This window comes from Eptesicus fuscus, chromosome 1, assembly GCF_027574615.1.
Source record: "Eptesicus fuscus isolate TK198812 chromosome 1, DD_ASM_mEF_20220401, whole genome shotgun sequence".
NCBI classification, from domain to species: domain Eukaryota; kingdom Metazoa; phylum Chordata; class Mammalia; order Chiroptera; family Vespertilionidae; genus Eptesicus; species Eptesicus fuscus.
The window spans coordinates 71739059-71811147 of record NC_072473.1 but is presented as its reverse complement, the minus strand read 5'-3'; the positions used below and the strand labels follow the sequence as shown (position 1 = coordinate 71811147).

The 72089-nt window shown below is 43.0% G+C and overlaps 1 pseudogene; it reads left to right on the top strand.

Moving 5' to 3' along the window:
• The first annotated feature begins 40857 nt into the window (after positions 1 to 40857).
• LOC103302173 (serine/arginine-rich splicing factor 1-like) lies at positions 40858 to 42091 on the top strand (annotated as a pseudogene).
• Positions 42092 to 72089: the final 29998 nt, after the last annotated feature.

Genomic DNA, 72089 nt, shown 5'->3' with positions numbered 1-72089 from the left:
GCCTTGTTGTAGTTAAGTCTTGATTGTTGTTGGTATCAGTGGGAGGAGTTGACCTCCAGGCCAATTGGCTGTGAGGATCAGCTGTGTCTACACCGGGAGACAGCCTTATTTGACTAGACTTGCAAAATTGCAAAAACCTCTGTGCTCTGCTTGGATGGGGAGGAGTTTCAGGGTGGAGCCTACAGCCTTGGCTTCCCGTTAGCCCCGCCCTATGAGGTTCCTGGGGCTCAGTGTCCCTCGGTACTCGCTGCAAGCACCTCTGAGAGAAAGGCGCCCTGGAGTTTTGCCCGCTGCCAAACAGTCTAGTCTCTCCTCCAATGAATCTGGATTCCCAGATTCTCACCCAGAACTGGGGTTCAGTGCAGTCGGAACTGGGGTTCAGCACAGTCTAGAGCTTTTGTCTCCTTCCCGCTAGGGCAATTCAGCGCACAGTCAACAGTCTGTCCTCTGCGCACATTCACGTGCGCGCCTCCGGAGCTCTGCCTTTCGCCACTCCCCTGAGTTTCTGCCTTACAGCCCAGATTCCCCCAATATGAGCCTGGCTTCCCAGGGTCTCGCCCAGAACTGGGGTTCAGTGCAGTCAGAGCTGGGGTTCAGCGCAGTCTGGAGCTTTTATTTCCTTCCCGCTAGAGAACGCCAGCCAGGCACTCAGCTGCCCATCCTCTCCGGCTCCATCCTCCCTGCACACGCGCGCGCCCGTGTCTCCGTACCTCAGGCTTTTACGGCTCCTCTGATTTTCCTTGTGGTTTTCTCTTTCCTTCTAGTTGTAGGATTCCCAGTCAGCCAGCTTTCCTGTGGTTCTGGATGATGTCTGTTTTGTCTTTTAGTTGTATTTTTGAAATTGTTGTGCGAGGCTGCAGTTTAGGTGTTTAACTATGCCACCATCTTGGTTTCTCTGCGGCCCACACATTTTTATCCATTCTATAATTAAAACATTTAGCAAGTCAGGAATTTTTCCAAATGTTAGTTTAAAATGTCAGTTATAAGAAATTTTTAACTAATAATGTAGCATGTCTTATTATACTGATACCCAGCCATTATCTCTTAAAATAACCAGATACTCTTAAATATAGTTATGTTTACTTTTCCAATACATACCAGTTTCAGTTCTTTATGACCTGGCCTCCCTCTCCCTCACTCTACTGTGTACCTAGGCAATCACTGATCTTCTCTCACCATAGATTAGTTTTTGTGTCCTATAATTTTATTTAAATAGAATCAAACTTTTTTGTTTTGTTAGATTTGGCCTGGCTACTTTCATTCAGCCTATTTAGATTATCCATTTTTTTGCATGTATTAATAGTTCATTCTTTTTTATACTACAATGAATATATGGATATAATTTTTTTCCAAATTTGTTTTTTTAAAGAAAGCTTCAATGAACATTGGTGTATACGTTTTTGCATGCTTTCTTTCTCAAGGGTAAATTCTTAGGAGTTCAATGGTTGAATCAGATGGCAGATGTGAGATTACCATTGTTAAGAAACTGCCAAACTGGTTGTACCATTTTTCATTGCCACCAGCAGTGTATATGAGTTTCACCTTCCGTGGCCTTGACAGTCCTTGGTATGGACAGTCTTTTTAATCTTAGCAATTCTTGTGAAGTTGTAATGGTATCAAATTTTAGTTTTAATTTATAATACCACACTGTGTAAATCCCTTTCACGTCCTGCGTGGTTAAGGGTTCCAGTTTCAGGGTTCGAGTTCTGGAGAAGGGCCACACACAAATGAAAGGAGACTTGAAGAAATTCAATTTGGCGATATGGGGGGCCAGGCGGTAGTCCAACTCTAGCAGGAGAACTACTACCTGCTCTGGCCCTGCTATCCCTTTTATTGAGGCTATGGGGAAAACACCTTAGGCAGGAAATAACAGAAATTTACACATAGCCCTTAGGCAAGAAATAACAGAAATTTACATAGGACAAACAGAGGTGGAGGCTACTTCAGCTAACAATGTCTCAACTAAAGGGTGAGTGGTTAGAGCAATTAAGGTTGTTGACCAGCCTTCCTGGCTTCCTGTCAACATCTCTCTTTTAGTGAAACTGATTTGTTTCCGGCACCACACTACCTTGATTATGGTAGGTTTTATGATGTGTATTTAAATCTGGGAGTATTCATCCTCCAACTTTATTTTTCTAAGTTATTTTTCATAGTCTTGGTCTTCTGCATTTCTTTTTTTTTTAATATTTGCTCTTTTAAGGCCTCTGAATTTCTACATGAACTTTAGAATTAGCCTGTTGATTCTTCAAAAAATATATTTGCTAGGATTTTTATTGGGATTGCATAAACTATGTATAGATCAATATGGGGTGAAGTGATACCTTAATAATATAGAGTCTTCCAAGCCACGAAGATAGTTTTCTCTCCATTTACCTAGATTTTCTTCAATTTTTCTGAGCAGTGTCTTTAATGTATAGTAATCTTTAATGAATAGGCTTTGCATATCTATAGACAGATTATCCATAAGCATTTCATATTTTTTGATACTATTGTAAAAGGCATTATTTGTAAAGACAATTCCCAATTATTATATTTTCACTGACCTGTCAGCAGCCAGATGTTTAATAATAGCATGATCTTTTTGGTCAAAAGCACAGGCTATTCTAGGATGGAAAAGCTACTTCATGTACAACATAAATTTGACTGTGTTTCTATATCAGCTTCTAGGCATTATTGGCAATGTACTAATACTAGAGAGAAAAATTTCACAGAGAAAATTCTACAGGTCATCGCCAGAAAAATCAATCACTAAAAGAAAATACTTATGGTAACTTTCAACTTTATATGTATGGTTAGAATTGAACCAGTTGAATTGTGGGGGTTTTCTTTTTTGTCTCCCAGAAAATCCACCTCACCTGGATTTTTGGATGGTGAGACAGCTGAAAAGAGACAGCATGTATGAGTAAGTATGTTTGTAATCGTGTAGATTGCTGAAGCTGCTAGGAGTCATTATTGTAAGGAATACTTGAGTTGAATTACTGTGATCATGTCAGTTCTATTCACTTCGTAGCACATAATGGGAACCAAATAACAGTAGTGTTTTTTTTCCCCCAGCTTCACTTGTCCAGCATGGTTACCATGGTGACTCTTGACTGCAGTGGGGTCTGGCACAGATTGAGCATCATTTTATAATTCTAGCCTGAATCACCTATTACTCTGTTGTCAAATATTGCTTTTCTAATTTTCTTATTCTTTCCAGGTTTATTAATTGAAATTTGACTGGAGGTAGAGCTTTCTCTTCTCCCTACTTATTTATTTATTTATTTATTATTTATTTATTTATTTATTTATATCATTATAACTCATAGATTCCAATTTTGCTCTAAGGGTTACCATCTGACATATAATTATTTATTTTGATGCTCAAATTGTTGTCAGGCCACAGTGGCTCAGTTGGTTGAGAATTGTTCTATACACTGAAAGGTTGCTGTATGGTTCAGTTCCCAGTCAGGGCAGATGCCTGGGTTGTAGGTTTGATCTCCAGTCGGGAACATACAACGGACAACTGATTCATTTTCTCTCTCTCTCTTTTCTCTCTCTCTCTCTCTCTCTCTCTCTCTCTCTCTCTCTCTCTGCATGTCCTCAGGTAGGGTGAGGATTAAAAAAATAATAAAAATAATTATTATAACTGGGTCCTGGGTCCGGGTGAGGCCACGCGCCCCTGGGTCTGGGAGAGGCCACGCGCCCCTGGGTCCGGGTGAGGCCATGTGTCCCTGGATCCGGGTGAGGCCTCGCGCACCTAGGTCCGGGTGAGGCCACGTGCCCCTGGGTCTGGGAGAGGCCATGCGCCCCTGGGTCCGGGTGAGGCCATGTGTCCCTGGATCCAGGTGAGGCCTCGCGCACCTAGGTCCGGGTGAGGCCACGTGCCCCTGGGTCTGGGAGAGGCCACGCGCCCCCGGGTCCAGGTGAGGCCATGTGTCCCTGGATCCGGGTGAGGCTGGGTCCCGGGTCCAGGTGAGGCCACGCGCCCCTGGGTCTGGGAGAGGCCACGTGCCCCTGGGTTCGGGTGAGGCCATGTGTCCCTGGATCCGGGTGAGGTCTTGCGCACCTAGGTCCTGGTGAGGCCACGCGCCCCTGGGTCTGGGAGAGGCCACGCACCCCTGGGTCTGGGTGAGGCCACGTGCACCTGAGTCTGGGTGAAGCCGTGCCCCTGGGTCCGGCCGAGACCAAACCAGAGGGAGTCGGACCTCCGTTACCACCATTTGTCCACCATCTAGAGCTGAGGGGTCAGTGCTGACATGTACACATAAGGAACTGGTGGACATTGAAATTGGGTCTCTAAAGAACTGTTGGTCCAGAAAGAAACTCACTACAGACTGATTCATCTGCCTGTCAGCATAACTATTATTGCTCGTCTCACATTCAGTTCTTATAAGTATATCTCTAGTGACACATGATCTCGCTCATCTAGGGGAAATGATGAACAACATAGACTGATGAACAAGAACAGAACCAGAAACAAGGAGGCATCGATCGGACTATCGGGCCTCAGAGGGAGGATAGGGGAGGTTGGGGGGAGGGGGGAGAGATCAACCAAAGGACTTGTGTGCATGCATATGAGCCTATCCAACGGTTAAGTTCAACAGGGGGTTGGAGCATCCATGGGGAGTGGTGTGTGATGGGAATGGGGGGATGATGACAAATATGTGACACCTTAATCAATAAAGAAATTTAAAAAATAAATAATAAATAAAAATAATTATTATAAAAAGTGTCCTGGGGGGTGAGGGCATGTATGGGGGTGGGGTGGGGGGGGACAATGGTAAGATATGTACACATATAATACCTTAATAAAAAAATTTAAAAAATAAAATAATAAAAAAGGTGAAGCTTTTAAAAGAGACAACAGCACTACCAAGAAAAAAAAAAAGTGTCACAGATTTGGCCAACGAAAGTGCCTTTAAGTTGGCTGCTGTGTCCATTTGACACATGATCTCGCTCATTTACCTCCTTAGAATTCTTTGAACATGTACTTTGCTCTCTGAGGTTATCTCCAATTCTATAGAAAGGAGGTAAATATGCCCAGCTCAGAGCATCAGTTTGAGAAATTGAAGAGAAAAAGTCTGAAAATAACAATCTATAATGTGTGGCATCTAGTATGCCCTTGCTAAATTTTATTTCTCTATTCCCACTTTAACTTTTTTTTCCCTTTCAATGTGATACCCCTGGCATTAGCATCATAGCATGACTACCAGAGAGAACACTGGGACATGTAACAGCAAGCAGGGATGAGCCCACATTTCCACGATGTGTGAGCTTCAGTGTCACTGCTGTGAGGGGTGTGATCAGCTGGGGAAGAGGCAAAACTTCATTGCACAGCCTCCAGAGAACTGAATGGGGACAGGCAAGCACATCTTCACCCCTTACCCTGCATTTCATGTTCTTTCCTGTCCTTTCACATTCCTCTCTGTTCCATGTGCTGTCTTATCCCCTGACTCTCCCTCCTAATAGAAAGTCAGAGAAGGGTGTGGACTCTGATGGAGAAAGACCAAGTGTGATGTCGAGTGTGCTAGACAGGCTCCTGGGGCGAGAGTGAGGATTCCCATCACTGGGACCCTTCAGGTAAGCCATTACCCTTTCCTCCAGTGTCTTCTATTCAACAGGATGACGATACCCAATGCTGTAGGAACATTGTGAGTTTAGGTCTGATCCAGGTAGGAAAGCAAGCTGTGGTTTTAGGAGGGGGGAAGAACCGGTGCACTTTTGAGTAATTACATTAACAGAGACACTTCAGATACTATAGAACTCTGCATGGTAGACATTAAATTAATCCTACACAAATGTCAGCTGTTTAGGTCAGGATTTTTCCAAGTGTGGTCCTCAGACCACTTCATTAAAATCATCAGTGAGTGCGTGTTAAAATTCCAGATTCCTCGGTCCACTCTAGGTCTGCTGAATCAGAACCAGGGAGGTGGGGAGAAGGTGTGTACATTTTGAGTAATATCTCCAGTTGTTTCTGGTATTCATCCAGGTTTTAAAAGCACTGCTCTGAATTTGCAACGAACACTTACTAAAATTTTCAATTCTTTGATGTCTAATTTCCTTGTCAACTTCTGCAACTCAGATTTAAATATCGGTGTCTGCTCCTGTCAACAAATAGGTAGCAATTTGTTCATTTATGTAATATTAAGTCATGGATTTATATATGAAGCATGGAAGGAGGCACTGGGGACACAGTACAGAGAGCAACACAGGCAAGAGCCCTGGAGCTCCATTCTAGTTTGGGAAAACAGACAGATAAACATCAGTAAACATGGCAATTCCATATGGGAATGAGTGCTTTGAAGAAAGCAAACATAAATATGGTAGAAAATGATGGGGACAGGGATTGTTATAGATGGGCTGTCAGTGAAGGAATTTCTCAGGAAGTGACATTGGAGCTGAGTCCTTCATGACAAAAGGAAAGCAGGCCTGGCAGGTCTTTGGGTCGCTGGCCCTGTGATGTGCGTGGCACCAGGTGTTCCAGGAGAAGACACCAAGCTCCGGTGGATGGATCCTGGCAAAGTGCAGATGGTAGGAGAGGAGGTCAAAGGGCAGACAGGAGCCACATCATCTGGGCCTTGCAAGGAGTTTATTCTGAGGGTGGAGGGTTGAGTGTGGGAGTGACATGCTCTGATTCATCTTCTCAGAAGGTGACTCTGGCTGCTGTGTGGAGAATGGACCGGGCAGGAACAAGCCAGCTGTGGGGATAACCATTAGGAGAACCATGCAGACTCTAGGTGAGGGACATGGGTGACTTGGCCCAGTGCTGCAGCAGTGTGCAGAGGACAAGGGTGCCCTGGACAGGGTGTGCTGCAGGTGGGGCACCAGCAGTGGCTGTGCATAGAGGGCACATGAGGAGAAGGCAGGATCCTGGGTGAGCCCTCGCCTTTCTGTAGCTGTGGGAGCCCCTTTCACGTCCCGCGTGGTTCAGGGTTCCAGTTCAGGGTTCGGGTTCTGGAGAAGGCCGCACACAAATGAAAAGAGACTAGAAAAGTATTAATTTGGGAATAATGGGGGGCCAGGCGGGAGCCCACCTCTAGTGGGAGGACTACCGCTAGGCTCTGGCCTTGCTATGCCTTTTATTGAGACTATGGGATACAACCATTACCCTTAAGCAGGTTTGGGATACACCCATAGCCCTTAGGCAGGTAATAAGTGGATTATCATATCAGTAAGGATTTACATAATTACAAGTTGGGGAAGTTGCCTCAGTTACCATTGTCTCAGTTAGATAGGGAGTGGCTGGCTCTGACCTTTCAGAGCTTCAAGGTTGACCAGCCTTTTACATCTTTTCTGTTAGTGAGACAATGGGCGGTTTCCGGCAAGTAGCCACATGCCGAAATGGTTGTTTCCTGAGATCAGTTGGTCCAAGTGCTTTAGAAATGTTCTCATGATTATCACTTGGGTACCTAACAGTGGTTATCCTGAAAACTAGTGATTTAAAACATGCATCAGTTAGTGCATAATTTTCAGTTGTAAGACTCTTTTTTATTTCTCTTTATTGCTGAGAGTATTACAGATGTTCCCCATTTCCCCCCTATGGCCCTCTCCACCCAGTTCCCACCCCACCCTAGGTCTTCACCACACTATTGTCTGTGTCCTGGGCTATGCATAGAAGCATATAAGTTCTTTGGTTAGTCTCTTCCCAACCTCCCACCCCCACCCCCATCCCTCTGAGATCTATCAGTCGGTTGTAAGACTTAATCTTTTAAACATATGCAAACTATAAAATTATGAAACTATCACATTCTATTTTTAAAAAACAGTTAGAAATTTTTGAGCTATTGCTGTGTGCCTAGCAATGTTCTAAGTGTTTTCATGTACTAAGTGAATTAATTCTCAAAACCACACCCATGAGGTAGAAACGATTGGTTTCCTCATATTACAGAAAAGGAAACTGAAGCACAGAGAGGTTCTTTCAAACTTGTGAGGTCACACAGCCAGCTATCCCATGTCTCTGCAATAGATTTTTTTTTAATTGGATTCTGGACAATTTATCCTTGTAAAGATCAAAACACAAAGCAATATTTTACTCAGCTTTTTAACTTGTTAGAATGGATTGTTGCCCTAGCTGGTTTGGCTCAGTGGATAGAGCATTGACCTGTGGACTGAAAGGTCCTGGGTTCGATTCCAGTCAAGGGCACATGCCCAGGTTGTGGGCTCAATACCTGGTTGGGGGCATGCAGGAGGCAGCTGATCAATGATTCTCTCTCATCATTGATGTTTCTATCTTTCTTTCCCTCTCCCTTCCTCTCTAAAATCAATAAATATATATTTAAAAAAAAAGAATGGATTGTCAACTTCCATTTTCTTACATGCAGGACTGGAAACTAGAAGTTCTATTCTGTATTTTTAAGAGACTATATACTAGTACATCATTGGCTTCCATCCTCTGCCCCCTTATAGGTAATCACTTTTATCAGTTCTTGTTTATCCTTCCAGTTTCTGAAAATATAATCAAATATAGCATGTATATTAGTTTTTTTTAAAGTTCTGTTCTGAGGTAAAAGGTAGCGTATTCTACACCAATGCAGTCCAATAGACATTTCTGTGGAAGTGAAACCATTCTGTATCTGTGCTGTGTGATATAAAAGCTGGTGAGCACTAGTGAGAAACTGAGTTTACAATTTTATTTAAATTTGATTTATTAAATGTAAAATATGTGAGTGGCTACTGTATTGGATAGGAGCAGCTCTACATACTTTTCTTCACCTTATTTTTCACTGAACTATGTATCTTAGAGATTACTACATAGCAGTCTAGCGAGGGAATCCTCATTTTAAAGCTGCATAGTACTCTAGGATGTAGACATATCTTAAATTATTCAACTAGTCCCCTGTTGGTAGACATCTGTGGTGTTTCTAGTCTCCTATTGTTATGAATTGTTCTGCAAGGAATAGTTTTGCACTTATGCCCTTTTACCTTTTTGCATTGTTTCTTTGGGGTATATTGTCAGAAGAGTGATTTCTGATTCCAAGAATATATATGTAATTTTACTAGATAATATCAGATCCCCTCCTCAGGAATTTTACATTGTCTCCAGCAATGAATGAGACTACCTCTTTCCTCACAGACTATCTAAGAGGAGCCCTGAGGGGAGGTGAATATGATGTGAGAAATCTGTGCAAACCATTTCATTAAATCAGGAGAATTAGCTCTTTGTACAAGGGTCCTAGTCCTGCGCTTGTCTTTGAGAACTATGGCTCTACTCCCTTCTGTCTCCTTGGATCTGGGCCCAGGCCCTCCCAACTGAGAGAGGAGGTCTTAATATGAAGCAGAAACTCCATGTCACCTCACAATACAAGGGGGAGTGACCTCCCTCTAGGGATAAGGCAGGTACAAAACCGGTTTGGAAATCCACCATTGTGACCTAATAAAGGGCTAAAGTAAAAAGTAAAAGCTGTAGGTAGTTCCTGCCATGAAAAAAAGCAATATTGAAACCTGACAAGGGTTACTTGTTCTGCGCAATCTGTCTGTGAGTGAGGACCTGTGAAGAGAAGGTAGGAGCCTATTAGTGCTATGCAAGAGGAGGGAGGGGTGGGTTACAGGTACAGCAGTTTCCCAAGGTTCAAGTTCTCCCTTTTCAACCACATGATTTTCTCCTTCGATGCTGAATTTCCAGGACTCGGGACCAATCTTGCTTGGAATGGAGTCCATATTATGTCAGACACCGTAGGGTAGACTCTAACATCCATCTTGCTCCCTGTGAACATTTTATATTTCAGGTCTAAAGATCAAGAAGCAAAGTGTGGGGCCCTAACCAGTTTGGCTCAGTGGATAGAGCGTCGGCCTGTGGATTGAAAGGTCCCAGGTTCGATTCTGGTCAAGGGCATGTACCTTGGTTGTAGGCACATCCCCAATAGGAGGTGTGCAGGAGGCAGCTGATCGATGTTTCTAACTCTCTATCCCTCTCTCTTCCTCTCTGTAAAAAATCAATAAAATATATATTTTTTAAAAAGAAGCAAGGTGTGGGATGCAGTTATGGAATTCCACTGACATGGCAATGCTTGGCCCAGTAAACACCCAGCACACATTAATCAATTAATGAGGTATAGATGCAGGAATAAGCAGAATAAGATTATCATCTCAATCTTTTTATAAACATGAATTTTTCAAAGGAGTTGTGATCACTCAGTACTTATTATTTCATAATCTGCTCTGAGGAAAACATTTTCTGTTTATAAAAATTATGCCTTTTCATTGGGATAAAAATAACATGTATTAAATGGTGAAAGATGCCACCTGGTGATCAGAGTCAGAATTGCAGGTGTGAAAGTCTCTTTCAGGGGTCTTGGCAAAGGGTGAGGTAATGGGAGGGTGGGAGGAAGGTGTATGAATTCCATTGCATATGCCAAAGCTTTCTGAAATTTTCAACACACTGTGGTGATCCTGATATATTCCTGCCTGTAGGGAAAGGAAGTCTCAGGGGCATAGTCTTCCAACCCCCACTCAGCCACAGAAGAATGGACCTTGGGCCTGGAATACTTCCTTACCTAGAGATGAAGAGCCCACACACAGCCTGTGTCAAGCTTGTTACTTAGTATGGGAATATCTTTCTCTGTTTCAGATGCAATGAGTACTCCTTTGTTTTGCTCAAGGGTGTGTGCCAATGACCTTCAGGCCAGCCCCTCCCCTTTCAGTATTTATCACATTACCAGTTAATTCTTTCTTTTTCCTCATTTTTTATTAAGGTATTATATGTGTACATATTTTACCATTACCCCCCACCCCACCACACTCCCAAACATGCCCTCACCCCCTGGAGTTTTGTATCCATTGGTTAAGCTTATATGCATGCATACAAGTCCTTCGGTTGATCTCTTAACTCCTCCACCTCCCTAACCTTCCCGCTGTAATTTGACATTCTGTTTGATGCTTTACTGTCTCTGTATCTATCTTTTTGTTCAACAGTTTATAATTCTTTTTATTATCCATAAATGAGTGAGATCATGTGGTATTTTTCTTTCATTGACTGGTTTATTTCACTTAGCATAATGTTCTCCAATTCCATCCAGGTTGGTGCAAATGGTAAGAATTCCTTCTTTTTATGGCAGCATAGTATTCCATTGTGTAGATGTACCATAGTTTTCTGATCCAGTCATCTGCTGACGGGCACCTAGGCTGTTTCCAAATCTTAGCTATTGTAAATTGTGCTGCTATGAACATGGGGGTGCATATGTCCTTTCTGATTGGTGTTTCCAGTTTCTTAGGATATATTCCTAGGAGTGGGATTACTGGGTCAAATGGGAGTTCCATTTTCAGTTTTTTGAGGAAACTCCATACTGTTCTCCACAGTGGCTGCACCAGTCTGCATTCCCACCAGCAGTGCACGAGGGTTCCTTTTTCTCCACATCCTCGCCAACACTTGTCGTTTGTTGATTTGTTGATGATAGCCATTCTGGCCGGTGTGAGATGGTACTGCATTGTCGTTTTGATTTGCATGTCTCTAGTGACTTTGAGCATGTTTTCATGTGTCTCTTTGCCTTCCTTCTGTCTTCTTTTGAAAAGATTCTATTTAGGTCCATTGCCCATATTTTTATTGGATCACTTATCTTCCTTTTATTAAGTTGCATAAGCTGCCTATAGATGTTGGAGATTAAACCTTTATCAGTGATAACATTTGCAAATATGTTCTCTCATACAGTGGGATTTCTTGTTATTTTGTTGATAGTTTCTTTTGCTGTAAAAAAGCTTTTTATTTTGATGTAGTCCCATTTGTTTATTTTCTCTTTAGCTTCTATTGCCCTAGGGGCAGTATCAGTGAAGAAGTTCTTTCGGCATATGTCTGAGATTTTGCTGCCTGTGGATTCCTCTAGTATTTTTATGGTTTCCCGTCTTATGTTTAACTCCTGTATCCATTTTGAGTTTATTTTTGTGTATGGTGTAAGTTGGTGATCTAATTTCATTTTATCGCATGTCTGTCCAATTTTTCCAACACCATTTATTGAAGAGACTGTCTTGACTCCATTGTATGTTCATGCCTCCTTTGTCAAATATTAATTGAGCATAGTGGTTTGGGTTGATATCTGGCTTCTCTATTCTATTCCATTGATCTATATGTCTGTTCTTGTGCCAATACCATGCTGTTTTGAGAACCGTGGCTTTGTAATACAGCTTGAAATCTGGTATTGAGATCCCTCCTACTTTATTCTTCTTTCTCAGGATTGCTGTGGCTATTTGGGGCCTTTTTTTATTCCAGATGAATTTTTGGAGAGTTCTTTCTAGGTCTGTGAAATATGCCATTGGTATTTTAATGGGGAGTGCATTGAATCTATAGATTGCTTTGGGTAGTATGGACATTTTAATGATGTTGATTCTACCAATCCATGAACATGGTATGTTCTTCCACCTGTTTACATCTTCCTCTATCTCTTTTTTCAGTGACCTGTAGTTTTCCGTGTATAGGTCTTTTACCTTCTTAGTTAAGTTTATTCCTAGGTATCTTAATTTTTTTGGTGCGATGGTAAATGGGATTGCTTTTTTAGTCTCTCTTTCTGTAAGTTCACTATTGGTGTATAGAAAGGCCATAGATTTCTTGGCGTTAATTTTGTATCCTGCTACATTGCCGAGTTCATTTATTAAGTTTTGAACTACATTGCCGAGTTCATTTATTCATTTTTTGATGGAGTCTTTTGAGTTTTTTATATACAATATCATGTCATCTGCAAATAAGGACAGCTTTACTTCTTCTTTTCCAATTTGGATGCCTTTTATTTCTTCTTCTTGTCTAATTGCAATGGCTAATACTTCCAGTACTATGTCAAACAGGAGTGGTGAGAGTGGGCATCCCTGTATTGTTCCTGTTCTTAGGGGAAATGTTTTTAGTTTTTGCCCATTGAGTATGATGTTTGCTGTGGGTTTATCATATATAGCTTTTATTATGTTGAGGTATTATCCTTCTATTCCCACCTTATTGAGAGTTTTTATCAAGAAAGGGTGTTGGATTTCGTCAAATGCTTTTTCTGCATCAATTGATATGACTATGTGATTTTTATCTCTCAGTTTGTTTATGTGATGTATCACGTTTATTGATTTGCGGATATTGTACCATCCTTGCATTCCTGGGATAAATCCTACTTGTTCATGGTGTATGATCTTTCTGATGTACTGCTGGAGCTGATTTGCTAGAATTTTGTTGAGGATTTTGGCATCTATGTTCATGAGGGATATTGGCCTATCATTCTCTTTCATTGTGTTGTCTTTATCTGGTTTGGTATTAGGGTGATGCTGGCTTTATAGAAGGAGCTTGGAAGTGTTCCTTCCTCTTGAATTTTTTGGAATAGTCTGAGGAGGATAGGTTTCAGTTCTTCCTTGAATGTTTGGTAAAACTCTCCTGTGAAGCCGTCTGGCCCCGGGCTTTTGTTTGCCGGAAGTTTTTTGATGACTGCTTCAATTTCTTCCATAGTTACTGACCTATTGAGCTGTTTAGTTTCTCCCTGATTGAGTTTTGAAAGGTTATATTTTTCTAGGAATATGTCCATTTCTCCAGGTTGTCCAGTTTGTTGGAATAGAGTTGTTTGTAGTATTTTGAAACAATCCTTTGTATTTCTGCGGGGTCTGTTGTTATTTCACCTCTTTCATTTCTGATTTTGTTTATTTGGGTCCTCTCTCTTTGCTTCTTGGTGAGCCTGGTTAGAGGTTCATCAATCTTGTTTATCCTTTCAAAGAACCAGCTCTTGGTTTTGTTGATCTTTTGTATTGCTTCTTTGGTCTCTATGTCGTTTATCTCGGCTCTGATCTTTATTATTTTCTTCCTTCTACTTACACTGGGATTTTCTTGTTGCTCTCTTTCTAACTCTTTGAGTTGTAGGGTTAGGTAATTTATTACCATTGTTTCTTGTTTTTTGCAGTAGGCTTGTAGAGCTATGAACTTCTCTCTCAAGACTGCTTTTGCTGTGTCCCATAGATTTTGGGTTGTTGTGTTTTCATTGTCATTTGTTGCCATGATGTTTTTTATTTCTTCCTTGATCTCTCTAGTAACCCAGTCATTGTTTAATAGTATGCTGTTTAGTCTCCATGTGTTTGATTTCTTTATATTGCTTTTATTATAGTTGATTTCCAGTTTTATGCCACTGTGATCTGAGAAGATACTTGATATGATTTCTATCTTCTTGAATTTGGAGAGACTTTGCCTATGTCCCAACATATGGTCTATCTTTGAAAATGACCCATGTGCACTTGAGAAGAATGTATATTCTGTGGCTTTGTGGTGAAATGTTCTGAAGATGTCATTTAATTCCATCTGGTCTGGTGAGTCATTTTGGATTGATATTTCTTTCCTGATTTTTTGTTTAGAGGATTTGTCCAATGGTGATAGTGGGGTATTAAAGTCTCCTACTATGATTGTATTGCTGTTAATCTCTCCCTTGATATCCTCCAGGAGTTTTTTTATGTATTTGGGTGCTCCTGTATTGAGTGCGTATATGTTTACCAGAGTTATTTCTTCCTGTTGGATTGCTCCCTTTAGTATTATGAAGTGGCCTTCCTTGTCTCTTGTTATGTCCTTCACTTTGAGATCTAATTTGTCAGATATAAGTATTGCAACCCCAGCTTTTTTTTTTCATTTCCATTCTCCTGGAAAACCTTTTTCCATCCCTTCACCCTCAGTCTGTGTGTGTCTTTTTTTCTGAGGTGGGTTTCTTGAAGACAGCAGTTATATGGGTCTTGTTTTCTTATCCACTCTGTTACCCTATGTCTTTTGATTGGGGCATTTAATCCATTTACATTTAAAGTTATTATTAATAGGTACTTACTTGTGGCCATTTTTATTCTATACCCGTGTTCCTTCTTCGCTTCCTACTTCTTTCTTTCTTTCTTTCTTTCTTTCTTTCTTTCTTTCTTTCTTTCTTTCTTTCTTTCTTACAGCAGACCCTTTAGCATTTCTCGCATTGCTGGTTTGGTGGTGATAAATTCCCTTAGTCCTTTTTTGTCTGTGAAGCTCCTGATTTCACCTTCAATTTTGATTGATAGCCTTGCTGGGTACAGTATTCTTGGGTTGAGACCCTTCCTTTGCATGACTTTGTATATTTCATTCAATTCCCTTCTGGCCTGATGAGTTTCTGTTGAGAAATCAGTTGCTAGTCTGATGGGGGTTCCTTTGTATGTAACTTTCTGTCTCTCTCTGGCCACTTTCAAAATTCTTACTTTGTCATTGGTGTTTGCCAATTTAATTATAATGTGCCTTGGTGTCAGTCTTTTGGGATTCATTTTGCTTGTGACTCTGTGAGCTTCTTGGATTTGTGTGGGTTTTTTCTTCTCTATATCTGGAAAGTTTTCTGTCATTATTTCTTCAAACAGGTTTTCTATTCCTTGCTCAGTTTCCTTTCCTTCTGGAACCCCTATTATGCGAATGTTGTTTTGTTTTGTGTTGTCCCAAAGTTCCCTTAGGCTCTCCTCTTGCTTTTTAATTTTTTTTTCTAGAAGCTGCTCTATTTGGGTATTTTTTTCCATCTTGTCTTCTAGCTCACTGATGCGGTCCTCTACTTCTTCTAATCTACTCTTGATGCTTTCTATTGAGTTCTTTACAGTAGCGATGTCATTTTTCATTTCTTCTTGGTTCTTCTTCATTTCCTCTTGGTTCTTACTCATATTGTTGAGTTTGTCTTCCATTCTTTTCAGCCAGCTTATGACCATTTCTCTGAATTCTTTCTCTGATAGGTTGCTGGCCTCTAATTCGTTTACTTCCTTTTCTGGTGATGCCTGTTTTTCTTTCATATGTGGGCTGTTTCTTTGTCTCCCCATGGTCTCTCTTCTCCGGATGACTGGTTATGTAGTTCTCTCTCTCCCTTTTCCCGGCGAAATCTGACCTTTCTGTGGTGGAGTGAAGAGCTCCTTTGAGTCCAAACGTTCATGCCACCTGGGACCGGTGTTTTGGGGCTCACAGCTGTTCGGCGGTCACCACATTTGTTGATTTTCAGGCCTCCGACAAGATCCACTTTTCCTTTCAAAATGGCGAGATTTCCCCATCCGAGCCCGTAGCTCCGGGAAGGGACCCGGCCACCATGGGTGCTGCCACTGTCAGGGGAACCCTGCCTAGCACTCCCTCACCTTCTCCTGGGGTTCAGCTGTCCCTTAGCTTGCTACCAAACACTGCCCATGCGACCCTCAGCTGTTCTTTCTTTCTGCTCCAGGACCAGACTGGGAACATGTCTGTCTATTCAGCCGCCATTTTCTCCTCCACCAGTTAATTCTTTTTTTTTGTTTAAGACATATCAAACAATATCAAAATATATATTAGAAGTTAAAATTATTCTGCCTCTCCTTTTGCCCCCAACATAATACAGTGGTAGTTTCCGTTAAGTTATTGATACCTATTCTCCAGATTATTTTCTCTATATGTAATACACTGAACTTACAGTCACACATCTATGTAAACCCATGCTCATATATATTATTTTGTATAATGAGACCATATTCTACATTATAATTTACTAGAGGCCTGGTGCACAAAATTTGTGTACTTATGGGGCCCTGCTCCCCAACCCTCCAATATTCATGTATTTTTGTGTATGTGTGTATATATGCACTTTTGGTTTTTTGTTAATCCTCGCCTAAGGACATTTTTCATTGATTTATAGAGTAGAAAGGAAGGAGAGAGACAGAGAGAAAAACATGGATGTGAGAAAGACATATCAATTGGTTGCCTCCTGCACATGCCCCGACCAGATCAGGCTGAAAAAGCGCTGCCAACAGGGCCGACTGCTGGCAGCCCACTGGGGCTCAGATGTTGAGCGAATGGCAATTTTCTGTTTCTGCTTCCACATCTGGTAGAGGTCCCGCTTGTAGGAGCTGCTGATGTAGCCACCACTTTCTGTCTTGATCTTCTTCTTGTCCTCTTGTCCTGACTGTCCCACAAACGGCTTCTTCTTCCAGTCCCACTTGAGCTGCTGCCGGCCCCTGGTCAGGTTCTGGGCCTCGCCCTCCATCAGGTCCAGGACAGTACCAGCCACCTGCTGCTCAAAGGCACCTCTGGTCCCCACGAATGCTTAGGACCCATTCACTGTCTAAATCTTTGAGCTGATAGGGGACATAGAAATCCTGGGTCCAGCAGCCGGGCCTCCTCCTTCCACCTCTTGGCTCCCCGTTCAGGTCCTGGCTGTTGCTGTTTTCGGCCCACAACCTCTATGAGACATCCTCCATGCTCTCTCCCGCCACCTCCTTCTCCTCCTCCTCCTCTTTCCCAGGCTGCTCCGCTTGGCCCACATCACCTAGCTGCTCAGGTCCCGGCTGGAGGCGTTGATCTCAAAGATGGTCGCCTGTGAGCGGTACTGCTTGATGCTGTCCCACCAGCCTCAGCTGCTGCAGCTCCTCCTCCTCAAAGCTCAAGCTGAAGAGGGGTTGTAGGCCAAGCCCCGCAAGGTCCAGCTCCTTGGCCTGCTTAATGGACTCTGGCAAGTACACTGGCTCCCCGCTTTTTGGCCTTGGAGCCGGGGCGGACACCCCTCCCCACTTTCGATGGCAGGGGAGCCGGGTGTCCGCGGCAGCCCCCCTCAGCGGCCACTGATCCGGTCTTTGAGAGGCGCGGGGGTGGGGGGGGTGGGACTCGCGAGTCCCCCCCCCCTGCTCCTCTCAATGACCGGATCGGCCACCCGAATGCTTGCCCGGCGCCTCTCAACAGCCCGATCGGCGGCTGATCCTGTCATTGAGAGGCGCAGGGCTCAGGACTCGCGAGTCCCGCCCCCCCCCCCCCCCCCGCCACCCCACCACCTCGGATCTGGCTGTTGAGAGGCGCCTCTCAATGACCGGATCGGCCGCAGAGTCCCGCACCCCGTGCCTCTCAACAGCCGGATCAGCGGTGGTGCTCGGGGCAGGACTCCTGAGTCCTGCGCCCTGCGCCTCTCAATGACCGGATAGGCCACCCCGAGTCCCGCCCCCAAGCCTCCTACTGCCCAATTGTGGGCGTAGCGGAGTGATGGTTATTTGCATATTAGCCTATTATTAGTAGGATTACTTGTCTGATTGACTAAATATTATTCTTTTCATTTTATTTATTTGTATTGGTGTGTTTCCAAGTGTTTGTTGGGGATTTATGTAACTTTTATGTGCATTGTCTGTCATTTTAAATAAGATAATTGACATATTAGTTTTAGGTATACAAGATAATGATTTAATATTTGTACATATTGCAAAATGATCACTACAAGTCTACTTAACATCCATCACCATATATGGCTATAATTTTTTTTTCTTGTGATGAGAATTTTTAAAATTACTCTTTTAGCTTCCCTAAATAAAATATAATACTGTTGCCAAAACCGGTTTGGCTGAGTGGATAGAGCATCGGCCTGCGGACTGAAAGGTCCCAGGTTCGATTCCATTCAAGGGCACGTACCTTGGTTTCGGGCACATCCCCAGTGGGAGGTGTGCAGGAGGCAGCTGATCAATGTTTCTCTCTCATCGATGTTTCTAACTCTCTATCCCTCTCACTTCCTCTCTCTAAAAAATGAATAAAATATATTAAAAAAATAAAAATAAATTAAAAAATATATATATATATATATAATACTGTTATGCAACTTTTCACTATATACACACACTATTATTCTTGAGTTTACTAATGTATTGATATATCTATAATAATAAAAGCATAATATGCTAATTAGACCAGACATCCTTCCAGATGTCCTTCTGGATGACCCGGATGAAGCCGGGGCTGTGAGGGAAGCCCTGGTCCCAGGTGCCTGTCAGTGGCCAGAAGGAAGCCCGGGTCCCAGGTGCTGGAGGGAAGCCCGGGCCCCGAGTACCAGAGGGAAGCCGGTGCCAGAAGCCAAGGAAAGGAAGGCCTATAGAATTATATATATTGATTGAACAATTGTGCTTTCTTTTCCTGTCATCTGTGGATGCCCTCTCTCCTCACCTAAGGAATGCTTGGTATCTGGATTCTGGAACCTACTTAAAGTTCTAGGAAGAGGTAACTGGGGGTCCAGGTCCTTGTGGAAGTTATGGTGACCTCTGTAGAACCTCACTAGGCCTCAGAGTAGTTAGTTGCCTGGTACAGTGGGCAGGACTAATGGAGGCTGAATGGGAGGGAAGGAACAGGGAGTCCAGCCTGACTGGAGTCAATAGTGAGGCTCCCGGGTGAGCAGACAGGGCTCAGAGGTAACTGACTGGACACTCCAGGGATCTGAGGCAGTCAAGATTAAGGACAAATTTGCTTCCATGGGACGCTGACTAGACCATTTACACACTGAAATGACACCAATGTTGGTAAGAAAGAAGGTGCCCTGCACATCTGTCACTGGTCCATGGGTTATTTTGGAGATCCTTCCATAACTCTATGTAGAGCTATTCATCATTCTTCTTTTTTAATTCTTACCTGAGGGTATGTTTATTAATTTTAGAGAGAGAGGAAAGGAGAGAGAAACATCGATCAGTTTACTTCTATACACCCTGACTGGGGATCAAACCCACAACCTAGATATGTGCCCCGACCAGGAATTAGATCCACAATCTTTTGGTGTATGAAACAGTGTCCCAACCAACTGAGCCACCCAGCCAGGGCCATTCTTCTGAGCCTTCTGATTATACACTGTTGTGTGGTTCTGTCACAGTTTAGTCATTCATCCTCCTCCTATTGATATTTATAGGGTGGGGCAAAAGTAGGTTTAGATTTGTTAGGATGGAAAACAATACAATAACAAATAAATAATAATATAAAAATAAACTGTATGTTTTGCATACTCACAACTATAAACCTACTTTTGCCCCACCCTGTATTTAGGTTTCTTTTATTTATTTAAAAATATTTATTTAAAAATAAGACCAGTAGGATATGTATATAATAACATTCCATTCCTTTGAAACTTCTCTAGTATTTAGGAAGATATACCAAACTTCAGTAAGAGATATTTATAAAGCTAGTGAATCCAGATGCCTTGATACAATATTTGAAGTGATTAGTTAGAAGTTCTGTACTCTATATATAGTAGAGTCTTAATATTTGCTGACACATGACTGCAAGTATGATTTAATGAGAACCCAAACCACCTTGCCAAAGAGTGTCACTTTTTACAAATTAAGTAGACAGTTTTTGTTGAATACAAAACATGGAGTGCAGAAATATGTGAATATTAGTGATATAATATTTAGCATACATTGGAGACCCAAGAAGAGGTCATTTATTCATTCATTATTTGAGTGTTTAATGTGGGCTTGGGGCCATGATTTTAGGATGAGCAAATGACCCTTAATGCCATTAAACAACCACCTTCTAGAAATGTAAACGCCACCAGCACTCACAGCCAAGGATCACCAAGTATAAAACCTCAACGGCTGTCATGGTCTAGAATCACAAGTGCCACTGTGTCCCAAGAAGCCTTCACCATGGACTGGTTACACAAAGTGCCAGAAAACACCAGAACCTATAATCATAGGTGCCATTAAAGTATTATCAAGTGCCACAATGTGCTACTAGTGTCACGAGACCTAAAAGTATAAGTTCTATCAGCTTCTAGGCCAGAGGTCAGCCAATTATGGTTTGCAGACTTACCATCTTCTTTACTGGTAAATGAAGTTTTATTGGAACACAGCCACACCTATTCACTTATACATTGTCTATGGCTGCTTTTGTGCTATAATGGCATGGGAGTAGTTGCAACAGAGACCGTCTGCCTGCAAAGCCTAAAATCTTTACTGTCTGACAAGTGTCATTAATTCCTAGAACCAGATTTGCCTCAAATATTATATATATATATATATATATACACACACACACATATATGTATATATGTATACACACACACACACACTTGACACACATTTGATTTTTTACAGAGAGGAAGGGAGAGGGATAGAGAGTTAGAAACATCTATGAGAGAGAAACATTGATCAGCTGCCTCCTGCACACTCCCCACTGAGGTTGTGCCCGCAACCAAGGTACATGCCCTTGACTGGAATTGAACCTGGGACCCTTCAGTCCACAGGCCGATGCTCTGTCCACTGAGCCAAACCGGTTAGGGCTGCCTTAAATACTTTAAATCAAAGCTGTTATCAAGTGCAACCAACACATAGAAACACAACTCTTTCAATGAGTAAGCATACAGAAAACCATCTTGGAGGAGTGATTAAGCACTGGGAAAAGCTGCTAAGAAAGTTTGTAGAATCTATCTTTTGCATTATATTCAGAATAAAATTATAGAATATAGACAAAGATGATAGGTTTCATCAAAGTTCTCATAATTGCTATTGACTCTATAATCTTGATCTTTCCTAGGGATATTGATTTTGTAAAAGAAGAAATAAAGAGGAAGGAGTAATAAATTTTTTTCATACATGAAAAAAATAATATCAGTTTTATACTTGCTTCATCATTTTACATATTTTCTATGCCTTTGGAGTAATTTAAATAGCATTGGGATTATGTTACCTTTAAAGGTTTGCTAGAATTCTGGAGACCCTGGAAAGATCTGAGTCTGGTGCTTTTTCATGGAGATTTATTTAACCTATTTTACTGTTTCTTCTGTGTAACTGGTGTATTTAGACTATTGGTCTCTATTGAGGTCAATCAAGGTAAATTGTATTTTTCTAAAAATGTATCCATTTTGTCTATGTTTTCCAATGTATTTGAGTGCAGTTCTGCAAAATTTTCACTTAAGAGACTTGAAACCCTCCTTTATTTTAAAGACTATATATCACCCTTGTCATTTTAAATTTTGTATACAGTCATGTGCCTCTTAAAGCCGGACATATGTGCTGAGAAAGGTGTCATTAGGCAATTTCATCATTGTGTGAACGTCATGGAGTGCACTTACAAAAGCCTTGGTGGTATAGCCTACTACTGTAATTGTATGTCCCATGCTTTTATGGGACTGGCACTGCAGTAGGTTTGTTTACACCAGTATCACCACAAACATGTTAGTAATGTGCTGATAGGAATTTTTCAGCTCAATTGTAATCTTATGAGACCACTACTGTAAATGCAGTCCATCATTGACTGGAAGATCATTATATGGTGTATAACTATAGAATAAAAATATTGAATTGACTCTGTATGTGTGTTTCTATGTCCCCTCTAGCTCTGCCACCTTAAATGCATGCCGACAGTTGCACCTTTATCCTCAGTTTAGAACAAAACTGGACTTCCAATCTTGTTTAGATATCTCAGAAAATAGGCTTTTCTGTCATAGAAAGGTGATGGATACAGAAGGATTGCTCCAGTTTAGTAAAAATCCAGAAAATGTTGGCTGGCTGTACCCATTAAGTCAGCTGCCAATCTCCATCCCTCCCTCCTCCTTGCCCAGCCCCCTGGTCTGAGATTCTCCAAGCTGCAATCCTAAGACCTAGCCACCAGGTGGCATTACATCTATCTCCATTTAAAATATACGCTGAGTGGCCAGATTATTATGATCTCTGAACACATAATAATCTGGCTATTCAGTGTGTGTGTGTGTGTGTGTGTGTGTGTGTGTGTGTGTGTGTGTGTGTAGTAGAGGCCCAGTGCATGAATTCATGCATGGGTGGGGTCCGGCCAGCCTGGCCAGGGGGAGGGGACATGGGTGGTTGGCCAGCCTGCCTGCTGGTTGAACTCCTGGTCGAGGGGACAATTTGCATATTAGCCTTTTATTATATAGGATATACACTGAGTGGCCAGATTATTATGCGTTCAGAGATCATCATAATCTGGTCACTCAGTATATATTTTTATTGATTTCAGAGAGGATGGGAGAGGGAGAGAGAGATAGAAATATCAGTGATGAGAGGGAATCATCAATTGGCTGCTTCCTTCATGCCCCCTACTGGGGATCGAGCCCACAACCTGGGCATGTGCCCTTGATCAGAATTGAACCTGGGACCCTTCAGTTCTCAGGCCAACACTCTATCCACTGAGCCAAACTGGCTAGGGCCATTTTTTTTTTTTTTTTTTTACTAAAAAGGAGTACATTTTGGAAATAAGTAAATATCATGATTTTTTTTTTTTTTACTATGACACCAATTCTGTTTGGAAACTCCACATGTATATTAAAGAAGTCCCATCTGCTTTTGATCTTAATCCACATCATGTAAACTGGTGTATCTTTTCCTTCTTAGTGGAGGTGTATGTACAGTGTGGACTGTACATATGGTTCTTACCAGAGATCAGGGCATTCACCCTCCATTTCCCAACCCCTCTACCAGCTGCCAGTGCTCTCCCACCACCTGTCTGTCATGCCCTGTTCATGACACACAGCTGTCTAGAACCCTCCAATGTGCTATCATCTCTCAGTCACCTCCCACCTGCCCTGTGCTGCTTTTCTCCTGCCCGCTGCTCACTGCCAAGGCACTCTACTGTGGTTCATCATATGCAGCCCCGGAGCATGTTTTATAGTCATCTTTTACATTATCTGTTTTTTCAGACAAAATTAGAATCATTCTGTACATAGGTTCATAGGCTGGATTTTAAGCAAGTGTATTATATATTTTTGCTCTTTGAAAAGCTTTGTAGAGAAATTTGTTAATGGAGATTGATTGGTGCCACTTTGTGCCAGAAGCCTGAACTGCAGCTTGAACACTAGAGCAGAGAGAGGGGCTGTGGCCCAAACCCAACAACCATGTTTTCTGAAAGTCTGAGTGAAAAGGGGTAATTCCTTGAGTACAGTGATACTGATGTCCTCTGTTTGGACATTTCATATATATGAAATGATACAATATGTGGTCTTTGGCACATCTGGCTTCTTCCACTGGCATGCTTTCAAGGTTCTTCCATGTTGTAGCATGTAGCAGTACATGATTGATTCCTTTTCTTAAAAATATTTTTATCGATTTCAGAGAGGAAGGGAGAAGGAGAGAGAGATAGAAATATCAATGATGAGAGAGAATCATTGATTGGATGCCTCCTGCACACCCCACACTGAGGATCAAGCCTGCACCCCCGGGAATGTGCCCTGACCGGGAATCGAACCGTGACCTCCTGGTTCATAGGTCAACGCTCAACCGCATAGGTCAAGATGAGCTATGCGGGCTGAGCCATCATTCCTTTTTATTGCCAAATAATATACCACATTTTGTTTACCCATTCATTAATTGGTAGACATTTGATTGGTGCTGCATTTGGTTATTATGGATAATGATGCTGCATACATTTGTATACTCTATTTTATGTAAATACTAGTGGCCCAGTGCACAGATTCATGCACATTGGAAGGAAATTAATTAGAAGGTGGCTGGTGGGGCAGGAGTGGGTGAGATGGGCCAGACAGGCCCTGGAGCCAACCTCCTTCAGTCCCTCCCCGGCTAGCTGCACCTGGGATGGTGCCTTGGCTTCAAGGGCGTCTGCAGTCACTGCAGCTTGGCAGTAAACCAGATTCGGAGCCAACAGTGCCCCAGCAACAACATAACCCATGGCTGAAGGTGGAATCATGCAGCCCTATGAGGAATCGGGCTCCCTCCTGTGTGGCTCCAGGTTGTGTCACCCGAGAATCACCACTGCCAAGTCACTGCAGCTCGGCAGCTCCTGCATTGAGCATCTGCCCCCTGGTGTTCAGTGTGCGTTATAACTACTGGACGGTCAGATGGTTGGTCACTTAGTCTTTTATATATATAGATGTGTTCTAATTTCTCTTAGCTGTGTACCTAGATGTGGAGTTGCTGGGTAATATGTTCAGGTTCTATGAAACTTTTAAGTAACTGTCAGATTGTTTTCATGACCTTGAGAGTCTTGAGGAAGTCAGGCAGTCTGTATTTTTTCTTGTGGTTAGAGAGACATTATGGACTTTGATAAAGAATGTCACAGAGTTGAAGTGCCCTTTTTGTCACATCATATCTGAGTGGACATGATACTCATGTGACATCAGTGAGTCAATGGAAATGTTGACCTGATTTAAGGTGGTTTTTTTCTGACTTTCCCAGTGTACAGTAACAATTTTCCATTCATCTATACTATGCCTTAGAAATGAGTCCTAAGTGGACCCTGCCCTTAGTGTAGAAGGCAGAATTAAGGTTCACCTCATGGAGGCAGGGTATCTACATATATTATTTGGAATTACATCCTAAAGACAGTTTGTCACCATTTCTGTATGTCCAAACTGAGAAAGAAAATACCTACCAAGAAGAACTCCTAATGGATAATTAGACTCAAAACTTTAATTTTATTTTTTTGTCTTTATTTAAAACATATTTATTGTTGAGAATATTACAGATGCTCCCTTTTTTCCCCCATTACTCTCTCTACCCTGTTTCCACCCCACCCCAGGTCTTTACCACCTTATTGTGTGTGTCCATAGATAATGCATATATGCATATAAGATCTTTGGTTAATATCTTCTCACTCCACCTCCCCTCTTCCCTCTGAGATTCATCAGTCTGTTCCATGCTTCCATGCCTCTGATTCTATTTTATTCATTAGTTTATTTTGCTCATTATATTTCTTGTTCATTTATTTTGATTTTTAGGTTCAATTGTTGATATGTATTTATTGCCATTTTACTGCTCATATTTTTACCTTCTCCTTCTCTTTCTCCTTCTTCTTCCTCCTCTTCTTAAAGAATACCCTTCAACATTTCATGTAATGCTGGTTTGGTGGTGATGAACTCCTTTAGCTTTTCCTTGTCTATGAAGCTCTTTATCTGACCTTCAATTCTAAATGATAGCTTTGCTGGGTAGAGTAATCTTGACTGTAGGTCCTTGCTATTCATCACTTTGAATATTTCTTGCCACTCCTTTCTGGCTTGCAAAGTTTTTGTTGAGAAATCAGCTGATAGTCATATAGGCACTCCCTTGTAGGTAACTAACTGTTTTTCTCTTGCTGCTTTTAAGATTCTCTCTTTGTCTTTTGCCCTTGGCATTTTAATTATGATGTGTCTTGGTGTGGGCCTCTTTGGATTCCTCTTCTTTGGGACTTTTTGTGCTTTCTGGACTTGTAAGTCTATTTTTTTTCACCAGGTAGGGGAAGTTTTCTGTCATTATTTCTTCAAATAGGTTTTCAATATCTTGCTCCCTCTCTTCTTCTGGCACCCCTATAATGAGAATGTTGATATGTTTGAAGTTGTCCCAGAGGGTCCTTACATTATCTTCATATGTTTTAATTCTTTTTTCTTTTTGCTCTTCATGTTGGGTGTTTTTTGCATTCTCGTATTCCAAATTGTTGATTTGATTATCTGAATACTCTACTGTTGAACCCATGTAAAATTATTCTTTATTTCAATTAGTGTGTGCTTAATTTCTGACTGGTCCTTTTTCATGTCTTTGAAATTCTCACTAAGATTCTTGGAAGTCTCACTAAGTTTCTTGAAGCTCTCATTAAGATCCTTGAACAACCTTATAACCATTGTTTTAAAACCTGTATCCAGTAGATTGCTTGCTTCCATTTCTTTCATTTGTGACATGTTTTTTTGTCTCCACACTTTGGCTGCTTCCCTGTGTTTGTTTCTATGTATTAGGTAGAACTATTATGTCTCATGGAATTGGTAGAGTGGCCTTGTGTAGTAGGTGTTCTGTAGGGCCCAGTGGCTTAGCCTCTCATCACCTGAGCTGGGCACTCTAGTTGCATCCCTGTGTGGGCTGTGTACACTGTCTTATTGTAGATGAGCCTTGATTGCTGTTGGTATCGCTGGGAGGAATTGACCCCCAGGCCAATTGGCTGTGATGACCAGCTATGATTACAGCAAAAGAACTGCTGTGCAGGAGATACCCCTATGGAGTAGGATTTGTTTCCGTGAGGCTTTGGTGCTCACCAAGTCTGCCCCCCTTGAGTGTGTTGCTCGTAGATGTGTAGAGTTGTAATTTTGGGTAGTCTGAAGTTGTCCACTGGATACACTGGCTATGGACCCTCCCAGGAGGTGCAAAGTCAGCCAGTGTACCCTGCCTGAGGCCACCCGGCACAAGCTACAGAGCAATCTGAAGATGGCTGCTACTTGTATTGGGCTTGGAAGTGCCCAGGTGAGGCCAGGCTGTGAAGCAAGGCAGGCTGGTACTAGTGCTGGGTCTTGGGACTCTTATTGATAGGTTTGGGGCATGCTGATGCCAACTGCTGCTTGTTTGAGAGATTTTAGAAAATTCTGAAGCCTGAGCTGCGACAGGCCATTCATATGGAAAAGCTGCTGCAAACAGCTTGGGTGGGGCTGAAAATTGGACGGGGTGGGGTCTCCTGCAATCACCAGGGTGGAGTGAACAATGTGGGCCATGCTGATGAAAACTCACATATGGCTGCCAGTCATCTCTGCAATGGGGTAAGTCCCAGCACAGGAACAATGACCCCTTCTGAAAAGGAAAATGGCGGGGGGCTTGCAACCTAGTTCAGTATCTGGTTAAAACTGTAGTCTTACTTCCCCACTCTGACTGACTTGGGCGGAGCTGCAGAGCAACCCCAGGGCCCCGCCAAAGCTGACTTGGGCAGAGCTGCAGGGACCCTCAGGGGCCTGCCACAGGAAGAGATATATAGGTCAGAGTCTCCCCACAAATTTAGTTCAGGCTTTGGATCTGGAATTCCCCTGGACTAGCAGACCTGCAAAATAAAGGTTAAACTTTCCTCCCTCAGAGTGCTGGCTGATCATTCTCCCGTGCACTCTGCCACAATACTGCGAGCACCCCTGTCTGGGGGAAGGCTGACCCTGAGCTCCTGCTCTGATGCCAGACAACCCAATTCTTCCCTGTATATCCATGGATCCCCCAAAGTCACTGCCTGACGCTGAAGCTCAGAGGAAGTGGGGCAATGTAAGTTTGTGTGCTGACCCTTTAAGAGGAACTGCTTGGGGCTCCAGCAGCCTGTGTGTCAGTCAGCCACAATCCCTGCTGGTTTCTACAGCCCAAAGTTATGGGGACATCCCTTTCCAGCTCTGAAACTATGGGCTGAGTGTCTGGTGTGGGGCAGAGACCTCTTTCTTCTCATAGGAGGTCTCTACAGCCGAGATATCTTTCTGGAAATACCACACGAGGTGTTGGACAGCTCATTCCATACCTGTGCCCCTCCTACCAGTCTTGATGTACTTTATTTCTCCAGGTGTAGGGCTTCCATTCATCCAGATTTCAGGTGGTCTGAATGATGGTGGTTCTGTATTTTAGCTGTAATTTTGATGTGGTTGTGGGAGGCAGTGAGTCCTGGCATTTACCTATGCTGCCATCTTGCTTCTCTGGACTCAAATTTTTTTTTAAAAAAAGCAGAGCCTAGCAGTCATTGCTAAACAGGTGCCTGTCATGAAAGCCACACTTCAGGGAGAAGCCTACACTAAATGGCCTGCCCCCAGCACTAAATTGCTTGCCTGCACTGTATTCCAGCCAGCTGAGCTAACTCTCATAAAAGAGTTCCTAGAATTATACACTGAGTGGCCAGATTATTATGCGTTCAGAGATCATAATAATCTGGCCACTCAGGTTATTTCAACCAATAGGACTAAGACTTTCCCCATCCAATCATACTTGTGCAGGAATATTTTCATTAGTATCTTCACTAACCAATCGAAGCCTCTCTATTCCACCCAATCAGGGAAATGCTTTTTGGACCAATCCAACTGTGAAGATTTGGAGTTATTTGTATGTGTTCAGAAGAATCAGAGACAAGTAGCAGGGACTTCTCTATAGTCAACTCCTCTCTGCCTAGAAGAGTACGCTTTCCATTCCAACCTAAGACTGTGTTTCCATGGCCCAACCTGAAACAATGAAAACACTCCCCAAAAGAGAGTGAAGATGTCCTGTCTAGGCAGGCTGAAGTAGAGCTACCTTGGCAAAAGCAGAGTGGACCAGAGCAGAGCTGAGCAGAGCAGACCTGTGTAGCCCAATAGGGCCAAAACTGTAACACTGGGCTGGGCTGCCTTATCCAAAGGCTGCCTCCCAGCCATGCTCTATCACAATTGAGCTGTCTGCTGTGAATAAAATCTCCCTTCACCCCATACTGGAGATTCCTATTGCCATTCAATTGGTGCCAATGACCATCTGTTAACATTTATTAATTCAAAGATGTATTTATATGGGTATGGATTCATGTATACTTATTGTGTAACTGGGTGTTTTTTTTTAAATATATTTTATTGATTTCTTACAGAGAGGAAGGGAGAGGGATAGAGAGCTAGAAACATCGATGAGAGAGAAACATCGACCAGCTGCCTCCTGCACACCCCTTACTGGGGATGTGCCCGCAACCAATGTACATGCCCTTGACCGGAATTGAACCTGGGACCTTTCAGTCCGCAGGCCGACGCTCTATCCACTGAGCCAAACCGGTTTTGGCGGTTGTTGTTGTTTTTTAACTCAATGTAAAGTCCAGCATGAAAATTGCCAATATGCAATAATTTTGATTTGTCAACCAATGGTCCTTAGCACCAATGTAATCCCCAGTTTGGGGGTGCAGTGAAAAGGGACTTTATTCTGTGTAAACAGCTTAAAGGTGATATGGCATGCCTATGAAAAGATCTGGCTGTGGAACAGCACAATAGTGCAACAGCTTAATTGTGAAGTAGCAAAGTTTGAAAGAGCATGGCTGTGAGGAGGCAATAAAACAAGGTGGCCCACTTGTACGTAGGGCAGCATCCAGCTCCAGGGAGAAGACTTCAGTGTTTCAGTTTCAGCAGGGAAGTCTTCAGCAGGGAAAAATTGTGCTCATCAAGATAGCTGGGAGCTCATTTATATAGACAGAACTCTCCATCCCTGAGTCATGATTGGTCTGTTCTCATATGAGGACTCCAAATTCTTGCAGTTTGATTGGTCCCAAAACCACTGTCCTGATTTGTATAACAGACCAACTCTGATTGGTCAGTGAGAATGATGGGGTGGGGGTGGAATAGAGCCGTGCAGCTTGGATTGGACAGGGGAAGCCTCGGTTCTACTGGTTGAAATACAATTCCTTTATAAGGGCTGGCTCAGATGGCAGCAACACAGTGCAGACAAGGATTTAGCTCAGACTTCACCCTGAAGCAGTTTGCCTGAGAGGGACCTGTGTAGGAAGGGCTACTAGACTCTGTTTTTAAATTTGAGCCCAGTTAACCACCAGGAGCCTTTCTTAGTAGGCATCTTCTAAGAGTTCAGATTTAACTAAGTCAGAAACGTGAAAGTTTTCTATCACCACCATTATACAATGTAAATATAGTACATTAGACAATGCTTTTTTAAAACCTGTTTTTACATTTATTTTCATGTTTTTACTTAACTAGTATTTTCCTTATACAATGATTGGAACCTCTCCCCACCCCCCAAAAGCACCACACTGTTAGACAATACTTTTACACAACATATTGTGTAGGTGTAAAGTCCAGCATGCAAATTACCAATGTGCAATTTGATTTGTCAACCAATGGTCCTTTGTACCAATGTAATCCCCGATTTGGGGGTGCAGTGAAAAGGAAACTATTCTGTGCAAACAGCATAAAGGTGATACAGCATGCCTATGAGAAGAGCATGGCTGTGGAACAGCATAATAGTGCAACAGCTTGATTATGAAGCAGCAACGCTTGAAAGAGCATGGCTGTGAGGAGGCACTAAAGAAAGGTGACCCACTGGTAAAGAGGCAGAGGCGTGGCGGCACAGCTCCACAGCTCGCTCCACTTCAGTGCTTCAGCAGCAAAAAGTCTTCACTAGTAAAGGAAAGTGTGCTCACCAAGACAGCAGGGAGCTCATTCATGTAGACAGAAATCTCCACCCCCGAGTCATGATTGGAACATTCTCATACAAATGAGGACTTCAAATCTTTGCAGTTTGATTGGTCCTAAAAGTACTGTCCTGATTGGCCAGAACATAGGCACTCTGATTGATAAGTGAAAATGCTGCTAGGGATAGAGCTGTGCAGCTCGGATTGGACAGGGAAAGCCTCGGTCCTATTGGTTGAAATACAATTCCAGGAAGCCCTTTATAAGGGCTGGCTCAGATAGTAGCAACGTACTACTTGTGTAGGCAAGCAGTTTAGTCCTGGAGACAGACAATTTAGTGCAGGTTTCTCCCTGAAGTGCAGTTTGCCTGAGAGGCACCTGTGTACCATAGAACTGGCTGCAAGACTCTACTTTTATTTTATTTTAGTATTTTATTTTATTAGTATTTTTTAGTATTTTATTTTTTATATTTATTTATTATTTATTTTATTTATTATTTTTATTGTATTTTATTATTATATTAATTATTATTATATTATATTATTATTATATTATATTATTATTGTTATATTTTAGTATTTATTGTTGACAGTATTATTGATGCCCCCCATATTCCCCTCCTTTGTCCTCCTCCACCCAGTCCCCACACACCACAGGCCTTCACCACAATATTGTCAGTCAATGGGCTATGCATATCCTATCTAATAATAGAGTAACATGTAAATTACCATCACTCCGCTATGCCCACGATTGGGCGGCGGGAGGCTGGGGGGCGGGACTCGGGGTGGCCTATCCGGCCATTGAGAGGCACGGATCCGCTGCCACTGAGGGGGGCTATCCTGCCCCCTGCGCCTCTCAACAGCAGGGTAGCCCCCCTCAGCGGCCGCGGACCATCAAAAGCGTGGGAGCTGGGTGCCTGTCTGCTCTGGCACCAGGCCTTTCAGAATCCTCCGCGGAACCGGAGGCTTCTGAAAGGCCTGGTGCACCAGCGGACAGGCACCCAGCTCCACCGCGAAAAGCGAAAGCATGTAGGGGACCCTACACGTGCATGATTCAATCATGCACTGGGCCTCTAGTATGTATATAATTTCTTTAGTTAATCTCTTCCGGTCTTCTATACACCCTCTTCTCAGAGATCTGTCACTCTGTTTCATGTATCCATGTCTCTGGACCTATTTTGTTCGTCAGTTTATTTTGTTCATCAGATTCCACATACATAAGTGAGATCATGTGATATTTGTCTTTCTCCGTCTGGCTTATTTCACTTAGCATTAATACTCTCCAGGTCCCTCCATGCTGTCTCAAAGGGTAAAAGATTCTTCTTTTTACAGCTGAATAGTGTTCCACTGAATTGTATCTAATATTTAGAAACACTTTTACCATTTTATTGCCCTCTCCAAAAATGCAAAACTAATGGTTTTAGAATGCCTACACAATCACATAAAATTCTATAAAGGAAACAGCAAAGCTTTCCATTAACATCATCTGCTGTGTGTTTCATATCTGTTTTGTTCATTGGACACAGAAGCAGTGTCATCACCCCTGTCCTGGCTGGTCCCACTGGCTGGTCTCAGGGAGGGTCTGTGATGCTGCTGCTGGGAGTGAGGTGGGGATGTTGCTGTTAGGTAGGTCACATTCCACATGGGCTAAATCTCAACATATTTCCTTGCAGAACGTTATCTTTTTATGGATTGGCTAGGTTGCAAATAAACTCAAGGGCATTCCACACATTAAGCAAGATGGAATCACAGGGACTGGATTTACCTTCCAGACGAAATACACGAGAAACAATAGTTTCAGACACTGAGCATCAGATATCACAGGACAGTGATTCCTGAGAGAGGAGACAAATGAGATGAGCCCTGTGATGGCCTCAGTTTACAGCTTTCAGAGAGGCTGCAGGCTGAGGAGCGGAAAGGAGGGACCAAGAAACTACACGTGGCCATGGAGAAAAGATGTGTGGAGTTCATAGGGCAGAGTCTGTTTTGGGGTCTGCAAAGAGCCGCCCCCCCCCCTTTGAGTTCCCCCTGAGGACTGATCAGTGCACACTTCTAAGGGTAAAGAGCCTTGCAGATCAGAGAGGAACCCTGTGTTCCCATAGCAGTGGGAATGGTTGTTCCCACAGCCCAGCAGGTGGAGTCCTCAAGATGTTGAACACAGCTGACAAAGAAGCAATCCAGGCACTTGGCCTTACCTGAACAGGCGGACACTCTGCTCAGGGTGGAGTTTCCACCTGAGCTCTCAGGGGTGTCACTCTGCTGAGGAGAGGGTGCTGTTGGGGGTTCCCAGGGACTCACGGGTCCTGAACTTGCCCTCAGCAGATTCTGTGTGGCTGCCAAGCTCTCCATCTAGCTGGAGTAGCTTACTGCTTCCCAGCTGATAAGACCTTCAATCTTACTGTTTATCAGGACACAGCAAAATAAAACGAACTGAAATACAACCTTTTCTCCAGTTAAATAGGAAGGAATTTAAAGTACTGATAATAAGCAATGTGGTTGGAACTTGGGCAACTGAGTCTGTGGAAGAGAAAGGCTCCCCAACATCTTGTTCCTTGTGACTCAGGGATTTTCCCAGTCTAAAGTAACAGCTTTCCAATTATGGAGGAGGTTGCAGGGAGCTGCCCTGACCCAGCACCCCTGGTCTCAACCCCGGGATTCCCCTCCACCCCCACCCCCAAGGGCTCACCTCCAGGTACAGTGTCCTCAGCGACCCAGCCCTGCCACCGATCCTTTGCCCCCGGCCCCACTGCTGAGACCCATCTCTCTTGGGCTCCAAGACAAGCCCCTGGCCCCTCCACAGTTATCCAGAGGCCCCAGCCTGGTGTGGGGCAGCGGAGGGGAGGAGCAGGACAAATGGGGGTAGAAATTGGAGACATCTGTAATACTTTCAGTAATATCAAAATAATAAAAGGCCAAGAGGCATCATGACCAAAACGACCAAATGACCAGTCACCAGGAGGTTCATGGAGCACCTCTCAGCCATAATGACCTAACAACCAGTGGCTATGATGCCCACTGTGGCCATTGAACCGACCAGATCAGGGGATGGAGCTGGCAGCCAACCTCGCAGCCCCTCCTCCCTGCCGGCCTGCCCCTGATCGGACTCTCCCACCCTCATCAAGAGCCGGGCCTGCAAAAAGGAAAAAAAAGAGCTGAGCTTCCTTCCCCCCCTATCAACCCGCCCCACCACGATAGGCCCGAAGCCCCTCCCCCTGGTTGGCCGGCCCCTTATTACACCCCCTCCCCCAGCCAGCCATTCCCCCAATGGGCCCCCACCACCCTAATTGGCCTACAGCCCCTCCCCCTGGTCAGCCCTGCCCCTGATCGCCACCCTACCTCAATAGGGGGTGGGGCTGGCTGGCCAACCTCCTGCAGCCCCTCCCCCAGCTGGCCCCACCCCAATAAAGAGCAGGGCTGGCTGGCCAATCTCTTGCAGCCCCTCCCCTTGCCCGGCCCCACTCCAGATCGCCCCCCCCACCCTGATCAGGGGCAGGGCCAGCCAGCCAACCACCCATGGCCCCTCTCCCAGGCCGCTGGCCCTTGATGGGCAACCCCCACCCACTCCATTTGGGGGTGGGGCTGGCTAGCACACGTCCCACAGCCCCTCCCCATCACTGGCCCTGTCACCAATCAGCTCCCCAACCTCAATCAGGGGCAGGGCCCCTGGCCAATCACCCAGGGCTCCTTCCCCCAGCTGGCCTAGCCCTGATCGGGCCCTGATCCAGGCGGGCTGGCCTACCAACCTCCTGCCATCTCCTCCTCCTCCCGACAGGCCCAACCCCGATCCGCCATGATTGGGGCCAGGCCAGCCAGACCCCACTCATGCACGAATTCGTGCACTGGGCCTCTAGTGTGTGTGTGTGTGTGTGTGTGTGTGTGTGTGTGTGTATGTGTGTATATATATAAAGTAACAGCTTTCCTGTGGGTGGAGTAGCGATTATTTTGTGTATTTACAAACACTATAAGTGTTTATTATAGGTAAAAATACAAAACGTAGAAAAAGAGAAGCTATCATGGGCTTTTAGTAACTTGCCAGCAGAAGGAAAAATCTGTTAGCAAGAGAGTGTTACGTGGCTGTCAAGCTTTGGGGTTGGACCATTGTTTGAATCCCTTCACTACCACCAGTGAGCTGTGTGACCTGGGCCAGTCTCTTAACTTCTCTGAGCCTTAGTTGCATTTGGAAAGGAATATTCCCTCCCTCCCAAAGTTATGAGGTCTATAAAATGTGAAGATTTGGCACAGAGCTATCAGTAGTGATCAGTAGTCATTGGGCACTAAATTGGTGTTCTCTGGGGGTGGAACCCAGAACATGGGGGTAAGAAGTTACCATAGCCTGCTGGCAGTGGTGAGTCCTGAATGACTGGGTTTTAATTACAGGAGCTCCTGTCTGCCTCTGATCTCCTCTCCAATCTGTACTTTGTCTGCCATGCTCCAGGCACTGGAGCTCATCATCTGCTACTGGAGCTGGTGCCACTCACATCACAGGGCCACTGACAATAAGGGCTGCCCAACAGTGGCTTCCTCTTATTGTTCAGAATTCAGCTCAAATATCAGTTCCTGAGAAAGAGCTTCAGTGAAAATCCCTCTATAATAATCCCTGTGACAGTTATTTTCTACTCTATTTGTGTATTTCCTTTTTTAAATGTATCTTTATTGTTGAAAATATTACAAATGTCCCATTTCCCCCACTGACCCCATTCACACTGCTCCTGTCCCCCCAGGCCTTCACCACACTATTATCTTTATTTTCTTCAAAGTGCAAACCCTATATGTAACTCCCCCATTATTGATTTACCTGCTTACTGCCAGTTTTTTCTAACTAGAATGGAACTCCAGGGCCTCTGCCTGTCTTGTTCTCTGTGCTGTGTCCCCAATACCTAGCTCAGTGCCTCATATAAATCATATAAATCAGGAGGACAACCAAGATGGCAGCATAGGTAAATACCTGAACTTGCTGCCACGCACAACCACATTAAAACTACAACTAAAAGACAAAACGAATATCATCCAGAACCATGGGAAGGCTGGCTGAGTGGAAATTCTACAACTAGAAGGAAAGAGAAAAGTGCATGGAGTCGGGTAGGAGGTACGGAGGTGTGGAAGTGTGGAGGTATGAAGGCACGCACGAGAGGGGCCGGCAACTGGGTACGCTGTTGTCTTTTTCAATCAGGAGGGAGATACAAGCTCCTGACTGCTCTGAACTCCACTTCCGGGCGAGACTCTGGGGACCCAGACTCATACCAAATATGGAGAGAAACTGGACTGTCTGGCATTGGGCTGGAATACAAGGGCGGCTTTCTCTCAGAGGTGCTTGCAGCGACCATTGTTCCTGCACGGTGCCATGGGGTGGGACTGACAGCCAGCCATTGCTGTTTGCTCCGCCCTGGTGATTCCCTGAGACCCCGCCCCACCCAATTTACAACCTCATCCAAGCTGTGCACAGAGGCTTTTGCATAGGAATGGTCTGGTCTTTTGCAATCTAACAAACTGCAGCTGGGTCAGAGAGCCCCAGAGCTTCCAAAAGAAGACCCAAGGCTCCACAGCATCTTGTATTACTTCACAGCTGGGCCTCATCTGGGCACCTCCAAACCCCAAACAAAGAGGAGGAATTTGCAGATCTCTCTGTAGCTCCTGCTGGGTGGTTTCAGGCAATGGCTGACTTTGCACCTCCTTGGAGATCCAAGAGCCAGTGTACCCAGTGGTCAGAGTGAGACCATCCAGATTACAACTCTTCACATCCATAAGAGACACACTCAGGGGGAAGACTCAGTGAGTGCCAAAGCCTCACTGAAGCAAGTCCTGCCCAATAAGGGTGTCTCCAGCACAGAAGTTTCCTATTGTAGACACAACTGGTTCTCACAGCCAATTATTATTAGCATTAATTTATGTCTACCATGCAGAGTTCTATAGTATCTGAGGTGTCTCTGTTAATGTAATTACTCAAAAGTGCACCAGTCCTTCCCCCCTCCTAAAACCACAGCTTGCTTTCCTACCTGGATCAGACCTAAACTCACAATGTTCCTACAGCATTGGGTATCGTTATCCTGTTGAATAGAAGACACTAGAGGAAAGGGTAATGGCTTACCTGAAGGGTCCCAGTGATGGGAATCCTCACTCTCGCCCCAGGAGCCTGTCTAGCACACTCGACATCACACTTGGTCTTTCTCCATCAGCTCCTGTTTCTGGGGCTCAGAGTCCACACCCTTTCCTGAGGTTTCACTAGGAGGGAGAGTCAGGGGATAAGACAACACATGGACAGAGAGGAACGTGAGAGGACGGGAAAGCGCATGAAATGCTGGGAAAGGGGTGAAGATGTGGTTCCGGTCCCCATTCAGTTCACTGGAGGCTGTGCAATGATGCTTTGCCTCTTCCCCAACTGATCATACTCCACCTCCCCACGTAGCTGTGGCACTGAAACTCACACATCGTGGAAAGTGGGCTCATCCCTGCTTGCTGTTACATGCCCCAGTGTTCTCTCTGGTAGTCATGTTATGATGCTAATGCCAGAGGCATCACACTGACAGAATAAAGGTGGCAAAGTAGGAATGGAGAAATAAAATTTGGTGAGTGCATATTGATGCCACACATTGTAGATTGTTGTTTTCACACTTTTTCTGTTCAATTTCTCAAAGTGATGCTCTGAGGTGGGCATCATTACTTCCTTTTGACAGATGGTGAGATGGGCTCACAGAGCAAAATACTTGCTCAAAGACGTCTAGGGAAATATCAAATGGACATAGAGGCCATCTTGAAGGACCTTATACTGGCTGATTCTGGGACAATTGGAGCATCAAAATCTATAATAATAATAACAAAGTATAACTCTTTGACCATAATAGAATCTATGAGTCACAGTGATATAAATAAAATTTGAATAAATACATAAATAATTGAATAATAAGGGAGAAAGGAAAGCTCTATCCTAAGATAAAGCCACCTAATAAATCTAGAAGGAATGAGGAATAAGAAAAGCAACACTTGACAATTGCCATAGTAACGATTGAAGTAAGAGTCCTGAACAGATGCTCAGTCTGTACCAACTCCCACAGCAGGCACTAAGTCACCATGGTAACCATGCTGGTCATGGAAAGCTGGAAAAATCTGGCTCCTAACATGTGCTGGAACAGAACAGTACTGACATAACACACAGAAATTAACTGCAAGTATTCCTCACTAGTGTTTCTGGAAGCTTCAGTATATACTAGTACAAATACATTCATACATAATGCCCTTTCTGTCTCTCTCACCAACCAAACTCCCAGGAATTCATTGTGGATGGATTTACGGTGAGGTTGAAAAAAAACACACAAAGAGACAAAAAACTCACAATTCAATAGATTAAATTCTAACTATGTATATATGAAAGCTATAAACCGTGTTCTTTCAGTGACAGGCTTTAATGCAGATGCCCAGTAGAATTGTATCTGGACATTTTTCTTCCTAGTTTCAATAGAGCATCAATAACAGATAAAAGCTGATTGAGAAATACATGCAAATACATGTTATGCATCAATTATCTTTTCTATCCCAGAGTAGCCTGTGCTTTCAAACAAAAAGATTCCTCAATATCTATTATACATTTGGCTGCTGACAATTCAGTGAAAATATAAACATTAGCAATTGTAATAAAAAATAATGGTGGTTATAGTAGCATAAAAAAGTATGGAATTTCCCTGCCTGGTTTGGCTCACTGGATGGAGCGTCGGCCTGTGGACTGAAGAGTCCCAGGTTTGGTTCCGGTCAAGGGCACATGCCAAGGTTGCGGGCACGGTCCCCAGTGTGGGGCGTGCAGGAGGCAGCCGATTGGTGATTCTCTCTCATCATTGATGTTTCTAGCTCTCTCTCTCTCCCTCTCCCTTCCTCTCTGAAATCAATAAAAATTAAAAATATTTTTTTTAAAGTATGGAATACTTAGTAATAATCTGGGATCAAACATGGCGACCGGCAGGAAGGTAGGGAGAGAGAGAGTGTGAGTGAGGAACCCATAGAGGAGAGTGTAGACGTGTGTGGTGTGTGTGTGTATGAGCTAGGGTCAGTTAGATTCTGCACGTCTTCCAAGGGGTTGCCTAACCGGGCAGTCCTAGACGGCGGAGCCCTGCGCACAAAGCGGACACATCTCCGCGGCATTGCGGACGCGGAGACCACGCCATCTTGAGAAACAGAGCTGCCTGAGACTCAGATCCTGACTTCTGACACAAACCAGGACCCTGCAGCCACTGGGGACAGAGAACTGCTATCATAGCTTCAGACCAACAGACAACAAGAATCCAGACTTCCCGGCAGAATTCCGTGAGTCAAAGAGCCTATCCCCCTCCCCGCAGGCGCGCAGACAGCGCCATAATAACTGATAGACCCGCCCCTCGCCCAAGCTGCAGAGCTTTATGCAGGGACTCGCTCCCCCTCAGGGAATTTGGCGCGTGCGGGACAGAAGCAGCTCCCTGTTGGGGAAATCTGTCAGTGCGCACAGAGGGCTCCCCTTCGGAGAATTTGGGGGAATTTGGCTTGCGGGTCACAGCTCCCCCTTCGGGGAATCTTAGAGCTTGCACAGAGGGGCTTCCCGTTGGGGAATTTGGCGCACAGGACGGACTCCGCCCCCCTTCCGGGACTCCGGGAGAGTGCACGGAGCCAGCTCACCTTCAGGAATTTAAGAGTGTGCGCCCTAGCCGGTTTGGCTCAGTAGAGAGAGCACACACAGGACGCAGCTCCACTTCAGGGAATTTGGCACGCCGGACACAGCTGCCTGGGATCCCTGACTCACAGCGCATTCACACTAAGAGCCAGCGACCCCAATTGTTGGTGCATGCACACACAGGGACCCTGATTCTCAACGAGAAACCGCACAAGGCAACAGAGACTCTGACACTCGAGTCTTGGTGCAGACACAGGGAAACTCTGACTCCTGGCACATGCTAAGGATCTCATTTTCGGCACATACCAACAGTGTGGTGCAGACAGGGCCCCTGATTCTAAGTGTGCACATGAGACCACACAGAACACTGGGGACACTGACCCTGGGCAAGTCTGGATCCCACCAACCAAAGGCAGCCACACGTTCTAGTGTCAGAGCACTTCAGTGAAACTCGGGTGGAGCGAAGTCCCCACAGCACACGGCCCAGGTCCACACAAACGGAAGCTTGAGCTTTCTGGTGATGGCCTGTCTTGACCTCCACTTAAGGCTACAAAGTTTCAATTATAAAAGATAAATAAATCCCATCAGAAATGGCTGCCACAGCCAAAACCAGTTTGGCTCAGTAGAAAGAGCGTCGGCCTGCGGACTGAAAGGTCCCAGGTTTGATTCTGGTCGAGGGCATGTACCTTGGTTGCAGGCACATCCCCAGTGGGGGGTGTGCAGGAGGCAGCTGATCAATGTTTCTCTCTCATCGGATGTTTCTGGCTCTCTATCCCTCTCTCTTCCTCTCCGTAAAAAATCAATAAATATATTTTTTTTTTTTTTAAAGAAAGAAATGGCTGCTGCCATGGAGCGAGCAGGAGGCTTGGCTCCGCTCCAGGCTACAAAGTTTCAATTGTAGAAGATAAATAAATCCCAGATACCAGGACCTCCACTTGGGTTGCCAGGGGGCGTGGCCAGCCTGCAAACCACCACAGTCCCCTCACCCAGGCCACCCCACGCCCCAAGGGAACCCCCACCCTGATCTGGGACACCCTTGAGGGCAAACCAGCTGGCCCCCACCCATGCACCAGGCCTCTATCCTATCTAATAAAAGAGCAATATGCAGATTGACCATCACTCCAACACACAAGATGGCTGCCCCCACGTGGTCAATGATCCTGCCCCCATGTGAACACAAGATGGCCACCACAAGATGGCCAGCGGGGGAGGGAAGTTAGGAGGGACCAGGCCTGCAAGAGAAGGCAGTTGTGGGCAATCAGGCCAGCAGGGAGGGCAGTTGGGAGGGACCAGGCCTGCAAGGGAGGGCAGTTAGGGGTGACCAGGCTGGCAGAGGAGGGAAGTTGGGGGCGACCGGGCCTGCAGGGAAGGGCAGTTGGGGGGGACTCAGGCCTGCAGGGAAGAGCAGTTGGGGGGGACCAGGCCTGCAGGGGAGGGCAGTTAGGGGTGACCAGGCCTGCAGGGGAGGGCAGTTAGGGGCAAACAGGCTGGAAGGGGAGCAGTTAGGCATCAATCAGGCTGGCAGGGGAGTGGTTAGGGGGTGATCAGACTGGCAGGCAGAAGTGGTTAGGGGCAATCTGGAAGGCAGGCAGGTGGGCAGTTGGGAGCCAGTAGTCCTGGATTGTGAGAGGGGTCCCAGATTGGAGAGGGTGCAGGCTGGGCTGAGGGACACTCCCCCCCCCATGCACAAATTTTGTTCGCTGTCCCGTGCGCCAGGCTGGGTGGGAAGGCCTGATCGGAGTCAGCGCTTTCTGTCGTCGCCATGTCCGGAGGTGGTGTGATCCGTGGCCCGGCAGGGACAATGACTGTCGCCTCTACGTGGGTAACTTACCTCCAGACATTCGAACCAAGGACATTGAGGACGTGTTCTACAAATACGGCGCTATCCGCGACCTCGATCTCCAGAATCGCCGCGGAGGACCACCCTTCGCCTTCGTTGAGTTCGAGGACCAGCGAGACGCGGAAGACGCGGTGTACGGTCGCTATGGCTATGATTACGGGTACCGTCTGCGGGTCATCCATGGGCATTAGGAGGCTTAAACTGGGCTGGGTACCTGAGGGAGAACTCCAGGAAGACAAAGGTTGTAGGGAGACCCTAGAGAGCTGGGTGAGAGAATGAGGGGGAACCCTTTGACATCCCACCACCATGGCTACCTGAACATCTCTGCAAACATTGTGGGGTCCAGTCTAAAGCCGGGCCGCCGGCTTAGCCCACACCTGCAAAACAGGAGAGAGAGGGGACTTTCAGGAATCTGCCCAACTCAAAAGAGCACAACAGTTCAAGATACTCTCAAGGAAAAGATCCTTAATGAAGTAAGTGCCCATAAAACTCTCGGATCTGCTGGCTGAGTCCACAATCAACCTTTTACATATGCAGTCCCTAGGTCAAAGCCTCAACTCCCAGGGACCAAGGCATCACAGCTCAATCCCTAGACATATAAAGAGCAGGGTCCTATTGCCCGGGAGTTTCCTCGAAGAGGCCGTGGTACAGGCCGAGGCGGCGGTGGGGGTGGAGGTGGCGGAACACCCCGAGGCCACTATGGCCCCGCATCCAGGCGATCTGAAAACAGAGTGGTTGTCTCTGGACTGCCTCCAAGTGGAAGCTGGCAGGGTTTGAAGGATCACATGCGTGAAGGAGGTGATGTATGTTATGCTGAAGTTTACCGAGATGGCACTGGTGTCGTGGAGTTTGTACGGAAAGAAGATATGACCTATGCAGTTCGAAAACTGGGTAACACTAAGTTTAGATCGCATGAGGGAGAAACTGCCTACATCCGGGTTAAAGTTGATGGGCCCAGAAGTCCAAGTTATGGAAGATCTCGATCTCGAAGCCATAGTCCTAGCGGAAGCCGTAGCGGAAGCAACAGCAGGAGTCGCAGTTACTCCCCAAGAAGCAGAGGATCACCACGCTACTCTCCCCGTCATAGCAGATCTCGCTCTCGTACATAAGATAACTGGTGACACTTTTTGTAGAACCCATGTTGTATACAGTTTTCCTTTACTCAGTACAATCTTTTCATTTTTTTAAATTCAAGCTGTTTTGTTCAGAATGGACTAAAGTGTTGAATTGCATTCTTGTGTAATATCCCCTTGCTCCTAACATCTACATTCCCCTCATGTCTGGTAAATTGTATTTTAAGTGATGTTGTACACAGGATTGTTTAAATTTAGTTAATTCTCCATTCTCTTCAGACTGTGATATTGTGCAAATGTTTATTCTGCTCTGGTTAGTGTGAACGGGGATGTTAGGGATGTTTGTGGTTATGTTACCTGGGGAAGTTCTTATGTTTATCTTGCTTTCCATGTGTCTTTCTGTAGACATATCTGAAGAGCTGGATAAGAATGCTTTGGATTAAGGATTGTGCAGCACATTTCAATCATTTAAGGATTGTCAAAAGGAGGATTGAGGAGGATCAGATCAATAATGGAGGCAATGGTATGACTCCAAGTGCTATTGTCACAGATGAAATTGTCAGTATTGACCTTATACTAAAAGGCAAGCATTAAAAATGATATATATGCATCTACCTTAAAACACTTGCAAGCTTCTTATGCAGTTATCTTTACCTACAATTGCTCTGCTCTTTAAACCTTGGCAATTGTGGAAAAATTATATTGCCCATTTGTAGCAGTTTATTTTGCTCCCTTCCTCCCTTTTTTGTCTTAATGGGGACTAATGTGGGAAGAACTGGCTAATTTGTCCCAGTGCTTAGTTACAACTGTTAATGTGTGACCTGCTGTTGGTGTACATGTGTGCAGGAAGCCACCCATTGTCTTCACTATCAGAGAAGTGTGGACAGGGATCCCGGAATGCTGGTGACCCTTGACTTGAGCTCTGGCAAAGGTCAGGGCTGTACACCCACTGTTTAGTCCAGACAATGGTAGCTGAAGCAACTTCCCCACCAGACAGTCAAGTAAATCCTTACTGATAAGATAGTCTGCCTGTTACTGGAAATTGCCTGGGCTATAGGTGTGTCCCAAATTGAATGAAAGGATAGCAAGGCCCGTGCCCAAGCGGAGTCCTTCCTCTTGAGCTGGGCTCCCGTCTGGTCCCCCAATATTTCCAAATTATTGTTTCTTGTCTCGTCTCTTTCATTTGCGTGCGGCCCCTCTTCCAGAGCCCGAACCCTGAACCACATGGGACGTGGGCCACCTTCACATCTGGCGCCTCAACGGACCTCTGGAGGAGAAGACTTCGCCTAGAGCGAAAAACGAAGGTTTCACCGGCAAGGTGGGGAAAAAAAAGTTTTCACCGGATAGGTGGGGACACCATATAGGTGGGGAATTTCACCGCACGAAAAGCCCACGGTCAGCTGCAGAAATCGCTATCTGTAAGTAGGGTGGGAACATAGCTTTTCTTTAACCAGGCTAATGGGGCAGAATTCAGTTATAAAGTAAACTTTATTATAGACTTTTGGTTTGCATGCTTAAGGAATTAAAGTTTCAGAAGGTATTCTCTTACAGTTTTTGCTTGATGTTATAGAACATAACCCTTTGTTTCTGGAAGAAGGTACATTAGATCTTGATTGTTGGGGAAAAGTTTGTCAAAATTTGAAAACAGCTCAGCGGCAGGGAAAAAACTTGCCTCCAAACTGTTTCTCCTTGTGAACCACGGTATTGCATTTACTAGAGCCTTTTAGAGAGGCTAAGGAGGATAAATCGCCTTCCCTTGCACCCTCCACTCCCAAAGAAGAAGAAGAAAAAAAATTGGAGGAATGGCCTTCATGGCCCCCTCCACCTCCATGTCCTAATCCTGAAATGTTTAATTCGACATTAATAGTATCACCTGTGCAAAGAGCTATCTGAGAAGGATTACAGGAGAAATTATGAATAATATTTCTTCGCTCCTTATGATTGGTATTCTCTGGCTCGTGCAACTCTGGATGGAGGAGATTATTTACTGGATGAAGGGAGAATTTTTGGAGAAATGATTCGAGCATGTCAGAATGTGGGGTCAGGCACTTTTCAAGCAAATTTACCCGCTGCTGCTATAACAGTGGGAACTAAAAGATGTTATAATTGTGGAAAAACAGGACCAAAAAAAATTACTAGGTCTTTTGGCAATCCTGTAAAATAGGCACCCACTCTCAAGAGTGTTATTAAGTCTCATTTTTGCCATGTTTTTATTTCGCAGTCCATCATTTAAGATTTAGGCAAATGAAACATTTCCCAGAATTTAGGGATGCATCTGGGATTTCTGTACCTGTGAATAGAAAAGCAAGCTTAAGAAAACGCATGCGCTCCACTGGAATTTGGGTGACTTCTTGAGCCCCAATCTTTTCACGGATGCTACAGAATAAACCAGACTGTTTTTTCTTTAAAACGATGGTAAAAATGACACAAGGAAAATATACAGGCTGTATTTAGGCAATAGGATTAATGCTTCCATAATAATGATAGTTCTTGAATAATAATGTATCGCATTACAAGGTTGCCTCCCAAATCTTGGAGGCACTCCTGTTTTTTATAAAATGAAATAATACTTTAGCGCTGAAACAGGTTTGGCTCAGTGGATAAAGCGTCCGTCTGCGGACTGAAAAGTCCCAGGTTCGATTCCGGTCAAGGGCATGTACATTGGTTGCGGGCACATCCCCGGTGTGGGGTGTGCAGGAGGCAGCTGGTCGATGTTTCTCTCTCATCGATGTTTCTAGCTCTCTATCCCTCTAACTTCCTCTCTGAAAAATCAATAAAATATATCTTAAAAAAAATAATAATACTTGAGCATTGAAGCCAATAAAAGTCAATAAGTTATCTCTGTTATAGTATTTACCAAAAGACAATGCCTTGGGCAGTAATTAGCTTTGAAATCTTAAAGTTGTTAGAGCATAAATAATAAAAATATCTAAAAGAATTTGTGGTAAAGCTTTTCAGTAATAATATATCAATGATAAAGGGCCAGCCGCTCTTCTCCATGTAAAAGCGGAGAAGCCGCCAGCGGCAACGTGTTATCTCTTAGGAAAAATGTGGCAGTTTTAAAATTCCCCTCCCCCTGCCTTTTGGCCAGAAACATAGCTTTCCAAAGCCTTTAGTAACTTAAGACTTTAGAACATTGCTAAATTAAATAATAAAAATTATTGGACATCTGGGTATTTTAAAATAGCAAGATACTAAAATATTAATCTAAATTTGCCACATATGAAAAATCTAGAGGATAGAATTTGATCTATTAATTGAATATGCCTTGCATTTTATTTGAAATATATCTTTTAAAATGTAAAATTATTATTAATTTGAGAAATGCTAAGTATTTAACTTGCTACCTGAAATTAGAAGCTTCTAAGGAAACGCACAGAAAATAAATTTCTTCCAATAAGATGGAAAGAGACTGTCTCAGAACTATTCTGAAGTTAATAAATATCTACACCCCGTTTTTCCCCTTAGGAAGCGTGCCTCTGATTTATCTTCATAGAAGATTCCCCCAGACAAAGGAAGGTAGAGGCAACTAGAAAAGACCCCAGCCCATTTTTATTTTTATTTTTGAATAGTCCATTGGGAATATACTGAAATTCTAGAGAGGGGCAATGCCTGAACCAGGGACAAAAGACACTGCTTTGGTAATTTTTAATGCTGGACATTCTCTGGTGTAAACTTTTAGTGTGTTCTGCACGCCTGTATAAGAGTGTTGATGTTTTTGTGTCTCTTTGTTGTTGTTTAATTAATTAATTAATTAATTTTTTATTTTTTATTAAGGTATTATATGTGTACATATCTTACCATTGCCCCCCCAACCCACTCCCATACATGCCCTCACCCCCCAGAGTTTTGCGTCCATTGGTTATGCTTATATGCATGCATACAAGTCCTTCGGTTGATATCTTATCTCCCCCACCTCTCCCTAACCTTCCTGCTGTAATTTGACCTTCTGTTTGATGCTTTACTGTCTCTGTATCTATCTTTTTGTTCAACAGCTTATAATTTTCTTTATTATCCATAGATGAGTGAGATCCTGTGGTATTTTTCTTTCATTGACTGGCTTATTTCACTTAGCATAATGTTCTCCAATTCCATCCAGGTTGCTGCAAATGATGAGAATTTCTTCTTTTTTATGGCAGCATAGTATTCCATTGTGTAGATGTACCACAGTTTTCTGATCCAGTCATCTGCTGACGGGTACCTAGGCTGTTTCCAAATCTTAGCTATTGTAAATTGTGCTGCTATGAACATAGGGGTGCATATATCTTTTCTGATTGGTGTTTCCAGTTTCTTAGGATATAGTCCTAGGAGTGGGATTACTGGGTCAAATGGGAGTTCCATTTTCAGTTTTTTGAGGAAACTCCATACTGTTCTCCACAGTGGCTGCACCAGTCTGCATTCCCACCAGCAGTGCACGAGGGTTCCTTTTTCTCCACATCCTCGCCAACACTTGTCGTTTGTTGATTTGTTGATGATAACCATTCTGACAGGTGTGAGATGGTACCGCATTGTCGTTTTGATTTGCATCTCTCAGATAATTAATGACTTTGAGCATGTTTTCATGTGTCTCTTGGCCTTCCTTCTGTCTTCTTTTGAAAAGATTCTATTTAGGTCCATTGCCCATTTTTTTATTGGATCATTTATCTTCCTTTTATTAAGTTGCATAAGCTGCCTGTAGATGTGGGAGATTTAAACTTTATCAGTGATAACATTAGCAAATATGTTCTTCCATACAGTGGGGTTTTTTGTTGTTTTGTTGATGGTTTCCTTTGCTGTAAAAAAGCTTTTTATTTTTATGTAGTCCCATTTGTGTATTTTCTCTTTAGCTTCCATTGCCCTAGGGGCAGTATCAGTGAAGAAGTTCTTTCGGCATATGTCTGAGATTTTGCTGCCTGTGGATTCCTCTAGTATTTTTATGGTTTCCTGTCTTATGTTTAAGTTCTGTATCCATTTTGAGTTTATTTTTGTGTATGGCGTAAGTTGGTGATCTAGTTTCATTTTTTTGCATGTCTGTCCAATTTTCCCAACACCATTTATTGAAGAGACTGTCTTGATTCCATTGTATGTTCATGCCTCCTTTGTCAAATATTAATTGAGCATAGTGGTTTGGGTCGATATCTGGCTTCTCTATTCTATTCCATTGATCTATATGTCTGTTCTTGTGCCAATACCATGCTGTTTTGAGAACCGTGGCTTTGTAATACAGCTTGAAATCTGGTATTGAGATCCCTCCTACTTTATTCTTCTTTCTCAGGATTGCTGTGGCTATTCGGGGTCTTTTTTTATTCCAGATGAATATTTGGAGAGTTCTTTCTAGGTCTGTGAAATATGCCGTTGGTATTTTAATGGGGAGTGCATTGAATCTATAGATTGCTTTGGGTAGTATGGACATTTTAATGATGTTGATTCTACCAATCCATGAACATGGTATGTTCTTCCATCTGTTTACGTCTTCCTCTATCTCTTTTTTCAGTGTCCTGTAGTTTTCTGTGTATAGGTCTTTTACTTCCTTAGTTAAGTTTATTCTTAGGTATCTTAATTTTTTTGGTGTGATGGTAAATGGGATTGCTTTTTTAGTCTCTCTTTCTGTAAGTTCACTATTGGTGTATAGAAAGGCCATAGATTTCTTGGCGTTAATTTTGTATCCTGCTACATTGCCGAATTCATTTATTAAGTCTATTAGTTTTTTGATGGAGTCTTTCGGATTTTTTATGTACACTATCATGTCATCTGCAAATAAGGACAGCTTTACTTCTTCTTTTCCAATTTGGATGCCTTTTATTTCTTCTTCTTGTCTAATTGCAATGGCTAATACTTCCAGTACTATGTCAAACAGGAGTGGTGAGAGTGGACAGCCCTGTCTTGTTCCTGTTCTTAGGGGAAATGGTTTTAGTTTTTGCCCATTGAGTATGATGTTTGCTGTGGGTTTATCATATATAGCTTTTTAAAAATATATATATATTATTGATTTTTTACAGAGAGGAAGGAAGAGGGATAGAGAGATGGAAACATCAATGAGAGAGAAACATCGACCAGCTGCCTCCTGCACACCCCCTACCGGGGATGTGCCTGCAACCAATGTACATGCCCTTGACCGGAATTGAACCTGGGACCTTTCAGTCCGCAGGCCAATGCTCTATCCACTGAGCCAAACGGATTTCGGCTCATATATAGCTTTTATCATGTTGAGGTATGACCCTTCTATTCCCACCTTGTTGAGAGTTTTTATCAGGAAAGAGTGTTGGATTTTGTCAAATGCTTTTTCTGCATCAATTGATATGACTATGTGATTTTTATCTCTCAATTTGTTTATGTGATGTATCACATTTATTGATTTGCGGATACTGTACCATCCTTGCATTCCTGGTATAAATCCTACTTGGTCACGGTGTATGATCTTTCTGATGTACTGCTGGAGCTGATTTGCTAGAATTTTGTTGAGGATTTTGGCATCTATGTTCATGAGGGATATTGGCCTGTAATTCTCTTTCATTGTGTTGTCTTTATCTGGTTTTGGTATTAGGGTGATGCTGGCTTCATAGAAGGAGCCTGAAAGTGTTCCATCCTCTTGAATTTTTTGGAATAGTCTGAGGAGGATAGGTTTTAGTTCTTCCTTGAATGTTTGGTAAAACTCCCCTGTGAAGCCATTGGAGCCCGGGCTTTTGTTTGCCAGAAGCTTTTTGATGACTGCTTCAATTTCCTATATAGTTACTGGCCTATTGAGCTGTTTAGATTCTTCCTGATTGAGTTTTGGAAGGTTATATTTTTTTAGGAATATGTCCATTTCCTCCAGGTTGTCCAGTTTGTTGGAATAGAGTTGTTTATAGTATTTTTTAACAATCCTTTGTATTTCAGTGGGCTCTGTTGTTATTTCTCTGCTTTCATTTTTGATTTTATTTATTTGGGTCCTCTCTCTTTGCTTCTTGGTGAGCCTGGCTAGAGGTTCATCAATCTTATTTATCCTTTCAAAGAACCAGCTCTTGGTTTTGTTGATCTTTTGTATTGCTTCTTTGGTCTCTATGTCGTTTATCTCCGCTCTGATCTTTATTATTTCCTCCCTTCTGCTTACACTGGGATTTTCTTGTTGCTCATTTTCTAACTCTTTGAGTTGTATGGTTAGGTAATTTATTACCATTGTTTCTTGTTTTTTGCAGTATGCTTGTAGAGCTATGAACTTCCTTCTCAAGACTGCTTTCGCTGTGTCCCATAGATTTTGGGTTGTTGTGTTTTCATTGTCATTTGTTGCCATGATGTTTTTTATTTCTTCCTTGATTGCTCTGGTAACCCAGTCATTGTTTAATAGCATGCTGTTTTAGTCTTCATATGTTTGATTTCTTTGGATTGTTTTTATTGTAGTTGATTTCCAGTTTTATGCCACTTGATCTGAGAAGGTGCTTGATATAATTTCTATCTTCTTGAATTTGAAGAGACTTTGCCTATGTCCCAACATATGGTCTATCTTTGAAAATGACCCATGTGCACTTGAGAAGAATGTATATTCTGTGGCTTTGGGGTGAAATGTTCTGAAGATGTCAATTAATTCCATCTGGCCTAGTGAGTCATTTAGGATTGATGTTTCTTTGCTGATTTTTTGTTTAGAGGATTTGTCCAATGGTGATAGTGGGGTATTAAAGTCTCCTACTATGATTGTATTGCTGTCAATCTCTCCCTTGATATCCTCCAGGAGTTTTTTTTATGTATTTGGGTGCTCCTGTATTGGGTGCGCATATGTTTACCAGAGTTATTTCTTCTTGTTGGATTGCTCCCTTCAGTATTATGAAGTGGCCTTCCTTATCTCTTTTTATGTCCTTCACTTTGAGATCTAATTTTTCTGATATAAGTATTGCTACCTCAGCTTTTTTTTTCATTTCCATTCGCCTTGAAAACCTTTTTCCATCCCTTCACCTTCAGTCTGTGTGCATCTTTTTTTCTGAGGTGGGTTTCTTGAAGACAGCAGTTATATGGGTCTTGTTTTCTTATCCACTCTGTTACCCTATGTCTTTTGATTGGGGCATTTAATCCATTTACATTTAAAGTTATTATTGATAGGTACTTATTTGTCGCCATTTTTATTCTACACCCCTGTGTTCCTTCTTCACTTCCTATTTCTTTTTTTTACAGCAGACCCTTTAGCATTTCTTGCATTGCTGGTTTGGTGGTGATACATTCCCTTAGTCCTTTTTTGTCTGTGAAGCTCCTGATTTCACCTTCAATTTTGATGGATAGCCTTGCTGGGTACAGTATTCTTAGATTCAGACCCTTCCTTTGCATGACTTTGTATATTTCATTCAATTCCCTTCTGGCCTGATGAGTTTCTGTTGAGAAATCAGTTGCTAGTCTGATGGGGGTTCCTTTGTATGTAACTTTCTGTCTCTCTCTGGCCGCTCTTAAGATTCTTTTTTGTCGTTGGTGTTTGCCAATTTAATTATTATTATTATTATTTTTAATGAATCTTTATTGTTCAGATTATAATTGTTTCTCCTTTCCCCCCGATATCTCCCCACCACCCAGTTCCCACTCACCCTCTTCCCCACTGTCCTTATCCATAGGTGTATGATTTTTGTCCAGTCTCTTCCCGTACTCCCCACACAGACACCCCCTTTCCCCTGAGAATTATCAATCCACTCCCATTCTATGCCTCTGATTCTATTAAGTTCACCAGTTTATTCTGTTCCTCAGATTTTTAATTCACTTGACTTTTAGATTCACTTGTTGATAGATATGTATTTGTTGTTCATAATTTTTTATCTTTCTTCTTCTTTTTCCTCTTTTTAAAGAATACCTTTCAGCATTTCATATAATACTGGTTTGGTGGTGATGAACTCCTTTAGCTTTTTCTTATCTGTGTAGCTCTTTATCTGTCCTTCAATTCTGAATGATAGCTTTGCTGGGTAGAGTAGTCTTGGTTGTAGGTTCCTGCTATTCATCACTTTGAATATTTCTTGCCACTCCCATCTGGCCTGCATGGTTTCTGTTGAGAAATTAGCTGATAATCGTATGGGAGCTCCCTTGTAGGTAACTAACTGTTTTTTTCTTGCTGCTTGTAAGATTCTCTCTTTGTCTTTTGCTCTTGGCATTTTAATTATGATGTGTCTTGGTGTGGTCCTCTTTGGATTCCTTTTGTTTGGGGTTCTGTGTGCTTCCTGGACTTGTAAGTCTATTTCTTTCATCAGGTGGGGGAAGTTTTCGTTCATTATTTCTTCAAATAGGTTTTCAGCATCTTGCTCTCTCTCTTCTTCTGGTACCCCCATAATTCTGATGTTGGTACGCTTGAAGTTGTCCCAGAGGCTTCTTACACTATCTTCAACTTTCTGAATTCTCTTCTCTTCATGCTTCTCTGGAGGAGTGTCCTTGGCCTCTTTGTATTCCAAATCTTTGAGTTGATGCTTGCGATCCTCTAGTCTGCTGTTGGGTCTCTGTATAATATTTTTTATCTCAGTCAGTGTATGTTTAATTTCTAGTTGGTCCTTTTTCATATCCTCGAGGATCTCATTGAATTTATCGGCCTTTTCCATGAAATTCTTGAAAAACCTTATAACCGTGGTTTTGAACTCTATGTCCAGTCACTTGTTCTCCTCCATTTCTTTGGTTTGTGATCTGTTTCCTTGCCTTCTCATTTTCGCTGCTTCCCTGAATTGGTAGGGTAGCTTTGTGTACTAGATGTCCTATTGGTTCAATGGGTCAGCCTCCCAGTTACTTGAGGTGGACACTCTTGGTTTACCCTTGTGTACTGTGTGTCCCCCAGCAGGAGCTACAGCAAGAACTAGTTTTCTCCTCCTTTGCTTGGGCGGTTTTGGAGCAGTCTGACTGGAGCTGTAGTTTATTTGGTTAAGCTGCCACAGAACAGGCCATTTATATGCAAAAGCCGATGTGTGGAGCCTGGGTGGGTTTGTAGAATGTGCAGGGCAGGGTCTCAGGGCTGGGCGGGGTCTCAGGGCGTCACTAGGCTAGGGCATGGCCAACGGCGATGGCTGCCATCAGCCGTCTCTGCCTTTCCACGTTTCCAAGTCCCTGCGCCCCGCGTTCCAGCACAGTAAAACAAAGATTGCTGGGCACACCTCTGCAAAAAAGTCACTCTCACTTTCCGACCTGATGGCTGAGAGTCCAGCTTCTCCCCGTAAGTGTCTGGGTCCCCCGCGTGTGCCCAGAAACTGGATTTCAGAGTGATCGGGAGCTTGTCACCCTGTGGGTTGAAGAAAAACCGCGCACCCAGTCGCCCGCCGCCAGCCCGATTTGCGCGCCTCCGTACCTCAGCTTTTCAGCATTTGTGCTCCTTTCTCCCCTTAGTTGTAAATCTACCACTCAGCCAGCTTTCCCGTGGTTCTGGGTGGTAGACATTTTGTCTTTTAGTTGTATTTTTGAAATTGTTGTGCGAGGCAGCAGATTAGTTGTTTAACCATGCCGCCATCTTGGTTCCTCTTCCAAACTCTGCCAATTTAATTATAATGTGCCTTGGTGTCAGTCTTTTGGGGTTCATTTTGCTTGGGACTCTGTGAGCTTCTTGGATTTGTGTGGGTTTTTTCTTCCCTATATCAGGGAAGTTTTCTGTTATTATTTCTTCAAACAGGTTTTCTATTCCTTGCTCAGTTTCCTTTCCTTCTGGAACCCCTATTATGCAGATGTTTTGTTTTGTGTTGTCCCAAAGTTCCCTTAGGCTCTCCTTCTGCTTTTTAATTTTTTTTTTTCTAGAAGCTGCTCTACTTGGGTATTTTTTCCTACCTTGTCTTCTAGCTCACTGATGCGGTCCTCTGCTTCTTCTAGTCTACTCTTGATGCTTTCTATTGAGTTTTTTACTGCAGCTATGTCTTTTTTCATTTCTTCTTTGTTCTTCTTCATTTCCTCTTGATTCTTACTCATTTTGTCGAATTTGTCTTCCATTCTTTTCAGCCAGCTTATGACCATTTCTCTGAATTCTTTCTCTGATAGGTTGCTGGCCTCTAATTCGTATTACTTCCTTTTCTGGTGATTCCTGCTTTTCTTTCCTATGCTGGCTGTTTCTTTGTCTCCCCATGGTCTCTCTTCTCCGGATGTCTGGTTATGTAGTTCTCTCTCTCCTGCATTGATTTAAAGGCACAAAATACCACACAACCAGGTACAATACAAAAGGCACTGAACAGAAATGTATTCACAATATTAATAACCTCAAATAAAGCTGACCAGCAGAGAAAGGCAAATTAGGGGATAGGAGAGAAAGAAGAAGAGTAAAAAGAAAGAAAAGAAAAAAAAAGTAATGTCAAAATGAACTTGGGAAAAGAAATAAAAAGTAAGAGAGACAAGAATGATACTAAGTGAGAAAAGGTTAACAAACTATATATATGGGGAGAAAACTCCAGTAGAGCAACCACTAATCCCAGCAAATGCCAGCAACAAGTACCTGGAGATTAATACAAACTACAACACCAACTAATATCAAGCGAGGGAAGGGAAAACAGAAGTTAAAAACAAACAAAAACAAAGTAAACAAAATAACCAAACAAAAAAAGAGAATAAGCAAAACAATTTCACAAAAAAGCATAAAAATTCGATATAGTCAACATTCAAGCACACAACAACAAAAGGACAGAGATAAAAACAATTTTTTTTATTGCTAAGACAGCAAAGAGAGAGGCGTGTATGGACTTGGAGCAGGAGATTGGAAATTATATAAGTAAGCTGATATTTTAGCAGGGGTAAACAGAAAGAATAGGGAAAATCTAAAGCAGGAAAGGGTTAAGAGAAACAGGACAACAAAAGGGGAAAGGTTAGGAAGAGAGTGATGGCATAAAGGTAGAGTTGAGATAGGGTAAAACGATGCTAAAGGAAAGATGAAAATAGAATGTAGAACACTAATCCCAAAGTAAAATGAAGAGAAAATACAATGACACTTTAAAAAAAGGTAAAATAGTAGTAGTAATTATGCTGATTGAAAATAAAAATGTAATAATTAAAAAGGTAAAATCAAGTGAGCAAAAAAGAAAAAAATTAGTTTCTTAAGTAAAAGTTGCAATAAATGAAAATAAAAAAATAAAAATGAAAAAATTAAAATGAAAAATAAAATAAATAAAATGTGCAGTAGTGAAGGTCATTCACTTCCTCTATTGTTCTGTTTGGCACGCCTGTTTCCCAGTCCGGACAGTATTGCAGTTCCCTGCATTCCACTGATCCTCAGTGTTGTGAGCCAGTCCTGATTTTTAAGCAGGTGGTGTCTTAATTTCTCGTATTCTTTTATTTTTGATTACACAAGAGTCAATTTGTGATTCAGCCCCTGGGTGGCAGCGTTTCTGGATTGACTTACAGGTCTCTATGGCCTCTCTAGCCTTCTTTCCCTGTGGCACTCAATACTGGTTTGTGGAGGTGGGCTGCCTCAGAGCTGGCTCTCCAATGGTCACTCCCTGCTCCGATCCCCAGGTTCCAGAAAAACAAATTCCCCCTGCAGTTTCCCAGGATGTCCCCAACTGGGTGATCCTTGCTTAGTAATCAGAAACAAGGAAATGAAGAGGAAAAAGCCCAAGTGTGCGAACAATGGGTCCGCACGCAAGTCTAAACAGCCTGCACACCTTTGCAATTCTTAGGCTGTCCCTCCACATCAGATCAAAATGGGTTTCTTTTTAGAGATCCCTTCTGTTAGCAGCTCTGAGGACCCCCTTCCACATTCATGGATCATGCCAGCCCCACCAGCCACGGACTTTTCTAGGCACAAACTTGTCAGGGACCAAGAGTCGGTCAAAGGATTAACCCTGACCTTCAGTAAGTTACTGTAACTAGGCCCACCTCCTCTTACCTGAGGACAAAGCATTTCTTCTGTAGCCGCCCTTCAACTGCCACACCCTTTATCTATAGTTACGACTTTAGCCGATTATCTAGGTCAGCCCCCACCCCTCCTAGGCATCCACCCTTCTAGAAATCACATATAAGGAACGCTGTAAAAATAAAGTTTTGAGGCTTGATCAGAATCCCTTTTGTCTTGCCTCCATTCTTTGCGTCCCTTGTCTGTCTCTCATTCTCTTAGGTGCGCCGCCTCGGTACCCTCGTTAGAAGACCCCGCAGGCCGGGGCATTACTGGCGCCCAACGTGGGGCACGAGAGTCGGCTCTCCGGGGAACATCTGCACATCGGTCCGGCCGGACACCCTCTTGAGTCGCCGCGGAACGCCGCGAGTGAAGACTTGCCTCTTGAGTCGCCGCGAGTGAAGACTCGCCTCTTGAGTCGCCGCGAGTGAAGACTCGCCTCTTGAGTCGCCGTGGAACGCCACGAGAAAGACTCTGTCACTTGATCGCTGCGGAGCTGCCCGTCCGTGAGTATGATCTGATTGTAGTTGAGTATTGCAGATGATCTTTTCAGACAAGATTTAAGAGTGAATTCCTTGTGAGAACTAGTTTTTATCCCCTTTGATGGACACTTTGAGCTTCTCGATTCAACCTCCAGTCCGCTAATAAGCACTCGTCTCGCCGATCCGGGAAGAATGAAAGGTACCGCGATCTGGCTAAGCGAGATCTCTGAATCACTCTGCGGTTCCTCGTCATGTCTCTCGCAAACCCTGAGCTCACTCTGTATACGTGAGCAGGGGCCTTTGGGCAAACAGAGATTGTTGACAAGACAACTGTCCTAGGCATCGGAAACTCAGGGCTGACCTGGCACGGGGTTTATACGTCCCAGAGGCTTACGCGGAGGAGGCAAAAAATTGAGAAGCTCCCACATCAACATGGGCACCTCTCTCAGTTCTCACGAGGAATTCCTCGGTGGGCTCAAGGAGTCCCTCAGGACGCAAGGAGTAAGGGTAAAAAGAAAGGCATGTCCCTGGTTTCCACTAGTGGGCACCATCGATTCAAAGCGATGGAAAAGAGTAGACTTTTGACCCAGAGAAAATCCCTAAAGGTTTACCATTACTGAATCTTCCCCCTAAGAAGGAGGTGGGGGAAGGGAGACACGTGGCGATCCAATATGGACGCCACTCCCCAAGAAAGCCACTTTGAAAGGCCTCCTCTTCGCCATCTTTATTTATTTTCCAGCTAATGACTTAAAGCTTTTACGAATTCATAAATGCATCCGGGATTTCTGTGCACATGTAAGGGGAAAAGGCCAGTTTAAAAACGAGTGCGCATAGTTTTGAGCTGAACTTAACTCTTTGCTGTGTACAGAATAAAAACCCGAGACTCTTTTGGCCTTAAAAATGGCAGAGATGAACCGGGGAAAGAGATATAGGCGGGCTTCCCAAGGCTCTTTTGAAATTTCCCGCCCAGAGGTAGGTAACCACCAGGAAGTAGAAAGCAAGTTTACAGGTGAATAGTTATGGGTTTGTTTCTTGACTTCCTCAGCAGGAAAAATTCTTTAAAAAATTTAGTGGCTGTGCCAAGCCTATTGGCTGGAAATTTAAAACTTTTAAGTTCAAATAATCTAAATGTATTGAAATTTAAAATAATGAAATGTTGATCTGAGTATGCCTAGTATGAAGTCTAGATGATATAAGTTAATTAATTGAATATGCCTTATATTTTATTTGAAATGTATCCTTAAAAATGTAAAAGTATTATTGATTTGAGAAATACTAAGTATTTAATTTTGCTACCTAAAATTTAAAGCTCTGAAAGTTTAAGGTCTCTTTTCTCTCCATTAAAAGGTTTTAAAGCTACACCCTTTTTTTATGGAGGGAGGGATGGACATGCCCTTCCCCTAGCGTGCAGGTAGGCTGGTTCCCGCCAGCGGCCATTTTTAAAGAATGTTCATTTGCATTTCAATGGCTACACCTTTTGCTAGCTGACCTTCCCAGAAAAGGTCAAGTGGTTTTTTCCTGAAAAGGTGGCTCATTTAAAATCAACTTTCCACCAGTAGTCATTTTTTAATACTTATAAGTTTGCTTCTCAGTTTCCCTAGGCAGAAATAACATGGTTTAAAGTTGACTATTAGATTTTAAAATTTATTCTTAAAGCTATAAAGGTGTTATTAATCTAAGAACTGCAAATATTTGACTTGCAAGCTCTGAAAGTTTAAGATTCAGATTGAATTGTGAGAAATTATAGAATTGTGGTAACTAAATGCCTAGAGTATTGCAACTTAATTTTTGAGAAAATAAAATGTTTTCTCTTAAATAATTAGAAATTCAAAATATGTTACTTCTTGGTCTGATTTTAAAAAGGAAATTCTGTGATATAGTTTAAATTTAATTGACATTCTTTAAGATAATTTAAGTATATAATCTTTAAATCATATATATTATATATTTGATCTTTCCAGGTGTATTTCAAGGTTTTGAGAGTGGCTTTTGAGACATTTCACTGGGCCCTTGAGGTGTATTTCAAAAGTCTATTCTCTCTTAAAATAAATATTTTTTTTAATTAAACCAATTGATACTTGAAATTGCATGGAAAGCTTTATCAAATAAAAATTAATTGATATATTTTATTAAATGTTATGAAAGTTTTCACCTGTAAGAAAGGCGGAAACAATATATTTCTTAAATATAGCCAAAATTTTCAACAACAGTAGAATTTCATAGAAAGACAAAAGCCTCAAGTAGCCTGCATTTTTGAATCGGCTGGAGGTGGAACAGTGTTTATACTTTTGGGTCAGACCAATAAAGTATCAAATAAGTTTAATGAATGTTTCTTTCCTTTTTTAAATTAAAGATACCTACTTAAGTTACCTTATAAATTTGATTTTTAAAATATAATCAATGTCTCATATAAATTAAGTTACATGAGAAGCCAATGTTTTATAAGTAATTGAATCCTGACTCGTAGCCGCCTGCATTCTTAATTAAGCTAGAGGAGGAGCAACATTTGCAGCTTGTGAGGCAGCCACCATCTTGCCTGCCCCTCTGGCCACGTGGTTACTGCCCGCCATCTTGAAATAACAAAGGCCAACCCCTTTCTTTAAATAAGCCAATGTCTTTGTAAGCAATTTAAATAAATCTAAGAAAGTTACTGAAGCCTTCCCATGATCCCTCTGTCTTAAGAGGATACCTTAAAAATATAATTCTAAATTTATGAAAAGGAGAAATTTTAAAATTTTAAATTCTCTTTCACTAGTATTTACAGTGTAAACTAAGATTATTGTTAAAATGTTAAATCTGAAAGTAAATTAGTAGTCAGCCTTACTGTAAGAGTACTTGTAATGTAGCTAGCTAGTCGCCTGAGGCTTGTCTTTCAAACTGTAACCATACTGATTGCTTGTTATAAAAAGAAAGACAAAGAATCTTAAATGAAACTCTGTAACCTGAAAGTTATTTTGGAAGGAAATAGAGAGGCTTCCTTCAAATATCTTACAGATTGTAATTGATAACCAATGCATTAGGCCTCAGAAGGTGTAGAAATGACTTTTAGAAATTATTAGGAGGCTTTAACTGGTTAAAACCGTTTCTATACAAAAAGAAATTGATAGCCAGTTTGAGATTGAATTGCCATGGCCTAGAACAAAGAATATTCTTACATGATATTTTATAATTTCATTATAATTTTTGATATTTTACAACAGCATATTGTACAGTTATCCCAAACTTACAAATTAATTCTTTGAATGTTTGGCAGCAATTTATAAGTACATGAAAGGATTTAATCCCTTCCACTGTGTGGAAGGCCCCCAAGGAAAGCATTTGAGGGTTAGATTTGCTCACGGCAGAACAGGGAGGAATATGTTTGGCTCTACAGGAACGATGCTGCTTCTACGCCAACAAGTCTGGCATCGTCCGAGACAAGATCAAGAAGCTACAAGAGAACCCGCTCTGGAGTGGACTTAATGGACTCCTCCCCTACCTCCTCCCCATCCTTGGTCCCCTTGTTGGTTTTCTCCTTATTCTTACATTTGACCCTTGGGCATTTAGAAAAATAACCGACCTCATAAAACAGCAAATAGATTCAGCTTTAGCAAAACCCATTCAGATTCATTATCAATGCCTGGAAATGGCCGATAGGTGGGGCTCGGTTTACCAAGAACACGAGCACCTCCGGACCCAGACTCGCTCCTTCCCTATGGGGACAGCATCTTAACCAGAGGGATGCTTACCTACGCTCTAGCCAGAGCCAGAGGTATGGGTATCGAACCGGGTGCAGAGCAAAGCATTGCAAGGGAAGGTTGGGATATTTTTCCAACCTCCTCTGGATTTCCCTGAGAGTATACCTGGTTTGCATAGAGGTTGACATCGATAAAAACAATGGCTCTGCCTCTCCTCCCCAAAAGATGTCAAGAGCCACACACGGTGGGTATGCAAAGCCCACGGGAGGAACCAGGTCAATGTCTCCTCGGTCGATTAATGCCCACTCCCGTTTCTTAAACAGAGAGGGAGGAGATGTCAGGGACCAAGAGTCGGTCAAAGGATTAACCCTGACCTTCAGTAAGTTACTGTAACTAGGCCCACCTCCTCTTACCTGAGGACAAAGCATTTCTTCTGTAGCCGCCCTTCAACTGCCACACCCTTTATCTATAGTTACGACTTTAGCCGATTATCTAGGTCAGCCCCCACCCCTCCTAGGCATCCACCCTTCTAGAAATCACATATAAGGAACGCTGTAAAAATAAAGTTTTGAGGCTTGATCAGAATCCCTTTTGTCTTGCCTCCATTCTTTGCGTCCCTTGTCTGTCTCTCATTCTCTTAGGTGCGCCGCCTCGGTACCCTCGTTAGAAGACCCCGCAGGCCGGGGCACAAACTTTCCTGGTCCTCCAGCTCCTGCAGCACGAGCGTTTCTCCCACCGCGACCAGAGACCTCACCTTATCCCAGGCGAAATCTGACCTTTCCATGTTGGAGTGAAGAGCTCCTCTGAATCCACATGTTTGCGCCAATTGGGGACTGGTGTTCTGGGGCTCCCAGCTGTTCGGTGGTTGCTGCAGTTGTGGTTTTCAGGCTTCCGATAACATCCACTTTACCTTTCAAGATGGCGCAGTCTCCGCGTCCGAGCCCGTAGCTCCGGGAGGGGAAGCAGTCGCAGTTGGGGCTGCCAGGTCAGGGGAACCCCGTCCAGCAGTCCCCACCTTCTCCTGGAGTTTTGCTGTCCCTTAGCTTGCCAAAAAACACTCCCCGTGCGACCCTCAGCTGCTCCTTCTTTCTGCTCTGGGACAAGGCTCGGAACACATCTGTCTATTCTACTGCCATTTTATCTTCTCCCTGTTTAATTTATTTAAAGAAGAGGCAAGTCCCGCTTTGGGGAAGCCTAGTTATGTGTGGTGCGGTTGAAAGCATGAGAGAGATTGCAAGAATGTCCCAGCAGCTGCCAAGAATTCTTAATCATGGGGCTCTTCTTGCTCTCCCTCTCAGGGTTCAGCCACCAGAAACAGCTAGTGAGATTTCTGTTTGTCTGCAATATAATTTTGACTATCTTTTTAAAAATATATATTTTATTGACTTTTTACAGAGAGGAAGGGAGAGGGATAGAGAGTTAGAAACATCGATGAGAGAGAAACATCGATCAGCTACCTCCTGCACACTCCCTACTGGGTATGTGCCTGCAACCAAGGTACATGCCCTTGACCAGAATCGAACCTGGGACCTTTCAGTCCGCAGGCCGACGCTCTATTCACTGAGCCAAACCAGTTAGGGCTGACTGTCTATCTTTTAGAGATTTTGGTTTGCTCTTCTCTTGTTTATTGTGAGAATAAACAAATCATCTTTTCTGTCAAAGAAAAGTTTAGACAGCTGCCATTTTGGACTGCCTGACTTGGCAGCCACCATGTTGGCCACAGGGCTTGCCGCTCCCCTGGGGCCACCATCTTGAAACAGCAAAAGCCAACCCCCTGCCTTTGAATTAGCCAATAGGGAAAGACTGTGCACCTGAACTCCAATCAAGAGCAAGGGATAGGTCACGTGCATTCTTAAAACACTCTACTTCAGAAAAGAACTTGCAAAGATTCAGAGTCAAGTTCAAACAGGAAACTTTCAGGGTGGTAGCATGTGTCCAGTCAGGGACACTGGGCCAGCCAACAGTCATGATTTCCCTGTGGGGGCATCTGCCAGTGATACTCTGGGTATTTGCATTTCACAGATTGGGAGAAATTATACATTTGCGTGCAGCTCCTCTTCCAGAGCCTGAACCTTGAACCATGTGGGACGTGGATCACCTTCATACATGTTGGGTACAGGGTGTCTTTAATTCCAACCAGATAGAGTATAATATCAATACTGCTAAATCTGCATGTCCTCCATGTGACTGATATAGCATTGTTATTTTATTTTTTAAAGACAAAATGAAAGCAAATTATAGAATTTCAACATATTGGTGTAGATAATCTAGTTGGGAATATACTTTTAAGTATCATCTTTCCCTTTAAACTAATATTCATAATTGACTCATGTTTAAAACACTTTAATTTACAAATTAAATTGCAGATGGGAGCATTAGATTTAGTTTAGACTTAGGTGGGTAACAATACCAGTAAACGTTTCAAATACATAACTTTTTGCAACCACAAAACCTGTAATATGCTGTACAGTAACAAGTGTTGGCATTATCAGTTTAACTGTAAATATAAAATGCTTCTTCCAATTAGTTTCTATGATGATTAAGTTTCTAAAGTTTATCTGAACACCATTTAGAAACTTGTTTTGGGGAGTTTGATAGTTATTGATGTACATCTGTTAAACTGATGACAGACATAACTCATCATTCCCCAGAAACCTTTTTTGATTAGATATCTAACATTTTGCCTCCTCTTTTTTGGTTTTGCTGGTTATAAAGGTTTGGATTGGAGAGGGCTCACTGGATCCCAATCCTTGGAGCTGGATCATTGGATTGAAATCATAATGTGGATAGGATAGGGAGGATGAATTACAAGGACTCATGGAGCGGGATAAGATTACCAGGAACATAGGAGTGGATTCCTGTCCCAACCAAACCGTATTTGTGTGGATTTTTTTTAATTCAACTTAACTAGAAGCCTGATGCATGAAGGTTTGTGCTAGAATGGGCTTTTCTTTCCCTGGCTGCCGGCACCACCTTTCCACTCCGGCCCAGCCCCTTTCTGCTCAGGCCCTGGAGCTGCCTCTTTCCACTCAGGAGCTGCCTCTTTCCACTCCATCCCTGCCTTCCCATGCTGCCCAGAGGCCCTGAGAGACCAGGGGTGGGGCAGAACACCTGCGTTGTCACCATGGCAATGGCACAAGTGTCCTGCCCCCATCACTAGGCGCCTGTATATGCAAATTGACTGCCATCTTTGTTTAGTTAATTTGCATATCACTCCTGATTGGCTGGTGGTGTAGCGGAGGTATGGTCAATTTACATTTTTGTCTATTATTAGGTAAGATTGGCTATTCCAAAGATTTTTCCCTTATTTTTGACTATTGGAGCCCTTAAGATGCACGATGGAATTGTGTTTTGCATTTTTCTGGTAAAAGGAGAAAAGTGTGGACATGGAGATATACACTAGAGCAATCTCCTTGGAAGGATTCAGCACGAGTAGATGGTAAACATTTAAAAGGGAAAAGTGTGTGGGGGGGGTGTTTATAATAGTAAATCAGTGATTCATTTTTAAATTTAAAGAAAACAAAATTGGAGTTGAAGAATAAGTAAGTTTACAATTGGCTGTTGCCATTTTTCTTTGAAAAATAAGCGTTTTTTAAAAAACAAAAAAGAAGAATACATCAACTTTATTCCTTATATAGGTGAGATTGAAGAAAGTGGCTTAGATATGGTGGCAAGTGGGCAACCTATTAATGAGCTCCAGATTTTGACATACTTGTCTACTCAGCAGTGTTGCATTGGGACAATCACAAAGACCAGAGACTGCAATGCATATCACTCTAATGCTTTGTAAAGGAGCCCTGTCTATGTGTACAAAAAGTGGCTTCCTTGCTAAAGGCAATCTCTGTAGAAGGAGAAAGTAGTTCAGGAAACCTTTGAGAAACACTTCTCAAAGTGAATAAACACCCCTTGTTCTGAATGAATATTCACCAACTTCTGAGGCTTTCCTTCATGGAACCATTTGTAGCAGTACCATTTTAGTGTCTTAATTTATGTGATTCCATAATTACTATGGAATTATTTTCCAAGACTAGTGTGAATATCATATAGTGTGAAAAGTTTCCTTGGAAATCCTTTCAAGAAGGGATTGATGAAGTGCTCATAAATGCACCTACACATACATAAACCAATACACAATCTATAGGCAAAATTATAATAACTTCTTACAAAGCATTCAAGTATAAGGAAATCCCTGGCTTATCTACACTAATAAAAGAAACATGTAAATTGACCATCCCTCCGCTATGCCCACCAGCCAATCAGGAAGGAGTATGCAAATTAACCCAACAAAGATGGCGGTGGCCACGGAGCTGGAGTGAGCAGGAGGCTTGGGTTGCCCCTGGCGACAGAGGAAGTCAAGCTTCCCACCTGCCCTGGCCTCCACTCAAGGAGGGGCTGGGAGCCTGGGTCACTGGGGGGTGTGGCCAGCCTGAAAACAGCCCTCAGCCCCTTACTCAGGCTGGCCATTCCCTCATGGAGTAAGAGTCCCTGCTGGGGGGGCATGGCCAGCCTGCAAATAGCCATCAGCCCCTCACCCAGGCTGCCCCATGCCCCAACGGAACCCCCACCCTGATCTGGGACACCCTTCAGGGCAAACCAGCCAGCCCCCACCCATGCACCAGGCCTCTATACTGATAAAAGGGTAATATGCTAATTAGACTGGGAGACGTTCTTCTGGACAAAGCGGTGGTGGCAGGGCCGGGGTAGAGGTGGTTAGAGGCCTAGAGGAGAGGGCAGTTGTGTGTGATCATGCCAGGATGGGATGGCAGTTGTGGGTGATCAGGCCAGTGGAGGGGGGCAATTGGGGGTGAGCAGACCAGCAGGGGGGCCAGTTGGGAGTGAGCAGGCCATCAGTTGGGGTCAGTTGGGGGTGATCAAGACAATGGGGAGCAGTTTGGAGTGAGCAGGCCAGCAGGGTAGCAGTTGGGGGAGAGCAGGCCAGTGGGGAGGGAAGGTGGGGGCAATCAGGCCAGCAGGGGGGGCAGTTGGGGGTGAGCAGGCCTGCAGGCAGAGTGGTTAGGGGCAATCAGGCAGGCAGGCAGGTGAGCGGTTAGGAGCCAGCAGTCCCGGATTGCGAGAGGGATGTCTGACTGCTGGTTTAGGCCCGATCCCTGTAAACCAGCAGTAGGACATCCTTTGAGGGGTCCCAGATTGGAGAGGGTTCAGGCCGGGCTGAAGGACACCCCCTCGGTGCATGAATCTGATGCACCGGGCCACTAGTCCTATATAATAAAAGCCTAATATGCTAAGTGTCCAGTCATCTGGTCATCCATTCAACCAATCAAAGCGTAATATGCTAATGAATGCTAAGGCTGCTCAACCACTTGCTATGATGTGCACCAACACCAGTGGGCAGATAATCAACTGGTCCACCAGTTGCTATGACGTGCACTGATCACCAGGGGCATACATTCCAGTTGGTAGGTTAGCTTGCTGCTGGGGTCCGGCAGATCGGGACTGAATGAGACAGGCTATACATGCCCTGGAGCCCTCCTGCGATACCTCCCTGGCTGGCCAACCTCTTGTGTCCCTCCCCAACCCCGATCGTGCACCAGTGGGGTCCCTCAGCCTGGCCTGTGCCCTCTCACAATCCGGGACCCCTCAGGAGATGTCAGAGAGCTGCTTTTGCCCGATCCTGCAGGCCAGGCCAAGGCACCCCACTGGTGCACAAATTCGTGCACCGGGCCTCTAGTAGAGACATAAAGTAGAATGATAGTTGCCAGGGGATGTGTGGAGTTATTGTTTCACAAGGATAGAGTTTCAGTTTGGGAAGATGAAAATGTTTTGGAGATGGATGGTGATTATTCACCATATTGTGAATATATTTAATGACATTTAACTATACACTAAAAAAAAGTTAAAACGATAACTTTTGTATTTTACTATTATTTAGAAGGTATGTATGATTTCACTTATATATGGAATCTAATGAACAAAATAAACAAAATAGAAACAGACTTATAGATACAGAAAACAGATTGACAGCTGTTAGAGTGGAAGGGGTTGGTGCAGTACTGGGTGAAAAAAGGCAAGGAATTAAGAAAAAACAAACAAAAACGCCTCATAGACACAGACAGAAGTATGGTGATTACTAGAGGGAAAGGGGGCTTGGGGATATAGAACCAAGTAAAGGGGGGATAAATGGTGATGGAAGGAGACTTAGGGTGGTGAACACACAATACAGATGATATATTATAGAATTGTACACCTGAAACCAATATAAATTTATTAACCAATGTCACACCAATAAATTCAACAAAAAATTTTTAAAAAGAATGTATTATTGATTCATGCAACAAAGTTTAAGAATCTCAAAATATTATACTGAATGAAAGAGTATATACTGTATGATTTAATTTATATAAAATTATAGAAAATGAAAACTGATTTGTATTGATAGAAAGCACATCAGTGGTTGCCTGAATGAGGAAGTTGTCACATGCAAGGATGTGAGGTAAATTTACTAAGAGGCAGAAAGAAACTTGGACGTGATGGATATGTTCATTATCTTGACTGTGGTGCTAATTTCATGCACGTATACATGTGTCAAAACAATGAAATTTTAGAGTTTAATTATGTGCAGTTTAAGTAAATTATACCTTAATAAAACTGTTATTTTTATTGTGGCAAGGGCACTTAACATAAGATTGATCCTCTTAAATGTTTAAGTGTACAATATAGTGTTAATTAAGACACAATTTTGATAGCACATCTCTAGAACTTATTCATTTTGCATAAATGAAACTTTATACTTTCAAATAACTAAAGCTATTTTAAAATGTATGCTTCATGGATTGTAATAATCTAGGAGCTTGTTATAAATTCAGGGTCTCAGACTCATCTATTAAATCAGGATCTGTAAATATTTCTCTCTTTTCCTAGTCCAGCTGCCATGAGTAGGGGTGGCTGGGGATAGAAAAATGAAAGAAAGAGACAGACACAGAAATAGAAGGAAAAAGCTGGGGCCAGGTGGGACAGCTATCCTCTGATATGGACTGGGACAGAGACAGTGACCCGGAGCCAATACAGCAAGTTTATTTTATACAGCAAAAAACAGGAAGTTTTACTAAAAGTGAAGACAAAGGAGATTATGTGCATTCTTGGGTGGGCCCGAGTCATATTCATTCCTGAGATAACGTAACTTGACCCCCCCCCGCTTGCACCTGGGCTGACAATACTCTTGCCTTTTGGCAAAGCGTGTTTCCAGGATGTGGCTTTGCCGACGCCACTGTATTCAGCTGACAATAATTAAAGAAATGCCCATGTGCCTTCCAGGCGCTCTCTACAAGGATCTACATTTTAATGAGATTCCCAGGTGATTTTATATAAAACTAGAGGCCCTGTGCATGAAATTCGTGCACAGAGGGGCGTTGTCCCTCAGCCCAGCCTGTATCCTCTCCAATCTGGGACCCCTCGAGGGATATCCGACTGCCCATGGGATCGGGCCTAAACGGGCAGTCGGATATCCCTCTCACAATCCAGGACTGCTGGATCCCAACTGTTTGCCTGCCTGCCTTCCTGATTGCCCCTAACCGCTTCTGCCTGCCAGCCTGATCACCCCCTAACCACTCCACTGCCAGCCTGTTTGCCCCCAACTTCCCTCCTCTGCTGGCCTGATCACCCCTAACTGCCTTCTCCTGCAGGGTTGACCACCTCCAACTGCCCTCCCTTGCAGGCTGGGTGCCTCCCAACTGCCCTCTCCTGCTGGCCATCTTGTGGTGGCCATCTTGCATCCACATGGGGGCAGGATCTTTGACCACATGGGGGCAGCTATATTGTGTGTTGCAGTGATGATCAATCTGCATATTACTCTTTTATTAGATAGGATAGAGGCCTGGTACAGGGGTGGGGGCCAGCTGGTTTGCCCTGAGGGTGTCCCTGATCAGGGTGGGGTTCCCTTGGGGTGTGGGACGGCCTGAGCGAGGGGCCTGTGGTAGTTTGCAGGCCAGCCACGCCCCCTGGCAACGCAAGCAGAGGCCCTGGTATCTGGAATTTATTTTCTTTCTACAATTGAAACTTTGTAGCCTGGAGCGGAGCCAAGCCTGGGGCTCCCTCTGCAGCTGGCAGCCATTTCTGTTGGGGTTATAATTGAAACTTTGTAGCTTAAGTGGGTGGGCCTGGCCAGGGTGTGCAGAAAGCTTTGCTTCCCCTGTTGCCGCCGGCAACCCTGGCCTGCTCTCTCAAGATCCGTTCTGCCGCCATTTCTGTTTGAATTTGTTTACCTTCTATAATTGAAACTTTGTAGCTTGAGTGGAGGCTTAGGCCTGGCAAGGGCAGGCGGAAAGCTTGGCTTCCTCTGTTACCTAGGAAACCTTGCTCTCTGTGGCTGTAGCCATCTTGGTTGGGTTAATTTGCATACTCGCTCTGATTGGATGGTGGGCGTGGCTTGTGTGTGTGGCTTTTGTGGATGTGTCTGAGGTGTGGTCAATTTGCATATTTGTCTATTATTAGGTAGGATAAATTTTTAGAAACACTGCTTTAATGAACATATATGATTTTTGCAGAGAAGAATATAAGGAATAATTTATTTTTGGAGAATGGATTATAAAACTACTATATATTATGATTCTTTTCTTCCCCAGTTTTATTGAGATATAAATGATGTGTAATATTGTATAAGCTTAAGGTATACAACGTAATGATTTAATATATGTATATTCTGCAAAATGATCACCACAATAAGTTTCCATCCATGATCTCACAAAGTAATCCATTTTGTCCTTGTGGTGAGAACTTCTAAGATCTACTCTCTTAGCAACTTTCAAATCTGCAATATAGCATTGTTAACTAAAGTCATCATGTTGTATATCACATTCCCAGAACTTATAACTGGAAGTTTGTGCCATTTTAACACCTTCATCCAATTCCCCTACCCCACCCCCATCTCTGTTTTATTAGTTTAGGTTTTTTTAGATTCTACATATAAGTGAGATCATACAGTATTTGTCTTTCTCTGACTTATTTCACTTGACACAATGCCCTTAAAGTTCACCTATTTGTGACAACATGGATGGACTTTAAAGGCATTGTGTCAAGTGAAATACATATAAAATTATCACACTATATATTTATATTCTCACATTTTCATTATCTATTCACCCATCAATAAACATGTAGGTTGTTTCCATGTCTTGACTATTGTAAATAATGCTGAAATAAACAGGGGGTGCACATATCTTTTTGGGACAGTGATTTTGCTTCCTTTGTATATATAATGTACTTTCCGGCATATAAGACGACTGGGCATATAAGATTTTCCTGAGTTAAAAAGTTGTTTTATACGCCGGAAAATACGGTATATTGGACTATATTGATGGGATTAGATATAATGGATTAGATATATTGGACTACCGTATTTTCCGGCATATAAAACGACTTTTTAACCTAGGAAAATCTTATACGCCCAGTCGTCTTATACGCCGGAAAATATGGTACCCAAAAATGGAATTGCTGAGGAATACCCATACTGTTTTTCATAGTGGATGTACCAATTTACATTCCTACCAACAGTGAACAGGGTTCGCTTTTCTCCACATAATCGCCAGCATTTGTTGTCTCTTGTCTTTTTAAAATTTTTATTTATTGATTGATTGAGAGAGAGAGAGGTTTGCTGTTTCATTCACTTATGCATTCATTGGTTGCTTCTTGTATGTGCCCTGACTAGGGATTGAATCCACAACCTTGGTGTACCTGGCAACAACCCAACCAATTAAGCTAGTGTTATCTCTTGTCTTTTTTATGATAGCTATTTAACAAATGTGAGGTGATATCTCATTGTGGTTTTGATTGGAACTTCCCTAATAATTAGTGATGTTGAACACCTTTTTCATGTACCTGTTGCTGATTTGAATATCTTCTTTGAGAAAATGTCTATTCAGGTCCTTTTCCCAGTTTTTATTTGGATTATTTGTGGGTTTTTAAATATTAACCCCTTATCCGATAAGTGGTTTGCAAATATGTTCTCCCATTCCAAGACTGTCTTTTCATTTTGTTGATTATTTCTTTTGCTGTGCATAAGTGTTTTAGTTTGATGTAGTCCCACTTGTTTATTTTTTATTTTGTTTCTTGTGTTTTAGATATTATATCCAAAAAAATGATTGCCAAGACTCCTGTCAAGAAGAAACTTTTCCCCTATGTTTTCTTCTAGGAATTTTATGGTTTCAGTTCTTACACTTCAGTCCTTTAATAAATTTGAGTTAATTTTTGTGAGTGGTGTAAGATAGGGGTATAGTTTCATTAATTTGCACGTGGACATCCAATTTTCCTAGCACCATTTATTATTGAGACTGTCTTTCCTCCATTGGGCATTCCTGGCTCCCTTGTAAAACATTAGTTGACCATCTATAGATGAGTGGCTAAACCAGTCTGCATTCCCACCAAAAGTGCACAGGGTTCCCTCTTCTCCACATCTCAGCCAGCACTTGTTGTTTATTCGTTTATTGATGATAGCCATTCTGACAGGCCTGAGGTGGTATCTCATTGTGGTTTTAATGTGTATTTATCTGATCATTAGTGACTTTGAGCATTTTTTTCATCTGTATGTCCTCTTTGGAGAAGTGTCTATTCAGGTCCTTTGCCCACTGTATAATTGGATTATCTTCCTGGTGTTGTGTTGTATAATGAATTTTCCCATTTTTGTCCACTCAGTAACCAGTATATATCTACTGAGCACCCACCAATGACAAAAGGGCAGTGAAAGATAACATGACCAATGTGACGCAAAATATTTCAGGGTCATGAAAATAATGATGTAGCATTTAGACTGCCACTTACAGCTGTGTAACCTTGGGCAAGGTACGTTATCTCTGAAATAGTTTCTTGTGGATGAAAATGGTGAAATGAGATTCCATACATAAAGTGCTAGTATAGCGCCTGGGGTGGGGGGATGTGGATTAGGCTAAAGGGGGAATAAAAGGTGACAGAAAGAGACTTGTTTGGGTAGCAAGTGCAGGATGCAGAATGCAGATGATGTGTTATAGAGTTGTACACTTGAAAATTGTATGATTTTATTAACCAATGTCACCCCAATAAATTCAATAAAAATGAAAAATAAATAAATGAATAAAAATAAAAAGCAAACAAAACCTCTATTGTGCTTATGCATATAGGACATTTGGGTAGAAATTCACTTGTGAAGCCCTAACCCAGTGGTCGTCAAACTCATTAGTCAACAGAGCCAAATATCAACAGTACGATTGAAATTTCTTTTGTGAGCTGAAAACCAACTTCTGCGCATGGGCCACGAAGTTTCAATCTCACTGTACATGCACGCCCGCACATGGTATTTTGTGGAAGAGCCACACTCAAGGGGCCAAAGAGCTGCATGTGGCTCACGAGCCGCAGTTTGCCGACCCCTGCCCTAACCGGTTTGGCTTAGTGGATAGAGCGTCGGCCTTCGGACTGAAGGGTCCCAGGTTCGATTCCGGTCAAGGACATGTACCTTGGTTGTGGGCACATCCCTGGTGGGGGGTGTGAAGGAGGCGGCTGATCTATGTTTCTAACTCTCTATTCCTCTCCCTTCCTCTCTGTAAAAATCAATAAAATATATTTTTTTTAAAAAAAGAAATTCACATGTGAAGTTTGAATTGGCTCATTTAAATCTTGAAGTTTGCCTGATCAGTGGTGGAGCATGTGAATGATGACTACAGAAGTACTATTTAATTGAAATTTTCTTTATGGATATATGCTCATCTGTTTGTATATCAAATGCTTATCTATCAGATCTTACTTATTTAAAATTTGTTTATTAAGTGAATGAGGTTTTTAAAAATATATATATATTTATTGATTTCAGAGAGGAAGGGAGAGGAAAGAGAGATAGAAACATCAATGATGAGAGAGAATCATTGATTGGCTGCTTCCTGCACGCCCCCTACTGGGGACCGAGCCAGCAACCCGGGCATGTGCCCTTGGCTGGAATCGAACCTGGGACCTTTCAGTCTGCAGGCCGATGCTCTATCCACTGAGCTAACCAGCTAAGGAAGATCTTACTTTTATAATTTTTGTTACACAAGTATTCATTTACCTCATTAAAAGTATAAATAAGGTAAGTTAAAAATAAAACACTCAAGTCCCTCCAGCTACAATCAGTTAGATTCTGATATGTCATTCTAGTTTTTCTCTTTGCATGTAAACTATTGTTTCAAAAAGAATATCATGCTTTACTTAATATAGATTTCTTTAATTATTTTTAACTGATGCATAATATCTCATGTTATAGAAATAATGTTCTGGAAATATTGTAAATTATTTAACTAATTTACTTCAAGAAGTGCCACAAGGACGTTTCAGTACACCTATCCCCTACTTTAGAGATGTCCAGATCAGCAACACTGTCCTGGTGGGTGAGTGATGGCCCCTGAGCAAGACATGTGCTTCAATGTGCTCAAGGTCACCAAGGCCACTGGCACCAAGAAGCAATTCCAGAATTTCTGAGAAAGGATACCTGCCCACTCTCCCAAACAAAATAAAATAACATTATTTTCTCAAAATGGAAAGTATTATATAGACTATATATTTGCAAGTATTATGTAGAGCCTTCAATAAATTATATGAAGCCTGAATACAGGAATCTTTTTCTTCAACTGCAAAAACTTAATTGACATGAATATTTTCAGTGTTACAAATACACAGAAAGGCAATTAGATGCTAGATTCTTTAAAAGACATATGGATGATGATAGAAGTAGTCACACCAATAACTGGGGAAACCTTTCCCCAAACACACTCTTACTCATAACCCCAAAGTGAAGCTGCTTTGATTAAATGTGGTATGGAGCACACAGATCCAACCCACTCTCCCTCCCCCTGAACCTCTTCAGTGCCTTCTGAAGCATTTTCAGGTAATCCTCGAACTTGAAGAAACACAGATTGAAAACCACTGCCCTGGGGTAAAGTATTCCACTGGTATGCTGGAAATGGCTTACAGATATGCTACAAATATTACTTCCTTCAGTGCTCAGTGGTTGCAGCAGCAATCAGGCAGATGCAGTCACTGGGGCTGATGCCTATAATGGAGAGCAGATGGGTGTTTATCACAGTACAAATACCATTTTCTTTTTTTTATTGATTTCAGAGAGGAAGGAAAAGAGAGAGAGAAACATCAATAATAAGAGAGAATCATTGATCGGCTGCCTCCTGCACACCCCACACTGGGGATC